This window comes from Anopheles coustani, chromosome 2 (assembly GCF_943734705.1).
Source record: "Anopheles coustani chromosome 2, idAnoCousDA_361_x.2, whole genome shotgun sequence".
In the NCBI taxonomy this organism is placed as follows: domain Eukaryota; kingdom Metazoa; phylum Arthropoda; class Insecta; order Diptera; family Culicidae; genus Anopheles; species Anopheles coustani.
This window is the reverse complement of record NC_071289.1, coordinates 79,601,528-79,658,942: the sequence shown is the minus strand read 5'-3', so window position 1 is coordinate 79,658,942 and position 57,415 is coordinate 79,601,528. Positions and strand designations below refer to the sequence as shown.

The following is a 57,415-nucleotide window of genomic DNA, read 5'->3' as shown; positions in this document are numbered from 1 at the left end:
AGTCGTCATCAGGAGAGGTGGCAAGGGGGAAAAAAGCTTGTGGGTGGGATATTTTTCGCTAGCGTTAAGTTCTTTCCTTCCGCCCGGGACGACAAAAGCATCGTTTCATTATCCTTCCTTATCTATTGCGCGCAACCTCTTCCTAATGGTGGCACCATTTTCTACCATTTAGTGCGGACTTTCTTTCATTATTCGTGTTGTTGTTTTAAGCAGCTGTAGCAGCAGCAGCACGTGCTTGCCGCTCGCTGTCTGACTGAAGCGCATCCTCTAGTTTTCGCTTCGATCAACACAAATGGCAGCCGGTGTGACGACACTACGTCTTGCATTAAATCACCAACGCTCCGCCGGCGAAAGGGGGCTCTGGTAATTCCCTGTGTTTTATTAAGCTTTACCAAACATTCTCATTACGCTTCTTCGCAGTTTTCATCGATCCTCGCTTTCTTCTCCCGTTGGTCTGTCTGTGGTGTGCTTGTCCGGTTGCAATAAATTTACCGCTACTAGAACGATCGAACGGAAACGCATGTAATAATCTAACCATCCCCGAAAGGGACGACCGACGAGAAGCAATATGATTCAGAAATATTGTTTGCGTTTGTATCAACAGAGCAATAGTTATAATTACACGGGAAAATAAACATAACCTTTCTCCTACCTCCATCGGTTCCGTTCGCCAACACTATCTAGCATTGCAAAATACTGAACCCGTGTCGACGGGTTTTAAGTGAAGTTCGTGTTTTTCGTTTCGTTTCCCAAATGCCCAACCCACTACTTTACCAGCGCATATACTTTTTGTCTGCTCCGACACCGACTCCGATTCCGACTCCGTTGGCTTCCTACGCAAAATCGAACGATATATCGGGCCACCGGCGTGAATCATGCTTCCCACCCTTCACCACATGCTGCTGCTGCTGCTGGTGCTGCTGTTGCTGCTGAGCGTGATGATGTTGGTGGAGGTGATGCTGATCCGGTTCCGGCTCACCGGTCCACCGATCCTAATGCAGCTCGTGCCCTATGCTCGTCTCCCAGCGGGAGTGCTTCTCCGGCGTCAGGTGCGTGATCTGCACGTGGATGGCCTGCACCTTCTCGTACTTGGGCGGGATCGAGCAGAGCCGATAGCTGACCTCATCGCCCGGCAGTGGCACATACTCTCCCTCGATGCTGGGAATGCGCGAAGAGGCGAAGGAAGAGAGAATATACAGTTTTGGTAAAATAAATAATGCACCAGCGCAGGAGCTGGACAAACGAAACGGAAAGTGGCCACACTTACTCGGAGATGTGTACGAAAATGTCGTCCCCGCCGGCGTTCGGGGTAATGAAACCGTGCCCTTTGCTTCTGCTGAACGACTTCACCTTACCCTCCTCGATCGGGTTCCGCATGGCACGATCGGATCTAATGTTGGCGACATGCAAAGAGAGAGGGAGAGAAAAAAAAGGACAAAAATTAAACTGTGAATAACACTTGACCCGTTCCCCCGGCCGTCCCAGGAGAACGTGTTCTCTGGCCCAACAGTCGGAGAAATGTAATGTCAACAGTCGACACTGTTCAATATTGATACAGGGAGATAACACAATATTTGCGTTCAGTGCTGGAAGCGAAAAGTGTCTGCATGATGACGGCTTTTTTTTTTTTTGTTAAGTGCAGAATAAAAAGGCTCTTACGTTCACGTCCTTCACGTGTCGTTTTCCCTCGTCGTTGGGGTGAAAAAACACACACACTCGGGAAGGTACTACACTTCGGTCGGATAAAACATCCATTCCCTTCCGAACGAATGAGCTCGAATGTCGACACTTCGATAAGTTACGCCTTTTTTTTTGTGCCTAACTTCCTAAGCTCCCTACATCCCAAAATGCACTTCTCCCGAAAGTTTTCCCACAGCAATGCATCCACCCGCGTTCGGTGCCGTGATTTGATTTGATTTCGAACCATGCCGGAAGGAAATGTGCATCAAGTACGGCTTTCAGCGCCGTGTATCGAAACTTTGTTCCGAACGCCCCAGAGAGCTTGATGCTGGGTAGATGTGGAAACATAGTGGGAAAAACCTTGACTTCTGCTCAACAAATTGACGGGGAACCGTACGGACCACGACGACGATGGTTCGAATCAAAGTTTTCCCGCTCATGGTGTTCGGGTTCGTGTTAGTATGCTTTCGATTTTCCCTCCGCGGTATCGGCTTGGAAAACGTGTGGCTCCCAAAAGGTAGAAAGAGGGGTACGCTCTGGTGTCTTTACTATCTTATCGGGCGTGTAATGTTGCCGCACACAAACCGAGTATTGGCATGATGCAATATTAATATTTCATCCAATCATCGGCGGAGCACCGTCGCTCCCGGTGGAATGCACTGGGGAAAAATGGGACGCAATTGAATCTCAATCTCAGTCCGCTCGTTAAAGGTACCTGAAAATGTTAATATTTTAAAGGAAAAATACCGTTTCGATATGGTTCCATTTGAGAACACACCATGCTCGAAATCGTTATTTCGAATGCCGTGAATACCATCCTGCCATTGTAAGGTAAGCAAACTAAGCAATTGCTTGGGGTCCCGATCTTGCAACGACCCCGTCCTTTTGGCCCACTTTTTTTAATTTTAATAATGGAATTATTTCTTTTATTTTGCAACTAAGTTGCTTGTTTTAACAAATGCGTGATTAGTTTGTGAATTTTTGTTTAAATGAAAGTAAACAAAGAATGTGAAATTATGCGAATTATTCAACTTATCCGAATTGTTGTTTTGATACAGAAAAGGTGCCGTTTTTTTGGGGTAAAAATATATGATTGATGCACTAACAAGAATTAAAGAGTTCCGTTTAAGGATTTTATTAAAGAGGAGAAATATTCTCAGAATAGTTGAAGGATAATGGACATGGATTAGCAAAAGTAATGTCCTGCACCTTTTCAAATGTAGTAATTTTCCTTAACATTTTTTTTTACTTTTTTTCTTTTTAAACATTTCAAGATTGTGTAATTTTGAATTGACTAAAAAAATACTGAATTAAAAAATAAAAACATAAAGTACTATGCAATATGTTTCGAAGAAAACGATAAAAGCGGAACACGATATTCTGTTAAAATTATTGATGGTTTCGCCTGAAATAAGGTTTTGAAAACCAGGTTTTTGGCAACGAAAACGTTGCGAATGAAAAACATTGAGGAAAATTTTAATTTCATGTTAATTTGACTCCTTAAAAATGTGTAGTTTACTCCAAATTAAAATGTTTAAAATTTTGAAATAAATAATTGAATGGTGAAAGCATTGCATGTTTTCAAGATCTCTAGAACGCTTAATCCGCATCTGACCCTTCAAGTAGTCACAAGAGGTAAAACACTCCTCAGAACGGAAAAAGATAGCAGCTTAACTGACATCCACCCGAAGCACGTTCCAGCAAAGAACGTAAAAACAGACTAATCAAATTCGAAAACTAAATCACACCTAAAGACTAAGCTAATTAATCAAACGCCTGATACCGTAATAAACGATGGATCCAAGGACGAATGAAGAATGAAAGTCATCCAAACCAAAATCTGATCAGATTACACTCGCTGCAAAAGCACTCCTCGGTCTTGATGAGGGAATGTTAAATAGCTTTCAGCAGAAAAAAAAGACTTTATGTCCGTGTCCTTCCTTCTTCGCTTCGTGAAGATGATGAAAAGCTAATGAAGTAACTGCACACCGCGGTATTATGTTCTATGGCTTGGCGTAAAGAAGATAAAAATTGAAACCCCATTTATTTTCGCCCCTAAAGTTGGGATTTTTGGGGGAACTAACAAGCAATTTGGAAGTGGGCTACCATCGGTTTCCCAGGATGCTGATTTACTGTATTGCGTAAGATTGTTTACAAGGAGGTTGTTACAAGGAAGATAAACAAAAATATTCAAATCCCGGGAAGCTGTACCTAGATACCAGGAAAAAATAATTTTCAGATTTACACACCTTACAGCGTGTTATAATGCGGCAAGCAATTCCCTTTATCATCCTGCTGTGCCTTCAACAACCGGCCTCGTGACAAACGGACTACGTGACGGAAGTTGTCGGGTTGATTGGTTGGCAAAACGTTCTACTTTCCAGCGACAAGAATGGGACCTGTCACGACCCACAAATTAACGTCTAACTTTTCCACGGTCCGGTGAGGGGATAGGGTTTCCCACTAAATTTGGCCCACACATCCTTCTTCCTCCGGGGACACGTGGTGATCGATGCGCTGACGTGCGACGGTATCGCTTTTTTTCGGAGAAAAGATGTCACCACCCGTTTTGTTTCGGGACTCGTTTCCTTTTAGTGTAATGGTAAGTAAATTATAGTAACTCCCACATACGACGCCTGGACGTATCCATCGGATCATTGGATGACACTCTACGGTGGGGTTGAATGGACATCCTTCGTGACGACCGATAGATATCGTGTGCGTTGCTTCAGCCGGATAAATATGTCCTTTCCCCGAAGGAGGAAAGTTGGTTATACGCTTTCCGCATGCCTACGAAGAAAAAAGGCTCCATCCGAGGACGAACGATAACTCACAAACATCATCAACCGAACCGGTGAGACAAATGTTTAACACGTGCCCGTAAAACCAACGGCGAAGATATTTACGATAAAACCATACACCCACCATCAACAATTTCGTCTTTTTCTCCTTCTCTAATGTTCATCTCGTCGTCCTGCCAACAGGATAACAACACGGTTTTCGTATCACTTAAATACTCCTTTGCTATACTTTGCCGCCCGGCAAAAGGCGGAGCACGGTGCGGGATTAAATCATTATCCTCCATTTATCATAAACACGGCTTCGCTAATTCGATTATCTTCTTATCGTGCTTTCCATCGACACGATAATGTGACCAAACACATGGGTTACACGAGCGAGATTGATCGCAGTAATAACTTAATCACAACGCTTCCGCGGGACGTGATTGCGCTAATGTGACTCCCAGCAGTTTTAGTAGGAAGTAACTATTAAATTAGTTATGAGGAAAGATGTACCATAAAATAGAGCTACAATATCCGCTGCTCAAATAACGAATTGCAGAAAAATGAAATGAATTTAAACGTTCAAATATTTTCTTTAATTTAACCGAAATGAATTCAAGGAATCAATGCTTTTATAAATCAACATCATTTTTTTTAATGACAAAAATACGATTTAGTGTGTTTACAAACCGATGCCTTTCTCGCCGACTATCAAAGTTCATAGTTGAACACATGTTTAATGAAAATATGACTGCATCTGCATACTTACCAAGGTTTTTATATGCAGGTTGAAGCGCTGATTATAATCAACAGAACTATGTATGCCATGTATAAAAACAACGATTTTTGCACTGTTTATTTCTTAGCTGAGTGGTCAGCAAAATTACGTCAAAACCTGTCCGAACCGGTGATGTTTTTTGTTGAGTGTTTTTATTTCGCGTTCCTATTGATCTAAAGCTATCCAGCTCACAGGGTGATCATATTTTAGTTCACTTTTGCAGGGTGACTACTTTTTTTTGCGATCAACACGAAATTTTAATACATCAGTGGAAAAGGTGCGTTTTACCTCAGAGGTGTATATTACCCCAGCTAGCCCTAAATTAATTTAAGACCATTTAAATTTCAAAGGATTTATTAGAAGTATTGCCCTTCAGCAATAGGATTACTGTATTTCGGAAAAAAATGCTCTATGGCTTAAGCTTTAAATGCTATAAAATTTTCCCCGTGTTTGAAGTTTTAACCATTTACCTTAACTGGTTTAAGTCCGACCAAAGTATTTGCTTTAGCCTACCAAGGTAGAGAGCATAGCTCAACGGAAGGTGTTTTATCTGGCTTTGAATATTCCAGGTAATATTAACCAATCACAAATGAAAATCCTACCCCGTTTGATGCCCCTCTGATCGTTAGAATGGTTTAGATAATAAGAGAATACATTAGAGCATACGCAGGTAAGGAGAATGTCATCTGAAATGTTGACGCCGGAATTCTGGATGTCTAACGCGACAACACATCCCTTGCGTCACGACGAAAGATCGGAAAGCTCATGTATGATGTATGGCTAATCTACTTCCATATTCCGTGCTGTGCTCTCGTGAACTTTGCTTCCCGAGTTGTGACAAGTTGCCGGGCATTCCCCCACCGGGAGAGCAGCATCAGCATCACCCAACCGGAATGTGTTTATTTTTCCACCAGGCTAGGCAAAAGCGACATGCTTTCGACAAGCAAACATAACCACAGTTCGGCAGCCGGGGACGTGTTAACTGAGGCGTTACTATTTGGTTCCGGAGAGTCCCAGAAAAACACATGCATACACACTCAGAATCCTTTTTCCGAGAGTGCGAATGCTGCGCTGGCCGTTAATGAGCACCAAACAAAGTGAAATCTGACACTAGCTTGCAGTAGTACGAATGACTTTTTGCCAAGCGAGTGAAATTAAATTCAAATTGTGCAACATTTCCTGGTTTCACATTTCCCAGCCCTTTCGCTAGAAGTGGAAATAGTTTTGTTGCAATCCTTTGGATGCAATCACCATCACCAAGTTTTCTATTGCGATGGAATCTTGTTTCCATGGCTATGACATTCCGAACGAAGCTGAACTCAAAGGAAGCTGTCGTCAAAAATGCTGAACAAGTGGAAAGGCATCCTTCAAAGCTTTCCACACAGGTCCTTTGAAACACCTCAAACGAGGGCTCTTTTCTTTTGTTTTTGTTCCTTCCTCCTTATATTCAGTTTCCCATCAACTAAAAAAAAGGATAGTATAACGTTTTTTTGATTTTCTTTACCTTCCCCACAATGTGGATCGAATTTTGGTCCGCCTCGACTACCGCAAACTGCTTGTCCTTCATCCAAACACCCTCAGACCCATTTTACACAGCGACAAGGTGGTGAGAACAATTTCTTAACCATAAAGCCGAATATTTGCTCCAAACACTTCCGACCTGTTTTTTTTTTTTCTTTCAAGACAGAATACAAAGTCGCATCCTTTCCTCCGGCGAGAATTAAAAGATCATCAAAACTCAATCATTTTATGGAAATGTGTCGAATAGGAAATATCGAACGGGGGTACCCGAGAAGAGTTTGAGAAAAGTTTAATTACCGAGAAGACGGACGAAAGAGAAAGTAAAGACTCAAGAATAAAAAAACGGACATTTCTTTAACCGGATCTACTACATCCTGTTCTTGGTGTTTCTCCAACCGGCGTTTACAACAGGTTGCTTTGAAAGGATGCGAAACATATTTGTCGTGTTTCGGAAAAAACACGTCCAAGTGGAATTCATTCCTTGCCCCATTCAAGTCCTTCCCGGGGCCGATTATGAAACGAACGCCGACATCAAGGAAAGGTTGATTCCAACCGGTGCGCATCTACTCCAAGGCGAACGATCTTTGGACGTACGAGAAATATTTGCACAACTATAACCTCCACGAACAAATTTATCGATCTCCTTCCACTCTATTGAGCAAAATTATGCTGCCCGGTTGAACGTGTGGTGGACTGCGCGCCTCGTCTCCGGTTCGCCATTGATCTTCGTCTCCCGTGGCGCTGTCTGGCGCTTCAGATGGAACGATATGCTTTGACACTAAACCAACAGCTCCATCTCCAGTCCATTGCCTCTGCTCTGTGCTCTCCCGACCCGGCTAAGTGCGGAATATTCTTAAGTGCATCCAACGTTTTGCGTTTTGCTGCATCGGAAGGGCGCCTCATCCCCCTCCATCCATTCATCTATCCTTGCCATCGGTCAAGTGTGAACACGAAGCGCTCAAATTCCCATGAGCAGCAGAGGCCGGAGTCCGGAACACACGAGGAGCTAGGACGATGAATCATGAATAATAAAACTGCAGTACGACTTCTCGGACGCTATGGAGCAGCAGGAGCAACGCGGCAACAACCAACCAAGCCGCCGGGTTTAATGCTAAAGTGACAGAAAACCGGGACCGAGCCCGTGCCGAGGGGGTCCCAAAAGGCACTGGGGCGCTGCTGCTGCAGTGATGGCAGACACTTTTTGCGCAAGCCTATCCCAGGCCGTTCCCCAGGCGAAGGTTTGTTAAGCAATTTGGAAAATAGAAAAACTAGCTGCTCTCTCTTTGTGACATGGGACGGAAGGGGTGGAGTACAGGCACGCATACAAAATGGCATTATTTGTGAGCCCCCCCTCTGGTGGCTCCCAACGGGAAGGGGGTTAGGAAAAATTGATAGCAAGTAAGTTAGTCGGAAAAAGCTAATTAACACTCCATTTTTGCCGCCTTCCCTTTTTTGCCACAAAACAACCCTTCGGGGGCACAAACCATCCTTCGGTGGAACTCACGTGCTGAAGCTGATGGCCGTAAATTCATTATCCTTTTGGGGGAGCGGAAAAGATGCAAAAGGGTTCCGCCTGAATTGAACATGCAAATTTATGCGTGTTTATTAGCACACCGCCTAATACGCGCCCGGAATGTTAAAAGCTATTGAAAGGCGCAGTATGGAAAAGTGTGTCCCAAAACGAAGTTGACGAAGCTACCGACGAAGCTGCTGACGCGGGGAATATATTCATCTGCTCTTTGGTTTTCAAATTTGGCAAAAGGGTTTTATTTTGCTTATGAATAATGTGGATTAATCCAGAGTTGAATTTTTAACAGTTATATCTTTTAGATGCAGAAAAGCCGGTTAGAACCGATTCTTATAATTCTAACAAGGGTGAAATAATATTAACCAAAAGGATTTCTTTGGAGTGATAGGCTCAGGAAAAAAATCTTTAATCAAGGAATTACACATCTTTTGGATTCACCACAACAGCTCACTATTTAACACACATTCACCACTCAATCGAAAAGGCAATCGCTTTCATCTTCAGTACTTCCGATTTTGCTAGCTACACGTCCAATATGTGGTCATACATCACAAAATGTCTAGAAAAGGAACCAATTATGAAGGAGTAATTATATACCAAATAATACAATGTACAAATGTGAATAAAAACTACAGATAACAAAAGCTGTAAACAAGGTGGTAAGAATATTTATGAGAAGATGACCTTTACGAAAATATAATTTAAAGCTCTTTTTTCATTTAGAATCCTTAGAATAAATTTCCCTTGAGACTTGAAAGGACAATTAAGCTAGAACAAATATTCGAACATATTTATACGTAACGGAAAATTCAAACCACAAAATGAAAAATCCACGGTATTGAACGAACGCTAAGCCTGCACCCATCTTCTTAAATAGGTCGCCTATCTTCTTAATGCTTTGGACAGAGTCACCAAACGGCGCTTGTATTATCTTAAAAGCTCCGGCGATCGTTTTAATAGGTTGCATGGATTCACTAAAAATCGTGGAGATCGCGCTAAAATATGGTAAAATTATATTGTTGTGAGGATTTCCCACATAATGCATACTTGCATTATGTAAACATACTTTTCAAACTAACGGCCAAAACTATGGCGAAACAGAAAATAGCTTTGTACCGATCACTTTTTCTCTCGATCTTAGTAGTTATGTATATTACTTAAAAAAATTACAAATTATCAAAACAAAATTCGAACAACAAGCTAACAAAAGAGGTCTGGTTTATCGGGTTAAATTTTGGCTCCTCTTAGTGAAGGTTACAGAGCTCAAAGGACAACCTCACGAGTAGCTCCGATGGGTGAGATGGAACCTAATACAAATTGGAGTTATTTCTTGTACATTAGATTTTCTTTATGTTACCCCGCTTCCCGCTAGCTGCTACTGTTGCTGGTGTGACACAAGATGATAAGAATCCTCGAGATGTGCCGTAGGTCATCTTGGAGGAAAACAAATTTCCACCGTGCCCAAAACAGTCTTCCACCAAATCCAGATCGGAAATGCCGTGTACCAAACGGACGCGAAAGATAAGACTCACTCACTGGGATCCGGGAGGAGATGGAGGAGCTGTTTCGAAAAGGGAACAACAAAAGCTTCATCAAAAACTCCCCGGTTGCCCCGAACGACCCGAAAAGGGCAATATTTGTGACCTGAAAACTGACGTCGGCGGACGGAGGCCCGCGGCCAGGGGCTGAAGGTTTTCTTTTATGTGAGTTTAAGGACATACCGTCTAAGGGCTCGAAGCAACACACACCACAGCAAGGGGGAGTGCCGGAGTGGATGTCCTCGAGGCAAATGATTTCTATCATATTTGCCGCCCCTTGTTTCTAGCTCGATTCTACTACGGCTTTCGGTCGCTTTCATCCGTTAACAATGTTTCGCTCCATTTTTACGTCCGTCTGTACTCGGAAGATACCACCAACATTGTCCTACGACTTCAGGCGACCAAAGAGCCGGTACTTCTCTGATGGGTAAATAAATGCGTAGGTGTCTACGGACCGAGTCTTCGGCCTCGCCATCCTGGTTCATGGATTTGGTTCATCATCCTTCACTCTAAGTACCTTAATGCCATCGTCCCGGCAGAACCGATACGGTTGGCTTATCCGGCGAAGCAGCTGATGAATTTTTAATATTTCACCTGCCTCTTGCACGCGGCAACAGAAGAGAGAAAAAGAAGTACACGCCCGGCGTTCCACCTAAGCGCAGCGATTTGATGGAGATGTATTATACATTCAAAAATCTCCCCAAAGCTGAACTATAAGACCGGTAGGCAAAGCCAACCAAAGCCAGGACGACCTCGTCAAGATGTAGCCAATGCGTCCGAGGGAAGTAAAACGAAAAAGTTGAAAGGATATTTCCATTCTATCGACGGGGAAAACATTCGAAACCGTAGCCATAATATGCCTCGATTCGATTAGCTTGCTTGTTTCGGGGAATGTTTCCCGGGAAATCCCGAGGAGAGGAGGGATTGGTGGTTACCAACTTCGTATAAATAACACCTTAATCGGATTTCGAACGACACTAATTGAAATGGGAAAATGATGGATAGATTTTTCTGCGTAAACAGCCACGTCTGGAACACGTCGACCTTGAGGTTTGCTCATGTTTGCAGCTTTTACCCCAGGTCTTCTCCAACCGATGTTTATACAACGTGTTCTATTTTCCTGCCTCGGTTTCTTTTTTCCTTCGCTTAGTGCACATTTTTTGAAAACAACCTTGAAGAATGCGGTGAGTTAAAGGAAGCATGGTTTCAGTTCGATTTTGTTGCACATTAGGGTTTCAAAAATTGATCGACTTTGAAAATTTAATAATTCTCATTTTTCGAAGTTTGGAGAAGAACATACGTTCGAAAAGAAATGATACCCAATCCAATGTCCCATCATTTGCCCGGTCTAATATCCACTGCGTATCCTGCCAACCGAAACCGGAAATCGAACGAAAGGGCATAGACATAACCTTAAACTCCCGCGCGAGGTATAAAACTCCCCCTCCCCAACGAAAGCCTTAAGAGAAACGCGTGAAACTGTTATACACCCCTGCCGGTGGCTATCGGTTATTGTGATCCGCGCGAAGACCATCTAACCTTGGCGAAGGCCACCAATGGACAGGGTGGGTGGTGATGGGTGGGATCTAACGAAAAACGTAACCAATCGAAAACCAATCGTTACGGACAGAAATAGATTCAAACGCTCCAAGGATTGGGGTGGCTCCGTACTGCATCGGCACTTCGCCTGAGTGACATTTTAGACATGGTTTTAAATCGGTGAAAAATACATAAACATCACATTTACTTAAGACAGTCTTAAGTAGTAAAATAGATTAGCAGCAAATATTGATTTCAAATTGATTATAATTCGTATCCATTAGTTTCGGAATGAATTCTACTTTAAATAAAGCTCCGGCGTCTTCTGCATATTCAGTGTAAGGTTTACAAAATGTATAGTTTATTAAACAAACAGCACCGGTACGTGCCTGCCGTCCAGTAGCTTGGGATAAAGTCGGACAAATTTATACCGCTTTAAACTTCAAATAAACACTTCGTCACCGGTGACACTTTACGACAACTCGGTAACTCAGGCCGACGAAGGGATGGTGGAAAATCCTTTTTTCTCACATCGTATACGTATCTCACACTCCAACCGCCTCCCCCACTTTACTTTCAGTCGTATCAACACATGACGGAAAGCCCATCTTGAGAGCAGAATATGTCCAACACATGCGGGGGATCAGAATATGAAGCAGCACAGCTGGGATTGAAGGATATCCCTCGAATCTGGCTGTGGGCGGAATGTCGAACGCAAGCGGATGTAGGAAAAGTGGTGGATTATTCTTAGCAAGAAGCGACCGTTCGGATTTACTCGTCAGTAGCCGATGGGGAGGGCAATCCAAAAAAGGCTCCAATAATCCACTCCTTATGTGATCATTGGTTGTGGCACCCTTCAACGATCGGGACTGGTTCACGTATTATGATGTGTGAGATGACAAACATAATTGAACAACAGAAGTAGTAAAGTAAACGAATTTGTTTTTTATAATAAAAAAAAACGATACTTGTTAGATAACGAAGGGCAGTTAAAACATTAATTCTTCTAAAGAGATGAATAGTTCATAAAAAAATAAGCAAATGAACTACTTTAAAAAAAACACACACCAAAGTTCACATCATTTAAAAAAATTTGAAGTAAAAAGAAACATTTCCATGATGTACTTAATAAAATAATAAAAAGAAAAAAAACCAACATTTTCCCTTCCTAATTTAAACCATACATCCAAAACAACTCACCATTTACGCCATACCTTTGTTCTTCATGTCAAGACAGTTATTTCTTGTGTTGGGGGGAAAGGTGTTTTGGCCAGCACGAAACTTAATTATACAATTCAATGGACATAATCAACGTTTTCGAAACAAATATAACCTTTTCCCGAACGTCACCCAAGTTGATTTATTGTCGACTACGATATTGTAAATCTTTGCTTGCGTAGATACCTTTTCCAAGAAACTGATTTTGTTATCTTCGCCCCCCTTTTCCATGCGAGAAAAAAAGAAACATAAACCTTGAAGTTCAATAAAACTGTCCCATCCAATTCAATCATATTGTGTCCCCGTCGGGGTCCGTTGCGAGTGGATGAAAAGCGTTTTCCCGATCACCCGGTCCACTATCTTCTCCGGGCTGGCCTCGGCGTCGATACGTAGCCGTCAGTCAAAACACACTAAACAGAGAGGCATCACGAGCAAGTGGGAAAGTCAAACCATAAGAGAAACACCAAATAACTAAACCCATCTCGCCCTGGTTCGCTCGCGTCCTCTGGAAAATTTCGCTGCCCACGCGACCGATTTGATGATGGGAAATAAATCGTTTCCATCAAATTGCGACCGCTTTGGCGTCACTTTGCGTCATCGAAAAGGTATCTATACACCCCAGCTCCCTTTTTCCGAACGCTCGGGAAATGAGTAGAAAGTGGACGGACACAAACAGATAGCCGCAACTCTCAAAATAAAAAAAAAAACGGAGAATAAGATTCGCTTCCGGTTCGAGTGTTTTGACAATCACGGGAAGCACTTGAAGTGTTTTTCGCGTCTAACCCATTTTCCTGATTGGAAGAAATTTAGCAAAAGAAAAAAAAACACTCCAACACACCACCATCGAAACAGCAAAGAAAAAAGATACTATTTTCCCTCAACCTACGATGTAAATCTCTACGGAAAGCTCCATATCTCGGTGCGGAAAATAAGAAATAATCATCCATCTCACCAAACGACCCGGCGGAGTGGCAAAGAAAAGGACAAACAAAATGTGCGAATGCGAAAAGTTTTCGCCGCTGTTTTTAGCATTATTTTCCTGCCAATTCATGCACTTTTAATCACAGTTTTCTTCTCGGCACAAAAATGTCTCAAGCCAGCCAACCCGCCGGAAAATGCTGGAAGAAAGCTTGTCTAAGAGCGTTTCTGCCTGCTGACTCGAATTCGGGATTGTGTCTTCTACTCTTGGCTTTTCCTTTCGAGAGGCTAAACGCGATCAAACCGACAAAACCGGCGAAGAATCTTAATGCCCTACTTAAAATGAAGAAGTCCTCGACGTGAAGCATCATGTTTGCGGATCAGCTTGTGCTTTCTTCTTATCGTAAATGGATGGCATTCTCATCCATCGGACCCCGTTTTCCCTCCCTGCAGGTTTGTACATTTTCACGGTCCCTCGGTTTTGCAGCAGCAACAACATTGTCGCTCCCCCCCCGCGCGAACCGCTGCTACTTTTGCAGTCAAGCTTTGCCAAACAACACAAACCACCTTTAACAACGGGGGAAATTGCGGGAAGTAAGCTGATGCGACTATTTTTAGTTCCCCGCCGACTGGGTTGCGGTTTGAATTTCCCGGTCCATCAACAGGCCCATCATCGAACCCATTATCGTGCCGGGCGCGCCGAACGCGGTGGCGATTAAAATGGTACCTTTGCGGTTAGCCCGGAGCGACGGTTTACGGTTTAGCGATCGATTTTTGCACCCCACCCTTCCCGCCTTGGCCGGATTCGGGAGGGGGGGAGGGCGTATCCGATTTGAGGTCGGTCTTTGTCGCCGAGATTCATCCCGCCGGTCTACGGTCCTCGGGACATTGTTTATCCAATGAGTTGGAGCCCGCTTCCGTGATTAGCATGGAGGTGGTGATGGCGATGGTGCTGGTATGCGGTTGATTGGCCGATGTTGACTTTGTGTTCGCCCGGGGAACGGCGGTGTAATCCGGTCCGGCAATGAGAAACCGCTCCGGTACAGTAAGCGTAGTTTTCCGAAATAACAGTTTACCGCTTCAAAGTATACTTTATCCTAAAATGTAATCAGAATACTTAAGATAATTACCTTTTTAGGTATCAATTAAACCAAGATTGAACTTTGAAGAAGCTGCAAGAAAACGAGAGTGTCAATGGCCATTACCGTAGTTAATAGATTGTAGCATACTTGTTCACTCAGCAAAAATTTACAATTCAAATATCCTGACGTAAATCGAATCATATTCAAATAAAATAAACGTATGCTGGAGGATCTATGCATAGTAATTCAGATCAAGATTCATGAATCTAAGTAAATCTTAATCTTCCATTCCGATTAGAGTTAGGTAGTTGAGATTCCGATTCATAAATGTGAATGAATCTTTACTTCGATTTCGAGATTCACTAATCTTAGAGATCATGAATCCCAAAGATACATGAATCTTTGAATAACAGGTTTATAACAACAGAACAATTATAGTTAAGTCTCCTCTTTTTATTTGGTCGCTTGATCCATGCATCATCAATGTTTTGACATTCTAATTCTCAATGATTCATGAATCAATCGGAATGAATCCTGAACGAAAGATTCATACGGATTAATCTCATCAAAAGATTCGTAAGGCACAACATGATTCAATTCAGATATATGAAACTTAGTCTTGAAACGAGGGATTTATACATATTTTGACAACTAATAAAGATTTGTTAAAGATTCATGAATCTGTGAATAATATTTAGCGGAAGTTAAAAGATTTAGAAAATTTAAGGTTTAAAAATATGAAGCGATCCTCGTTTAACAAAGTCTGACAGATTCATGAATTAGTTCAAACGAATTCCGAATAAAAGATCTATATGAATGCATCTCGTGGAAAGATTTATAAGCCACTAGAGAACTTGATTTTAAGGTCAGTTTGCCCAAAATTGAACTAAAACAATATGGTATCAAAATCAATTAAAAATTTATCATAAATATTTTATTTCAAGAAATTTCCGATAACACATTTTCGTAAAAAACGGTGCGCGTTATAATCTGTAAAACAAACGGTAACTTTGAACTTTTCAAAATTCTTTTTTTAAATCCAATCACCGGTGGTACAAAACAATAAGTCCACTTGTGGCAACGTATTTGCAAACATATTTCGGGTAATGGTAGAAGCTCATTAATAACAATCTACAACAATGTAGGTCGTGCCGGGTATGCATAATTAATCAACTCGTTGTAACATAAAACTTAACGGGGCCGGAGCAAAACGTGACGTGCAAAATGGGAAAGGAAACGTCCCACCAGCCCCACCACCACCACCCCCACAACGATGTTTTTGCAGCTCCCTCCCCCACCTTGAGAGAATAATAATACACTTTTGTTCGATGGGAAAATTTATATATATATATCTAAGCAGTACCTTATTTCGAAATGTATGGAGAGCAAGGAACGGAGGCCACCGTAAGCGCAAACCCCAATATCAGCGGGTTCTCGAAAAACAGCATGTTTTTCCGTCAGAGGAAACGCGTTCACTCCTCCTCCTGCTCCTCCTTCATCCGGTACCGACCCATAAATCAATTGATCTCGTCGTCCTGTCCCTGGCGTAAACTTATCGACATCGGGGTGGTAAATCTGGCAGAAAGATATCCTTCAAGACCGCAACCCCCATCCCCCCAAGCGGGTCCAACAACACCGGGAGACTTTCCCCGCAAGTCGCAAAAGTCTTTTGTCAGCAGCGCGTTCAATAGAAAACATATTGGCAGACGGGATCGGTTTCGATATCGGAAGCCGAAAATGGACTCCGGTGTAGACTATCTTCCCATTCGAAAGGATAAACATAGGGGTTTGTCGACCGGCAGCGATACATCACAAAGGAGTAATTATTTTAAAATAATACACAATTTGTTTGACCGACAATGACGTGAGAATTCAACTTCCTCAGGCCAAGTCTTTTTTCAAAGCGATTTTCGAAACTAAACCTATTTCTGTTCCACTGCTAACTGCGGAGACGCTACAAATAGAACCAAGCCACAGGAATAAAAGGAATAGTACCGGCTCCTTCCGTCCTGGCTGATTTGTTACCAAGACTAACCATCACTTCTTGTCCAACTGCACACTACGCCAATCCATCCGGATGATCGTAAAGAACATTCACCCTTAGCTTCGAGGAGGGTTGCCTTTGCGGTCTTCGGGTGAACATTGGGAGCATGATGACGTGGGCAGAAAACGTTGATGTGCACACGGTAGGTGGCCTCTGGACCACAAATGGTCTTTTTTTAGGGGTAGCTTTCGAGTCTATTTCTTCGACCAAAAAAAAACAGTACGTGCATGTGTTGACGAGCCGTGACCACCACCTTACCTTGGGCCGGCGGCTGCCATCAGTTTTTCCTCCCTCACAAAACATGGCGCGAACGGGGAAACATAATCATTCGCACACATACACACACAGTGAGTCGGAGACCGTCCGTAGACGGTGGCGCTGAACCGGAATCCGGAAGTTCGTGCTCGAGCAGGCCAAAGTCCTTGCGCGATTGCGGATGTGGCTGCGGTTAGCTCGGGACGGAACAAATCCGCACGCAACCTACACTCTTTTCTTCCTTCCGATGGTTGCCGATGCGTGAGTGTGTATCGTCGTCGCTGCCTATTATCTGTCACTCAGGCAAAAGTTTCCGGATTAGTGCTCGAAACCTGTCCATGGGACGTGAAAAATGTGCAGCTAATGATATTTATTCTACTTTGCGTGGCTTGAAATAGGGATCCTTCCAGGAAAACAAAGGCTCATCATACGAGGGTGAGGGTAGATGTAGGATTCACTAGCTTTAAAAGGACGACTGAGACCGGACGAGCTAGCCAAAGGTCAGGGGTCGACAAACTAATTTCGATATGATCCGAATTTCCAATCCGGGGTTGGGTCATCGCAGAACCGAAAAGTGAGTGACCCGTCTTCATCTAGAGTCGTAAAAGTGATATTTACTTGTACCTCATTGTATTTAATTTGTTTTTGTCAATATTTTATATATCTTCCAAAAAATGTCAAGGACTAATTTGTTCGATTTGTAATCAAATCATTAAAACCAGTTTCAGTTATACAAGTCCAGCTTGTCGACCACTGGCCAGAATCGAGCACTCGCCTGAAGTAAACCCGACATAACAAATGGGACCAGGAAACCAGCTAGACAATGCTTTGCGCATCATGCATATGCATGGCCCGGTGCCGCTGCAGCACTGCCTTCGGGAAAAAGGATGGTTCGCGACAGGAACGAAAGTTCCATTTTCAAAAACTAGAAAGCAATGGTGGTTACGAAAATAAAGCTTACGCCTCCGTGACCATGGACTTGGCGCAAGTTGATCGTTGAAGTTGTACCTCTTCTGTACTAATACAATTTTTCCCTGTTCTAATACGATCATTTGTTCTACTAATTGCTCCTTCTGATGGGATTTCCCAATCGTTGTCCTTGTAGATTAATTATTTCACACACGTTTGCCGTACCACGATATTCAAGACAAATGTTGAAATTTATGACGTCGTTTCGCGTCGATGGCAAGGAGTACATCCTAAACTCTCCTTCAAAAGTACCAATTTCTGCTCCTCTTTTTCGCAAAGGTCCTGATTATCTGTGATCTAAAAATAGAAAGAATAGTTTTAGTAGAAGGTGCATTCGTGTTCCATGGAATGGCCGGCGGGTCCTTCCAAAGATCCACTTGTAGCCTCGTTGAAAGCGAACAACTGAAAAAGAACAAACCTTTGACGCTGAACGAACGCTGATCCGAAGTTCAATGGGATTTTCAGCGACCACAAGAAATTGAACTAAGGGAAACTTACAGGTGGCTCGTCAAAAACAAAAACCAGACAGGAAATACACATTTCCCGGAGGGCATTACTTCACCATCTTTTTTAGTCTTCCAGTGCTCCGTTATCCAGAGCAGATGGGGGAGACATTCGAAGGGTTTGCGGTCGAAAAACGGCCACCCTCCGAATGCCCAAAGCGGCACATTGTTGCTGGGTGGTGTCATTTGCATTTTTTGGGCTGCCGGAAAAACTGGCCCCGTGGAGTAGGAGGGTTGAACAAGTATACACACACACCCATAATTTAGGTTTTCCTTGGCTGTGACACACCAACCGCCACTTGTACGGTGTTGAATCGGTTGTCAAAGGGCACACAACAACAACAAATAGCATGAGCATGGAATGTCCTTCTTTGTTCCCGCCAGGATCTCGGGGAAAAAGCGGCATCGAAAAGTGTTGCGTCAGCTTCCCCATTTTTTGTGACACCCCTGTTAAATGTGATTTAATTCCGTACGTGACACGCCCCTCCGGGCGAACGGTCACGTTGGACATTTTTATCATTAAAAACAGTGTGTAATTCCAGCGTCGTAATAATCTGGACAGGCAATAACGAGCCCCCCCCCCGGGGTGGGTTTTCTTTTTTCTTTTCCCAAATCCAATCAGTGCACATTGTTTGGCATGGGGTTTTTTCTCCATTATTGATTAATCCTGTACAGCGAAGGCGTAAACGGGCAATCACACGCGTTTCGTAACTTAAGCTTTCATAAATTGTGCATGTTCTCTTTGCGCAAAGCGACAGTTAGAATGACAACACACAAAAAAACACGCATAAATTACCATACAATTCTGCGTGTTCCGATGCCTTTGAAAGTGTTCGGTAAAGTAACAAACCGGAACGCAACCCAACCTCCATGCTCCTCCACGGTCAAAGGATTCGTGGAGGAATAATTTCAAACCTCAATAAATTTCAATTGGAAAAGACACGTGTCAAAGTTGGTAGTTCCGTGTGAAACATTTTCCATTAGCATTTGGTCTGCCGTATTGGGTGTTGTAGATGGCATTTTCCTTTCCTTGCTTCGCACGATTTTTCCCCCGAACCATTCCCCGTCGTATCACGGATTCGCTGCCGGAGTGGCATTTCCATACCATCGGAAAGGATATTTGTCTCCGGTGTCATAAACTGTTTGCGGAAACGATGTGATCATGTGTCCGCAATTGCGCACGCCGACCCGACGGCGGGGACACCAATAGTGATGTGGTCGCAATTATGATTGCCAACGAACCTACAACAAACCCCCCCTGAAGTGGATGGGCTAATAAACCCCATCCTTCCGTTTTTGCCTTTCATCGATAGTGTGTGGAAGAGGAGTCTGTTAACTTCACCAAGCATTATCGAGAACACTCAGTCGGGTGGCCAAGGGGCGAAAAAGGGTGGACGAAAATTAGCTACAAATATGTACGACCCAAACAAATGGAGCGGGTCAGTTTTACAGACGGCAGACTCAGAGTCAGGGTGCGCTATCGAGTCCCAAATGTGTTCCCCAACCTACCATGGGTTCCACTATTAGTTGCGTTGGATGTTCGGCACGTTTAATGTCACCAACCCCCAGCAAACCAATGAGTGGCCGCCCTCTGGCAGTGCGAAACAGTGTCATTTTATTAAACTGTCCGCCTCCGAGTTGACGTTCCCTTTTTTGCCCCTGGGGGCAGGGGGGGGGGCATGTTTCGCTCCCGGAAGCCAATTGGATTATCGTGCCGTTTGTTGTCACCCAATGTTCGATTTCCTGTTTGTCCCCCGGGGTGGTCATTTTCCTGGGAACATGAAACTTCGGAAGCAGGTGTTATTTGGGCGAATGTTTATTCCGATCGATTGGAAAATCGAAATAGAACCCTGACTCAATTAGATAACACAAGGCAATCAGCGAGATGGTTTGCGAACCAAGGGAAAGACACGGCGGTTGTGTCGTTTGTTTAATTGAGAAGTAACATTGGAAATGAAGCACCAAATTAATGTAAATTCTACGTGCGGATCTAAAATGAAATGAAGTTGTTTTTCGGAGTTTTGTTTTTCTAATCAACGATGAGTTTGGATAAGAACAAGTTTTAAACTTCTCAACACAAAAGTAATCTTTTTTTTTTTGATTCCATAACGAGCACAAGTATAAGAGATAAAAGAATTTGTTTATCTGACTCTGTGCATCGTTTTAAAATCTAACAATAAGCGTATTGGAAAAGCATGACTATTCTTACATCACAACCATAATCTTCGTCTTCGACATTTGACCCACTTCGCGGTGTGTGACTCCATGGACTTATAAATACACAAAAATTCTCTGTGCGGTGGAAAAAGGTGGTACCGGCACCCGCAGAGCCGGTTAAAAAATTTCTTTTCGCTTACACAACAACACCAGGCACCGCAGTTCCAAGATGTGTGTGCAGTAGTGTTGTGTTTTGAATTGCGTAAGGAAAAATTCTTCTCCTACTAACTAGCCGCCGGCCGAGACACTTGAAGAAAAGCGGCAAAAAAAAATGGAGAAAACAGATAAACAGTGCCATCGAGTCGCTTCCGTTTTGCTGCCTCCTTCGACGATGACGATGATGATGATGGTGCGTACGTTGCAAGAAGAAAAAAAAAGCATAGGCGTAACACAAACAAACGGTCGCTTTCTTGAACTTATCGGCGCGCTCGTTCCACGTCGATCTTGTGCGGTCGATCGTTTCGACAAGCCGAGCAGACCTAAGGAGACAAGTTCATCGTACCGTCCGTGGAAGAAAATGACGCCAGAAAAGGTGGGAAAACCAGTATTTCGGGTACGGCCAGCAGAGAACGGTAGAGGTATGAAGATGAAGAAAAGCACACGAACTGAACGAACAAGAAGCCACTCCAAGATGAGCCGGTCCGGGAACCTGTTCCGATGCTTCCGAAGCAGACACGATTCATCTGCAGCAATGCATCTTTCGATTTATAGTCGTAATAACGGTGTTTCACTGCAGGAAAATAAAACTAAAAGTAAAGTGAGCTGGACCGGTATAAAGAGGGCGAAAAAAGAACTGCGGGAAACTGCCAAAACTTTTCAGCGAAATTATTGACCTTATTATGCCTGAGGTAATAAGGTGGAAGAAAACATCTCATCATGGGTAGGCAAAAGGAGGAAAACGGGGGACTCCTGCTGCTGCTGCCAACGAGCATCGATAATCAATAACTAACGCTATTTAGATAGATACAAAGGCAGGGCGAAAAATTGGGTCAACGTCTATTTATTGCCATTTGATGATTTACCGACCCGGTCGGATGTGCAATCCCAACCCATGTGCGAAAGAAATCTCACCCCCAGTTGCCAACCGTTGCAATGGCGAATGCATCGGATGGCAAAGGTTTCCGTGCGTCCAAACACCATCATATGGCCCCAAGTTGGTTCGGAATTGTGGAAAAATGGGTTAGCGAAAAGAAAAGCTCCGAAATCAAAAACTCGTAAATTGAGTTCGTCTCGCCGGTCGAGGAGTGTGTATGCAATTGCAATTAGCACTTCCGCTTTTTGCCAGGGACCGGATTGCGCCGCCGTACGGTTTTTTGGTTCGACCCCATTTTGTGCTTCAAAACTGAACTGATTTTCCGCTCGCTTTGAAGCTCCGTACCGGTCGCCGCTCTACATTATTATCATAACCTTCTCCCATCGGCATCATCACCATCCTCACAGTCAACAACACCATCACCTCATAAAACTAGTTCCAAAGTCATTGTTTTTACCTCCACTTTTTACTCGAGGCGACTTTTCCCCCTAAAAGCAGACACTTTCCAGCCGGAAAACAGCTTTCCAGTGGGGTGGATGATTCCATCGTGAGAAAAATTACTCCTCGTTGCAGTTCGATCGTTTTGGGAAGTAGATTTTTAACCGGTTGAAGTTCCGCCCGATGGAAATGAAAGCGGTACCAACTAGCTGTGCCGACACTTTCTCAATTTCAAATGCCAAAAAGTTCAACGAACATTTTGCTGCTGCCAATAGAAGTTTTTGGAAAAAATACTAGATCAAAATTCATAATCTACCAAAGGTTTCAAGTAACAACACCTTGGCAAAGTGGAGGAATAATTATTACTTCATAACGCAAACGGCCAACCTTGAGCGCTACCGTGCCAGTTACAAGTTGATATCAGTTGCATAACGTTATCTAGTTGGAGGAAAACGCAATAAAATAAAACTCCGGTTTCAACCGGAACATGATTGTTCCGCGATAAATATTAATGTAAATCAACCGGCATGGATACTGATGAAACATTCAATCACGGACGCTTTAATTGATTCATCCGCATGATGGACCGGTTCATGCAAAAACCTTCGTATGGAGTGATTTTAAGCCAAAGAACAAACACAAACGGACAGAAAAACCACATTGCATGGTAGATTGCGAGCATATTTCCAACGCTAATTATTGATTACACGTAAATATCACGTGTCAATTCTGCGGCACTCAAACGCGTAGTGTAACTTTTATATGTCAGGCGCGAAGGCTACAGTTGCCCGCGGACGTTGTTCTAGGGCTTACAATTGACCACGAACACAAACGGACAGGACAGGAAACGGAAGGTCACATTTTGGTTGGATGGAAGGCAAGAGGCACGTAATTGAAACAAATTAATAAATTGTTCACACCACTAAAAGGCTAGACAGACAGTGCTCCGGGCAGTGACAGAAGGACCTGGTGCTACCTTTTATCCCCCCGGGGCGGCCACACGATGCGCAAAAGATACTTTGAGGCTAATTGGTTTGGACAGTAGTGGAAGGGAAGAAAAGTACGGAATAGCTTCCAATTAGCACCTCACGCTGGTGGTGGGGCCTGACTGCTACCAAGATGCTCTCCAGGAGAGAACATATTTTTCTGTTCCACCGCAGAGGAAGAAGGAGGATGCCCTAACTTACGCAATAGAAGACAGGCGGCTGGAGCTGGGTCTCTAGTCGGACCGAGAATAAAGCCACGGTACTTTCTGTGGGGCAGAATTATTGTCGGGTAGAAGCCAACAATTAACAGCCCAAAGAAAGGTTATAATAAACCATGGATGATGGCGCTCTTCATACTGGAACTAGAAACAGCTGATCGAGTACATCCCCTTTAAGCATTTTATCATGGGAATATCAAACGGGCTGCCAGAATGGAACGCATATTCCCAGCGCATTAAAGTGCCATATTACGACGGTCCTAATGACTGATGGGGAGGGATGATCCCATGAAGCCCATGTTCCCGGCCATTCCGGAAGCGGGTGTACCAAATTGAGTTATATGTCCTTCCGTGGGTGGATCGTAGGCACAGGACTCGCGGAGGTCGTGATTAATAAATCGTTTTCCCCCATTTACAAGCCATCGCGTCCAGCCCACGCGGGAAAAGAATGGAGCAGGGGAGTGTCTGGGCAAAGATTTTCCGGGGGAGTAATTGATTTGCCTACGTCATTATTGAAACCCCCTGCGGATGAAACACTTCTGGGATATCCTTCCTCCGCCAGTGCATGAGATATTTCGAGGTTTGGGTATAGAAGAAGCGACCACGTTCGCTCGTTTTGCGTTGAGTCATCTAGATTTAGTATTGTCCGTGGATTAAAAAAAAACCCGCGTGGAAACGTGCGCCATGGTTAATCACATAAGAACAGTAACAACGGATGGTAGGAAGAACCTGTGGCCTATGAAATCAGACAAGCCGGCGAATTCCGCCGGTTCGTTCCGGTTTCCGGGCACGTATGGGACATCAATTTTCCCTACTGCTAACCTCCCTTTGGTCCACACGAAGGACGTGTTCGTTCCTTGTAAGCAAAGCTGATTGTCATTCGATTCCGGTTTTATCAGTTGCTTGTTATCACGTCGTTATACACAACATGTCTACTCCCGGGTCAGATAAAGACTGCCACTGTCATGTCAACAAGGCGTTCAATGCTGATGTCCTCCCTCGAAAAGCGAGAAATAGTGCGTTAATCTTAACCGCCTCATCCGTCCCTTATGCGTTGCAGAAGTTATTATCAAAAATATAAAAACAACCTTCCGAGATGGAATGGGAACGAAAAAACAAAGAATTCATCGACTCACACTGCCGCGGCTGGAGCACATTTTAGACGCCGTCATTCGCGGACCCATATCTTCATCGTTATCGACGCAGACTTCTGTCTGACCTTCGTCGACCCCGACCATACGGATTTCGGTGCGTCGCACGTTCGGCGCCATGTTTTCACCTTCCCTCCAAAAACACAGAAAAAATGCAGCTGAATCCAGGTAGGGAAAACCAGCTGTATATTTGATAACGGAAACCAAGAAGGATTACTTACGTGGAAGCGGTCCTCGTGCGGCGCGTTATGATCGGCGAGGGCAGCTGCAGATGCGACGGGCTGGAGGGAATGCTGGACAGTGGAGGCCCGGCCGGCGTCTTTGTAGGCGTAATGATACCGGTCGCCGGTTTGTCGTCCGCCGTAATCTGGATGCTGCTGGACATGTCGCTTCCTGTTCTGGTATGCGCTTCACTTGGCAAAGATGCAGCTGCGTGTAGTGCTACTTGAACGGATCTCCGATTGATTGAACCACTATACACGACGGCCCGAGACGGGAAAGCGCACTGGACGACTAAAATCGATTTTAATTTGTTAATTGTAAACAATCGACCGCTACCGATACACTCGGAACTATCCGACGCACAGAACACTAGATCGCGACTCACTTTTTACCTCGCTCTTGAAACCGTTAGCTAAGCAACCCGCTGGCTACAAAAGCACGCGTCGAATCACAAAAGGTGTATTTTAAAAAACATTCACCAGAAACCACACAGCGGTTGAATCTTTCGTTTACTTGGCGCAAGACGCCGTTGGACGCTAGAAAAGCTTTGGAGTGGACTACACAATAAGCACGCACGTACAACCGTCTACCGTGAAGTGTTTCAATAAACTAAATCGTTCTTTCGACGAGAATAAACGAAGCACGTCGTGAGTCAAAGTGCTTAAGATTCCGATACAGGTTGCAGTAAATTCATCCAGAAGTGAATTGGGATTTGAATAACCAAAAAGAACTAAATGAAATAGTAAATAAAGTAGTTTGGAATAGGAAGAAGCATTTATGGTTAATTTTGAACAAATAGTTCATGGGAAAATTCTACGTCGAACTAGTTTATTTTGCGTCTGCAAAAGTGGCCGAAATCGATCAATTTACTGGACGGTCGAATTTTCGATGAAACTGATATTCAAATAAATTTGTTCGCGTGGATGCGCCCGGTCATCCATTGAGCGGTCGAATGATGAAATGTTTTAAAAAGAATGAATAATTGTTTGTTGCATCGGATACAGAATTTGTAAAATTATTTAATATCTCAACCAGTGCTTCCATGTTTGCAGAAATTCTTTAAATGTTATTCGTTGCGAAATCAAATTGTTTGGCGCCTTTTGTCAAGATGAAATGGTGAATGACAGATAGCTTGGAACCAAAGTGCATGCATACGAAGGTCTAGCTGAAGCTCCCTACGTGTTCACCATTTTTGAGGACATCATATGTCAGGTTGACTTTAAACCTCTTCTTCAGCAAGCGATTGCAGTACCGTCGGTACTCTTGTGTCAGTTCGGGGCAAGGCGAATTGCTCTTATAACGCTACCTACAACTTTAGATACATTGTTTCGATGGTTCAACACAGTTGTGTACTTGCATTGTACGTTACAGCTTCAAAACAACCGTCTCCGCAGAGGGAAATTAAGTTACATTTATTTAAACTCGATTGGAAAAATGTCCTTTTAGCGTCTGATTTGTGCTACGTTATTCTATGGATTCAGTTGGAAATGCCCAACCGGGAGAAGCCGGTAGCGATGAGGTCAGCGACGACGCAACACAGCCGGTAGATGAAATACCACTGGCATCAAACTCTGAACTGCCTCTCGTTGGAATGGGCGCTCATGCTACCATTTCCGGCGACTTCTCCCATCGAAACATCGTTATTGATCTGGTCGATCCTCAGCCAAACATGGAAATCGAGTTGGATCAGCTCCAGGCGAGTGTGTTTCAACCCGTTATATTTGTTGACAACTATGTGCCGGCAGAAGGAGCCCTGGACGGGTTATCGAATCCCGCGGGGGACGAAGAGGCAGCGGAGATTGTTCCAGATGTAGTAACAATACCACCGACCGAGCAACCGACTAACAATGATGCCACAGAGCAACCGGTGGCGCACTCTACGAGATCTTCAACGCGGTCCTCTACGGGATCAACTCCGGACAGTACACCCAGAAGAAGTAAGTTACCGCAAGAGTACCCATTTCATGTTGTTCCTGTCTAACGCTGTATATTTGTAGGGAAACGAAGACGAACATTTACGCTGAAGGAAGTTGACTCTCCTAAACCTCCAAAGGTCGATGACGACGACGACGACGATGGCATTATTTGTTCAATCTGCTTCAGCGAGTGGACAATGACAGGCGATCATCGGGTGGTGGCACTCAAGTGTGGCCATTTGTTTGGCATGTCCTGTATCAAGCGGTGGCTCCAAGACAACCCGGCGTCCGTTCGGAGCTGTGCTACATGCAAGGCGAAGGCTAAACTTTCCGACATACGCTTCATATATGCCCGCGCGATCAAAGCGATCGATAATACGCGCGAAATTGAATTGACAAAAGAGTTGGAGGGCGAAAAGAAGAAAAGCAGTGAACTCCAGCTGAAGCTTTTTATCACCCAGAAAGAGTTGGAGGATTTGCGTAAAGAGGCCAAGCAAATTAGAAGTATGATACAGAACATGAGACAACCGTATGTCGAGAGTCAGGAACTGTCTCGGCGGTACAGTTACCATTTGACGCTAGAAAAAAACATCCTAATCAGCAACGATCCGGGTTGCCGGGTTATGGTGTACGCTTACCAGCACAAAATGTTGCTGATCTCACAAAAATCTAACCTGAATCTTTTCCCGGGATATGCCATACGTTTGTTGCAGCTGCCCGAGTTGGCCGGTATATCGATGAGCTCTGTGATACACGTGTCAACCAAACAGGTACGCGACATTGCCCTAGACGAAGTGAACAACGTGTTTGCATGCGCCACGATGGAGAATAACGTAAAAGTGTTCTCGCTAGTAACCCGAGCGGTCACCTGTTCTATCACGCTCGGCGCAGACTCTATCATCTGGTCGTGCGCGTTTGACCGTGGACGGCCCAACATTCTGTACCTTGGCACGCAACGTGGCGAAGTGTTTAGGTACAGCATTCAACAGCCAAACGAGCCATTGGACATGTATGCAGTAGGCCATGAGATTGTGGAATACACCGCCGTCATCCAAATCTGCCCGGTCGAGCCGACAGCGACCATCCCATTTGGAGGGTTTCTGGTGTGCAAACTTAAATCCGCCTGGTTCTTCGAGTACACACAGGAGCAAGGGCAAGACAATGTAACTGGTCATCGACTCAACGTTTCGCCCGGTACGCTATCTGCGATGAGCTACAACCCCGATAGTGGTCACGTGTTGATATCGGTACGCCCAACGCAAACTGAGCCTTCCACACACTTGCTGGCCGAACTCGTGAAAGAGGATGGCTCATTTTTGCTGCACAAACTCCACGCTTGGCAGGGATCGCGGTTGCAAAAGACGATCCAACGATCCGCGCAGGTGTTCATGAACAAGGCTGACACGCTGGTGCTTGCGTACCAGGAGGACAATAAGGTGCTAACGTCGTGGTGCAGCAACAGCAAGAATCCCGTGGGGCAACATTTGCCATTGGGCGAAACCGTGTACGATATATGTTCGGCAATATCCACCACGGGGAGGATGTACTTGGCGGCACTGAGCGATAACCGTTGCCGTGTCTACTGTGTAAATCAGAGCGTGTTAGATTAGGAACTGCCAGAATCAGGGAGACTTTTTTTATAGAATAAAACATAATATTTCACACAACATTACATTCTCATTTTCTTTCGAAAATAATGCTTCTTGTTTAACGATTATCATTTTTTACTGTTTTCATTTCTTTCATATTTGATCATTCTTCTCGTTCATACGTTTTTCGGACATGTGAGCTTTAAAATATTTTAAATGAACCATGAAAACTACATTCCAAACAAGAGTGTATATTTTGTTATCGTTCTGGTTTTAGTAGCATGCTGGGATATTACACATTGCATTTCTTTCTTCCATTTCGTCTTTTTCTCTTTTTCATCACTTATTTTTGTTAATGCTTCTGGTTTAGTTTGTATGGAAATTTCGTTTACAAGTTGATAGCGTGTGTTAAATGCTTTCGAAACATTAGCGCACTATCGTAACGAAAGAGAAAAGGGATCGAAGGAAATTAGTACGATAGTCACGCTAAAGGTATAGTAGGATTTTTGTTTGTTCCTGTTCCCGCGGCACATCCCAAAAGGTTCGCTTTAAATGTGATGGAGCATTTGAGTATTTTATTTCGCCAGTATAGGATCCCGGGCTGTTTGTTAAAGTAATATTTCATTCATTGAGGTTGAATCGGTGCCTTCTACTCTTGCTTTCATTCCTCTCCTTATGCACTACTAAAATAAAACTCCCATCGGAGCAACTGCCCAGAGGCAGTTTTAGTTAATTTTTAGAGAAAGGATAAGAATGGTTGGACGAAATCGAAACTAAATATAAGATTGTTAAATAGGATAGGGAGGGATGGAAAAATAAAATGAAAACAAACACATAGCCAACCGATTGTACACGTCTAGCAAACTATATTGTAGGTGAGAAACAAAGTGAAGGAGAAATCGGGTGGGTTAAAATGACGTATAATAATACAGCGTATTTTAAAACTAGCAAATAGTATATAAATTACAACAATACACGTAGGATACGCTTTCGGTTTCACTAAACTTACGTTCGCTTACACTGTACTATTCTTGTTGTCTGCTTTCACTTTTCAATCACAAACGCGTGATCATTACTACCGATCATTGTTACCGATCGTGATCGGTTCGTTTATCGGCTCAATGTGCAAACTTTGCAGATTTTACGTCGTCCACCAACGCTATACTGTTTATTCACATGGTTTGCCCTCACACTGCTTAACTTCCTACAGAGAGTTGTGTCCTTTATATATAGTTATATGCTGTTGTTTCCCTTTATGATCGCCTAATGATTACTAGAAACTCACTTCTACATCCCGCCAGGGATTTATACATAAATTAATCGCCTCAAAAAAGAAAGAAATACTTGAGACACATGTTTCTTCCAATCCTCACTGCGTGTTCACGTGGTTTACAATTTTTATTTCTTGCTTTCTATCTAATGTTTTGCACGTGCGTACCCAGGATGGATTTATAGCCTCACCCCATTATTTAGTACAGCCGACAATTTTTGTTGATGTTTTTTACTATGCCTGTTGGAAAAAGGAAAGCTAGCTTGATTTTTGTTCTACGATGTTATAAAGAGGTTTTCCAAAACGTCATTCCATTATATTACTCTCCTACCTCCTTCCCGAGGACAGAGAATCCAATACAAGTCCTTATTCGATAGAATTATTTTTTTTATCATTGTAAATGTCATAAGACCTCTGTAATGAGTAAGGAGCGCTCTTATGTGTATACTTGACTAAGCCTGAAACTAGACAAGGCGTTGCGCTGCAATTTCCCTTCGCTTCAACCGAGATAAAAGTAGCAGATAATTATTAGCCAATTACTACCAAAGCGACATGGAGCGCATACGAAAAAAAAACAATGTCTATATAAAGCCAATCCTACCCCTACACTGCACATAAGCTGACGAGGACAACGAGGAAATGAAATCGAACGCTATGCTCCCGGATGACGGTTGATTGATCTTTTTACGGTTGAGCACACCATTTCAATGAAAGAAATACTGTTACTTACGGGTTGATAATATCGTACTTTCGGTTTCCGGTTTGGCGAAAGAAAGGTTTTTATAAAAACTGCCCATCCCATCATACTTATCATTAGCATCAGACATAAAACTGCTTCAAAAATGTGACATACAAGAAAGATGCCGTTTGTAAAAAAAATGCGCTAAGAAAATCTATGCCCACTAGATGGTTGAGCGTTCATGTTTCGCGCTCCCAGCAGACAGTCACCCAGTTTTTGCACCAAGCTGGTTCGGTTTTTCATTTGGCAAGTGTGTTGTGTAGTCCACACAAGTTCACCTACGCGTTACCGGCTACTACGACTCTAAAACTTGTACATTTGTGTATATACTAGTTGTGTATAACTGGTCTTCGTCTTAAAGATTGAGGGTTGACAATTTGCGTTACTTAATGCTAGGTTTGTTCACTTTTCCCTCCAGTTGCTGTCAACGGTTGTTTATTTTTTTCAGTTTTGTCTTGTCAGGGCCGTGTCCTGCTTCCGTGCTCCTGTGACCGTGCTCGTGTCCAGGTGCCGTTGGTTTTTTTTGGTTGGTCCCACCCGAGTCTGGCGAGTCTGGAGGACACCTTAATCTAACCGTGCGTACCGCGGCACGATGTCGTTCTTGATCCAGAACCGACAGTTGTCATCGTCGTACGTCGGGAGTGCGTCCTGGCCGATGTCGATGTGCTTTTTCCGCAGCTCGTGCTTGATCTCACCGTGCGAGACGTAGTGGTAGAAAAGCTGCTGCATGGCGGACACGTACCGCCGCTGCTCGGGCGTCTTCGGTTCGTAGCGTCCCAGGATGGCCTGTACGTCGGCGTCAACGTCCGCGATGCCGAGCTCGCCACCCGTCTGCGATACGGCGTAGAACTGCGCACTCGGCAGCTTCTGGACGATGGTGAGCAGCGGGCAGATGGTGCGGATGTCGGAGATCATCGCCACCAGACCCTGGTAGGTGGCGTTATACCGTCGGAGCGCATCCTCCGTCAGTCCGGCCTGTCCGATCACGCTCTCGTTGACGTGCTTGGTCACCAGCTCGGGCGTCCACTCGGTGTACTTCAGGTGAAGCCTGCTGTTGTGCGCTTCGTGCGCCGTTGAACCGATCATGTACCGCACGCCGCTGGAAACGTCCGCCGTCCAGGCGTCGGCCGGATGCTGCTGCAGGATGTTACCGTCCAGGACTAACCACTCGTGGCGCGGGTTCGCTGCCGTCGTCGTGTTCTCATCGACCGCCGGTAGATCGGGGAACGTACGCCGCCAGACATCCGGTACGGCATCGAGCAGTTCCTCGTCACCCTTCTCCATCAGACATTCGGCGGTTTCACAGCTCACCTTCTGCATGTACAGCGCGTTCGCCTTCTCCGAATCGGCCAGCGGTTTCCCAGGGAAGATGGCAGCACCCGACGAGACCCAGGTGCGGGCGAACAGCTTGCCGGTCTTGTTGGAGGACGCGAGAGCCGTCACGAGCGTACCACCTGCCCGGTGTCCGAACAGCGTCACCGACTTGGGATCTCCACCGAAGTGCGGAATGTTCAGCTGGATCCACTTGAGTGCGACGATCAGATCCGTCAGTCCGTAGTTGCCGGAGGTCGGTGGATGCGTGCTCTTGGTCAGCTGCTCCACCGCCAGGAAACCGAACACGTTCAGGCGGAAGTTGGGCCGCACGAAGATGACATCGCGTGCACGGGCAAATCGCGTCGACGGTCGCAGTTTTCCCGGCGAATCACCGGTGAACGATTCTGCTCCGACCAGCACCACAACCGGCAGGGGGTTATCGTAGCGAACGTGCGGAGTAATGACGTCGAGCGTGAGGCAGTCCTCCACACCGTCCACCTTACCGTCGGCCAGGAACTGCCAGCAGACGGGCGTGGCGTTGTGCGCCTTCAGCGTTCCGTTCCAGCAGTGCTCGATGTTTTCGATCGGTCGGGCCGCTTTAAAACGATTCGCACCGACCGGGGGAACCGCGTACGGGATGCCACGGAAGGCGAAGGAGCCATCCTCTAGCACGCCCTCCACTCGTCCACAGTTCGTTACCGTTTCGATATACTTGCCGTCGCGAACCGGAGCCGTGATCGGTTCGCTCTTGCCCACGAACGTGAACGCGACGATCAGCGCCACAAGGACGAGGAAGATTACGATACCGGCAATGATGGCAATATCATCTGTGGAATAGAGGAAGGAGGAAAATGCATAAAGAAAACGATCAATACGGTAAGTAAAGGAAAAACATATAGAATTTTGATGTTTATCTTAAGGTTAGCAAAATAGGCCTTGAAAATACTTTTGTAACTAAACCAATTTGAAAATTAACGTTTCTTTATCTGATTCTGTTTCTTTTCTTGCATTTATCTTACGTTCATCGCGTTGAGTGTTCAAATTAGTTTTAATTATTATTAAAATAAATTATTCATTAGTTAAAATGAATTGAGTTACATTAAAGTAAAGTTCGAGAGTGAATTGAGTAGGTTTTTTAAGATTCAAATATTTTCCCGCTCTACTTTCCTGTTTGTAGCCATTTAGTTTGTTGTTTAACAAGTTTTTAACTTGACACGTTGTTTTATAATTTTTTAAAACAATTATAAATTTGTTTTAGAGTAAATTTAGAGATCTTTCGAAAAGTGTTTACTTCACACTTACCAACAGAGCACCGGTATGCTTGAACCCGCTCCAACAGACTACGCTCCTGTGCGTCCTCCTCCGCCTCGGCCGCCTTGTCCTTCGCCTCCTTGTCCTCCGGCTTCACCAGCGCCTCTCCGTCCGTCCCATTCACGCCAGACTTGTCCACCACGTCCTTCGTGTCCGCATCCTTTAGCGAGTCGTCAAGCGTCTCCATCGAGGCTAACCCAGCCCGGTTCTTTGGTGTCTTGCCCAGCTCGATATCGTCATCCGGATCCCCGCTCGCCACCGGCTTGAAGCGCTTTGGGATGATGCTTGCCAGCGGAACGCGCAGCGCGTCCAACAACCCGCGCTTCGGCACCGGACCCTCCGAATCGTCCGCTCCGGTGGCCGGTTTCTTCTCCTCCACCGTCTCACCCGCAACCTCACCCGCCGGCTTATCCGTCGCCTCCGCCGTCACCTCGTCCTTCTCCTCTTCCTCCTCCTTGTCGCCCACCTTCGCTGCACCATCTGCACCCACACCGTCCTCGGCCGGTTTCTTCGCGAACGGATTGCGTAGCTTGAGGTTGGCGAAAAATCCACCCCGCTTCGGCTTCTCCTCCGCCCCGGTCGGCTTCGCTTCGTCCACCTTGACCACATCCTTGCCCTCGCCATTCTCTCCACCCTTCTCCAGCAGCTCGTTGTCCGCACCGTCGGCCTCCTTGGACTTTTCCTTGTTCTTGTTGAAGAACCCGGGCAGCTTGAACGCGCCGGCCGGAACCTTCTTCGGTTTCACCTCGCGCTCCTCCGCCTGCACCTTGTTCGGTTTGTCCGGCTTGCTGGTGGGCTCGGTCTCGTCCTCCTTCTTACCATCCTGCTCCTTGTGCTTCTCCTCGCCGTCGGCGTCTTCCGGTATGTTAATAATTTCTTCCCCATTGGCCACATTTTCACTGCTACTCTTCTTCTTCTCGGTGGGCTTTTTCTCGTCCCCATCCTCGTGGCCGGCGGTGTTGGTGCCGTTGGTGTTGCCGAGCAGCTTTTCCGTCTCCTTCGCCTCCACCTCCGGCCCGTCGCCGGTCGGTAGGGGTGTTTCCGGTTTCCCACCCTCGTTCGCCGTCGCCGTTGGTCCCGTCTCCTTTTCGTCGGTTTCACCCATTTTGTCGCTGTTTAATCACTATCATTTACAAATGGTAAAAGAGAGAGAAAGAGAGAGAGGGAGTGAGAAGAAAACAGAGCAAAGATTAGAATATAATTGAATTAGCGGTTCGCGCGTTCGGGCGGCATTTTGTTCCATGTTTTTCGCAAAGAGGGCACAAAAATCCTATTAATGTTATGCCTGGGTGCTTTCCCTCACAAACGCACCACCGTTGGGTGTGATTTTATGGGGCCAACATTCATTCTAAAGAGACCTCAATTTTATCCTTAAGCCAGCTGGAAAAACGGTGCGTCATTAGGAAGGTTGTTTTGTTTGCCGGGTTTTAGAAATCTAACACCGCCCCATTGAAATCCGTCACGGTGAATTTCTTCTCCCCGAAGGCGATACGAGTCGTGCCCGGTTGGCAGATAATCTTTCACGAATCAAATTGATGGAGACTGTCTTAAAATAAATTAATCTCAAAGAGATAATATTATATTGAGTATTCCCTTTCCATTCCAAATACATCAAAGCGATCTTTTGGCATCCTGTGGGTAAAGGAAACAAAGTTGCTTTAAAAGATATGAAGAGGCTCGTCAAACTTGCGAACTAGATTGCCGTAGTCCAACATTGTGTCGCCATTTATGGCACTCTCGTGACTCCTTGCTTTCGCGCAAGAGCCGTCCGTCAAGATTGAACGTGGCTCGAACCTCGCTGACCTCGATCCGTCCGGAAGATCACGGATCAAGTTGCATGCTCCCAGATGTCGGCGAGAAACATGTTCCCTTCCCATCCCGAAGGCCCCATTCCACCACCGTCGTCGTCGTCGATTGATTGCAATTTAAATTCTACCATCCGCGGAGATTATTCCATATCGGGCGTTCAGGTCGTTCGAATGGTAACGAGCGAACCTGTATGTGGGGCAAAGACCGATCTGACATTGCCCCTGAATCTGCGCCATCTTGGCCATCGCCATGGGCTTCTGCCAATCGACAATTCGCTCGTACAGCAGGAAGGAAACCTGGCCAGCCGGCATTACGATCGCGTTGCCGTTTACGATCTCATACTCTCGCGCGCGCGCTGGGAAAGTGGGTAATGCTCGTGTGGCTCGTGGTAATTATTCGCTCCACATTCGCGTGGACTTGCGGCCCCAATCTGAGCCGGTTTCCGACGAGACGGTGCATCGATGCCAGCTGCACCTGCGCGCATGCCGGATCAAATTGGATGTGGCATTCTTCGGATAGCTCCTACCGTCGATCGTGTATCTTTTTCTGCCAATCACGATCGGGAGATTTGGTCCGTGGTGATATTCATTTTTTCCGCACCTCACGGTAAAAAAACATCCAAATCTGATGTTTCAATCCACTCGATCGATTGCTCACGTTGTTAATTTTTCAGCGAAATTTGAAAATTTTCCCAACCCCTCTCCCCAGATTATTCCACCATTGGGTGGGGGCCCAGATTATGAAATCGTTCCACACCTTCCGACTTTCCTCGAGCGTCGGAAAACACTTCATCGGTTCCATCATAAACGGCACTACACCTCGAGTCGATTCCGGTCATTCGGTTAATGTGGCAACGGCAATTATAGCACCGTCTCACAATTACCACGGCCCGTTAAGCGTACGCGTTTTCCTGCCATTTTCCGAGGCGTGCAAATTTGAAGTGGAAGGAAGCCGCAGTAAAAATGTTTAAATGCGAACCAAATCGTGCAGAGATCGTCTCCAATCGACTCGATTGGTTCCTTTCACTTCGGCGAAGGAAAAAGAACTGACCTTTGGAAAATGATTTGGACCACAGGATTACATTTGTGGTCTGTTGGGGGGAAAGGCGTTAACTTTCTTTTCTCCTTTGGAAGGTCAATAAATTTATGAATAATTTTGATTTAACTTCTTCTGATTCTTTGTCGTTTGAACATTACCACCATCCATCCAAGCTGGATCACGCCCGAATATAAAATCATATATTCTCACACATGTTCGATAAATCTCCGAACACGCGTCTAATTGATACAAATCATCCCTCGCTTCCATAAATGATTTTTTTTCCACCGTTAGGGTACGTTTCCAGAAAATCGGGAAAAAGATAGTGGTACCGCCATGGATGGGCAGAATTAAACCTCGACGCTCGATAGAAAGCAGATTAATTTATGACGAACCTACACATGACCGTGCATCCCTCTGCATTTTGTCGTGTAGAATTTCACACCCGAAATCGAGGGAGAATTAAGAGTTTTGCTGGAATGCAACCTCTTGACCGTTCTTCGTGACGAAGTGGACAAAGTGTCGGCTTTCACCAACCGACAAACTGCAGACTTCACCCGAAGGCGTTATTATGTTTTAATTAAGCTCCAACAAAACACTCTCCCCCCGGGGGGCGTCAGATTCAAGTAGCGCAGCAAGTGGACATACTCTCGGGTCGTGGGGTATCAACAATGGACGTTCAATTACCCAAACGGAGACCACATGATCCACCGGCCCAGAGGACCAAGAGTCGCCCCGGGCTGGAACGATGCGTTAAATTAAATTACAATCGGCCGCCGGTACATGAAAGTGTGGGTCGAACATGAGACCCCAAATGCTGCCATTTCTCACGGGACCATTTTCGTACGGGTCGGAGTGCTGGAACACCACGTTAGTTTTGTCGGGAGGATTTGGACTGACATCATTTAATCGACAAAGATTGAATGGAAAAGGTTTTGTCGAAGTCTTTAATTGCGAAATGCATCCAATACAGACGATTTTTTGTGGAGGAAAACAGGAAACATTTCAAGTAAGCAAGTTTTTGCCAAAGAAGAATGTTCAGTATTATTTGCTTTTTGGTTACGCATTAAGATATAAAAAAACATACATATTTTTATTTACATTTGGATGTTAATTTCTATTTGCAAAACCAACATCGAAATTCCTTCGTTATGATTCATTCTTTTAGAGTTTGGATTCCTCTCATAAGTGTCCTCATAGGCCACTGTATCAATTCCACACTCCTCTTCAGGGCATGGGAGAGGACAAATAATACCGATCCTCCAACGACTCGTGACCTCAGCTTCAGCCACAACAACAGTCTCAATTGTTTGTGATTTTTTTCGCTCCCTCCCGCCCCCACAAACATGGTCCAGCAGTCACTTGAACCTTAACCACTTAACAAAATTCTATCCGAGCCCCGTCATCTTTCGGCTAGGATTTCGTAGGGTCACAAGAACAATAAACCCCCGGAGGAATAAAATAAAAACGACCCAACAGCTTCGGATGGTGACCAAAGTAAACAAAATCTTAGAAAGTGTGATCGCCTCTCGCCACGGCCAGTTTAAATCCCGCGGACGGAAAAAGGGCACAACTTTGGTGACCCACACTTGTGTTCACACTGGATACATTGCGTGTGCTCGACGATGGCTTGAATTTTCGGATTTGAGATTCAACCCTTGAAAGGGTTCGGGAGAAAGGGCGGGAGTCGTACTCGCGGAAGGAATTTCCCAACATTCATATTTTTTTATGACACCCAAATTGGTGGCCCTCGACGCCTGTGGGCCGGGCAGCGGGTTAAACCACCTTTAGAACTTTGGTTGGAAAGATTTCAATCGCACGAGCAACACGGAAAACAACCGAACACACACAAAATAAAACAGAACTCGGGAGGAAATGTTTCTTGGCCGAAGAAAAAGGTCCCCTTTAAACCCGCCGTTCGTATGATCGACGGTGGAAAGGAACTAGGCTCACACAGCAAGCATCGCCCAAAGGTTCCAGCCTGCAGGCGACACACGCAGCATCAGCATAAAAAATCAATTAAAGCTAATTTCCAGCGGCGCACTTGGAGTAGGCCTCCGATGTCGAACACCGCGGGTCGGTCGCGTGTGCTTTCGTGTGTGTGTGTGTTTGTATGTGACCGGAGCACGAATCCAAAAAAGAAATACATTGACAATAAAATAAGCTACATCCTGTGACCACCGATCGAGTTTCTTCCTTCGGAGACGCAATGCGGGAACGTAAAAAGAAACGTACAAACGCCATCAGCCCAGCATCAGTAGCCACCCAAACGACGGGACACGAACGATGCGACGGTATAGGTGGTCACTTTAGGGCAAGGGTACTTTTATGTTTAATTTAGTACATCCTCGGGGAAAAATAAACCCCAAACGTTGGTAGGGTTAGGATCTCCAGAGATCAGAGCCTACGGGAGAACTTCAGGAGAAAGTGAACGACGAACCCGGGCGGAGAGTTTGTGTCTTACGAAAAAAAAAAACGGAAACGATCGGTTACGGAATTGATACCCTTTATGATTTAAAGGAACGCTGCCGAAGTTTGACCCGCTTTCCGGGCTGGGCTGAAGAATGTTTCCTTTGGAAATTCACAACGGATTTTTAAGGGAACGCTACAACGATCATTACGCCCGATCCAATCCGATCCGTTCCTCGATCCTCGCGATCCAACGTTCTTGAAGGTACCGGAGCGATACAGGAGAGTTGTGAAAAAGAATAACGTTCCCCTACAATCAACAGGACGCCTCCTCCTACGAATGTGGTTAAGCCAGGGATATTTATACGTGGGAGAAATTTATGATCCTGATCTTTTTTTCATTTTCTTTCCCGTCTCTTCAGTACCAACATTGAAAGGTTCTTATACGTTTAGCGTGTACGCTCAGGCACAACCTCAGCCCTTCCCATCGACCCTTGGAAGAAGTGAACGGAGGATGGAGAAGTAAAAAGATAAAGAAAACGAAAATGATCAACCGATCGTTTGATCCTTTTTCTTTCTCCCTCTTTTGTTGCGGCTGCGTTCCTTGTTTGAAGTTCCAGCTCTCTGCCTCGGTAAAGGATTGTTGCCGCCCGGTTTCGGTTCGGAGTGTGAACTACATAAACAAATATTGGAAATTTATCGGTCTATGCGACACCGACATGTAACGTAATGTGACTGTTTGCAGAGCGCAAGGGAGAGAAAGGGTACAAGAAAATCAGATTTTACCGAACATGCTGTTGAAAGAATGGAAGGGTTTTTTTTAATATTTGAATTTAAGACTTCGTTGAGACGGTTTTGGTTGATATCTGAGAACAACTATTTCATTTGGAATGTTGCTTTTTTTTTTAAACAAATACAAACCAATTAACGTATTTCAAGTGGACCGTATAGAAAGACACGGCTTTAAATGGGTTTGAATCAAAATCCAAATCAAAAACACACAACAGCAAAGAATGAAAAACACTCTTCCCCCGGAAGTTCACACCAAATCGATCCACCGGTCGACCGGAACTGCACTCGTGTCGCTGCACGAGTGGGTTGTGGGCATCGGCGTTGCAAGATCACCACCGTCCGTAATGCACCATGAACCCCACCAGCTCAATTTAAACGGAAGTGCACGCTAATGGAAAGCAGTTTTTGTTGATGTCGTCGATTTTAGTTTCGGCATTTCTTTCGGTTCCCGTCACTTCAACAGTTTCACTTCCGATGTGGTGTTTCCCATTGTGACCAAAAAAAAAAGAAAATAAACATTTCCCCCACTCTACCGGAAGCGCTCGCCACAGGTGTGCGTTTGAAAGCGTCGAAAGGTGTTTTAATTGTCCAAATTAAAACGAACGTTTGATGTCTGCCCATATCTGTCATAACAGAGCGTCGCCGCTGAAAAAAACTATGATCCAAACGCAGGAACTTCCTCGATCGATTGATCGAACATGGCTGGCTATATCGAAAGAGAAGGTGATAGAGAAAGCGATCCACCGATATTCTAAGGGAAATACTTGTGCGATGATCAACATGAAAAGCCGTACGCCGTCAACCGAAACCGCACAATATCTAGAGGTGTCTTGTCGGGCTGATGCGGCTTAATTTATGTTCCACACTTTCCTCCACTCTTAAAAGCCGACAGTTGAGACGACCCTCATTGCCTTGGGCGTTTCACTCGTCAAGTCGTTACCGCACTCGTGCCACACATCGGTTCCGGTTGGTCTTATCTTAGCCCTTGATGTGTGTGCAAGGGAGGCTTCCGTCAAAGTGACGCTTGGAGACGACGGTCGTATCAGCGATCAGTCAAAGACGGTACGCGCCATTTTCAGAACTTAACCTTAATTATCCCCAGTACTCTACTCTGACGGTTTGAAGAAAGGAAATGCACTTTCCGAAGAACAATTGCCACCAGGAAGGGAACGGAGAACGGAGAAGAATTGGAGACTGGAGGAAAAATGGCAGACTTCACACGACGCCACAACGCTCGGAGTGACGCGCTCGCGTGTTGACACTTCCATCTGTTACAGTTAACTTGTCACTTCTAGGGGACAACCGGGCGGAGGTCAGCACCTAAACTCCGCGTTCCCGTCAAAGGGTGTCCCGCGTCCGCTTCTCGTATGCTCTTTGGTTCCATTTAGACCTCCGTCCCCGTCGCCTCGTCGGAGGCGTAGGCACTGTTTATTTTCATGTCCCCATTGTAAATACCGGCGCTGGCGTACCCAATCCTATGCAGCCCTGTTTGTGCTGAAGTGTGAATGAAATTTAACATCACATCGGCGTCATCATCATCAAGCGGTAAACCAAAGACCCGACCGAAGATATTAAGATATGGGCTCCGATTCGGATGCCTTCGCCGGATCCTAGCCACGAGGGTGGGTACCACAATGCACTTCAGCTTCAAGCTTCAAGACACTCCCGTAAATAAACTCAAACTAGACATCTCAATTTCCTTCCCTTCGTTGGCGCGTTCCCAGATACAATTTATTTGGGAGTGTGTCGCTCCCGAGCCAACGTACGCACTTTGGAGGAATGCTCTAAGTGTCTTAGGCTTCCTCCTAACCAGTGTTCGTCGTGGGCGAAACCATTTGAGTGAAGACGTGCGAGTACTGTAGCTTTCACGAAAGTATGCGAGGAATTCGACATCGTAGCACTTCGTCTATAAATGGACTCGGATCGAATGGGGGAAGAAATTATCTAAATGATACTTTAACGCACCGTGATTTCGGTGTGATTTAGTGAGTGATCGGATAAAATATACGACTTCTAGGAACTGTTTGAGATAACGAGACTTCAAGCCAAGCCAAAGAGGTAGATGGATTTGTTTTAAATTAATATTTTCGTAACGCACTGACTTATGGAATGGGAAATTCGTAACCTTGTTCAAAGTTTGTAATCCGCTTTTGGACTTTTAACTAATAACACGGGGTTGTGTCATTAGTTGGATAAACACATTTTCTGGAAGCAAATGTAAATAAACTTCAGGCAAACCCTGAACCAAATAGTTTTGTAATCGCCCCTCATGTTTTTGTTTTTTAGTTCCCCATGGGAAATGTGTCAGGTGCAGGAGCTGATCAAGCACAAGCTCTAATGCACCTGCAACACTGATACATACTATTGGTGGCGTCCTGCGAGTAGTCAGCCTTGTCCCCCCTTGAAATACCATTTTTGAAATCGATCCTAACACATCAGTTTTTTTTCTCTTCTTCCCCAGCTCGATCCCTGCGTCCCGACGGACCTGGTCAAAAGAACCTGATCATGTTACAGCGTATGCTTTATTTACCCACCGCCGCGATAAGCGATTACAAGTCGAGGAGGGAACCCGGGGCCCACCGACGACGGCTCGCTGGAATTGCAACCGTCGGCTCAATTTGAAGTGAAGAAACATGAGGCCACTCACTTCCCCACTCGCGTGTACCTTCTTCACCGCAATCACTTCCGATTTTGGCTTTCCGCCTCCATCCACGAGGTTCTGCACATGAGCACACGGAGAGTGGGCTAGAATGTCGGCTAATAAGTCGGCTTTTTTCCAGCCCCGTTAAGTGGAACTTCATAAAGTGTAAAGTATTGGAAGGTGAGCCCGTTGCGTTGCAAAAGTATCGTGAAATATGATCCTCGATCTTTTGAGCACACTCCGGCGGCCCGGCGTTCGCCACGCGGTAGCCGTAGTAATATGACGGTGGTTAGGTTAGCGGCGCTTGTATGGGTTTGCCGACCCGATCCCCCCCCGGCCAGCCGTATGACGCTATATTCAGGCCATCCCACGTGGATGGTTTCATGTTTAGCCATGAGTCGAGGACACTCGGATGTCCGGAGAGAGGGACTCGGGAAGAACGACAAAGAACTCGACCGGTTTTTGAGTCACCACTGGTGTCGAGAGGGTGAAAGTGATACACAGGTACACAGGTTGGTCCCCAACGGCAACGCGGGACCGTTGCGTACGGACCGGAAGGCTGGCGTCCTTTCGCTTTTCAACAAATTAGATCTCATTAACGGCAGCTTTTCTCCCCGTTGGTGAGTGTTGACAAGGGGAACGTGCGCGCACACACATTGTTTCCCAGGAAAAGCCTAAAACTCCCGGAGCGCACCCTCGTTGTCATCCCATAGTCGTGGGCGGAAGTGTGAAGTATGGCTCGATTTTTCAAACGAACAAAAACAAAGTACGCACGCATCAGCAAAACAACTGGAAGTTCTCGAACAAAAACAACGGCAAGTGGAGAAGCGAAAAAAAACAAAACACTCCCCAAAAAATGCTATTTTTATGCTCAAAAGTGTCAGCTGCGGATTGTCGGGTGATATTGTATGTTACAGGCGGGGAAAAGGGAAAGAGTTTATGCTCGAGTTCCGGCACCCGAGCGTCGGCCAGTTTTATTAATGTGGTGCGTCCAATAGTTTCAGCTGTTAATTGGAGGCAATTATTGGTTCTTTGCGTCCTTGTTTTGGTTCTTTAAAAAAGGTTTATTTTTAGTGTACGACTCTACTGCCAAGTCGGTTTGCCTCTCGAACACTTATGAATTCATTTCCGATTTGATGTACTCACGTTTTTACTCGTTATAATGATCATAAGCAATGACTATCGTGTATAGACATCTCGTACGATGGCTAGAAACAAACCAGGAGTTCCCAGAATTCGGAGGCCTCGTTTTGAAACGTTTTGAAACATATCGCTGACGTTTGATCGACAACTTTACCGCTTCCTGGAGGACACCTTAGATCTTATCCATCTTCCAGACACCTCCGTCTACGCCTTCCCGTCTTGCAAGAGCAGCATTCCCATCAACCGGACCGGTGCGGTCTGTTTAATGTCTTTCAGCGACCGACGCACTAGGGTAGGGTCGGGTCACGTCACACCATTAAACAGACTCGGCAGGCTCCGCCGGGAAGATCATGCGGCGATCCAGATACGTGCCCCGGGTCCAGCATGCCTTGAGGGCACCACACACTGTTTACGTTTCCGCGTAACGCCGTGGTACACGCCACTGGTTCCTCTGGTTTTGTGCTTACCCTTCCAGCGAGCGACCAGACGCCATCCGCAGATGATCGTGATGACGCTGTACATCAACACAGAGGTTGATGCTTTTTTTTTAACTACCGCCCGATGCACTTCGACCAGTGAGCTTCGACACGGCGTGGTAGAGTAGTACCCGCATACCCGGGGAGAGAAGGTTGCCGCGGCTAGACGGAAATAAACCATGGCCGCGGTGAAATAAAGCGGGCTCCCCTCTTCCGATTCGGAGGCGGAGGCGTCATAAACTAAATCAACTGTTAGGCCGTCGGGGAAACCTTTCCCGTTCGAACGATGCACTCAACGCGGAACGTTGGAAGGTCAAGTCCGGGGAGAGTGCAACAACTACATCCGAAACCGTGGAAAGAGTCTTCTTAGAGGTCATGTATGAAGGTATGGACCCAAACCAAGACTACTGAAGAAATCCTCCAAACCTTCTCCCCCTCCAATCCCCCGGTAATGCATCATTCATTGCAGCAATCAAATGCAATCAGAAAAATATTGTAATTTATTGCCCGTCGTGTTTTCAGGCGGAGAGCTCGCGAGGACGACTTGAGTTGACAGAAGAAACGGAGCGTCCACGGACCGCGTCGTCAGCATGATTGCGCCCCCCCCGCCGAGGCGGGATTAATGTTGTCATGTGCCCTGAGCTGCTGCATGTCGGTAATTGGATTCCGGCCACGGTTAAGCAGCATTATGAAGGGCCCGGTTCGAAAAGGACAGGCAGAGAGAGGTTCGAAAAGGACAGGCTGCCTTAGGTCACTGGACGGGAGTTTGATTCCGCCAGTGGTTAACACCAACTCTTCGGCGGACTCTTCGGGAGCCCAAACCAAACCAAAAAAAGTGAAGAAAAGCAGCGAGCTAAAAATAAAAATAAAATACATTTTATCAACGTTTCCTTCCATCGGTCGAAAAGAGGAAGCTAATGATGCTCCTTCGGTAGCTAGAAGGAGGCTGCGGTGACCGACCACCGTTGGCCAAACTCATGTAACCTCGGCTCGTGAAGACATTCCCGCCGGGCGTGTTCGGAGGCAGGAGGTATTCGTAAATTGAATTTTATTAGCATCCCAAGCATCGGTCGCCGGTTGTGTGGAAAGCTGGCAAACAGGGGGGACTATCATTCATTCAGCTTCCTGTGTCCAGACGTTGCCCAAGGACTGGGCGTGAAAAAGGGAACAAAGGGGCCAGTGAAACGGGAGATTTGCATTCATCTTGGTGCCGTGGATGGGGCAAAAGGAGCGATTCGGGAGATACAAAAGACCGGGCAGCATAACAATGGCAATATGGAGCAGCACCGGTCGGTTTCGTACGCGCCGGCGAGCATAAATATGTGGAGGGAAAATCCATTTGAAGAAAAAAAAAACTACCGTAGAGAAGGAATTTAATTCTGACCAAGAAAACCCCCACCCGAGACGGTCCGCGGAACGTTCGCTTATCGTATTGGCTGAAGATTGCAAATTGCCAGATGTCATTGTAGTGAGAGGAAGTGATATCTTACTTTCATTGTAATCCTGCTGATCATGTGCATATAACTGCACACTTTGGATGATCGGCGAATGAATTATTCAGCTCAAACATGTGACGCGATGTTGATGGAAGTTAACGGAAAGTTTATTCGAAAGATCTCTTTCCATTTGAAATCTTGTTGAAACAGGAATTGATAGTTCTCTCACTCATTGACACATAGTTGAAATCATATTTTCCCGGCCACACAACAAACCCTTTGTCACCACGAAACCCCAAGAAGTCCTCATAAATCTTAGTTTTATGAGCACGCAATAAAAATGTGAAACCGTTGCCTTTTCGAACGTGATGCTGACAAATTGAAACGCATGTTTCTATGTAGATTTCCAACATAACCGATTGATGTTACACTGGGTTTATTAACAAATACTTGCTAGGGAGACAGAACCATCTATTCAACAACAAAAAAAAGTCATCGTCACCAGTCCTTCGGTTTGAAAATTGAAAAACGTGCTCTAAAACGGGTGGCGTACATTAAAGCGTGAAAATTCCGTTAAAATTAGAAGTAGAAATTTCATTCCGGTAGTGAAATTTGGGCGGGAGAAACATTATATTTAAAAATTTATAACCAACCCTCAGCGCACCGAAGACAATCGGTCCTTTCTTTACGAATGTCCCAAACGGCCGGAACACTGAGGTTTCCCTTTTTCTCCCCCCGTCCTTCCACCAACACGAAGAGCACCGCAATAATGTTCACCGGCTGGAGTAAATCATCGTAATTATGCTTTAATCGTTCTCTCCGGGCTCCACTCATTTAATTATGGCTCGATTTAGAACATATTCCACGACCCCCTAAATTCCACCGCCGTTTTGCATAAGGGGAAGCCGTTGAAGTCGTTCTGGTTGCTGGCACACATCTGGTAGAATTTGTCCCTCGGTCCCGCGATTTGTGGAAACGGTTTTCGCCTCTCTTTTTTTTTTTTTGTTGGGCTTTAATATTTTCTCCAGTTTCGGTTTCACGCTTTGTCTGTTTAAATTTTTGGTATGAATATAATTGTGGGTTGTTTATGTTTCATTTTTCACTGGCGTAGAAAAAAAAACAACTTCAAGGGAATTCCAACATGAGACACAATTTTTCGATTCCGAAAAAATTCTTTATCACCACGTTTCCCCACGAAAAAGGTAGAGGAAAATCTCAGCTGACCAAAGTGGCGAGTAAAACCAGATAATAAACTGCTCTGGGGACCGTCGGAAGCAGGACATTTAAATCTACGTTGTTTTACAATTTAAAAACAACCATTCCAACTTCCCCAGGAGTTCCTCCAACCTCCTGTCGTGCTGCCACCACACCCGGAACGGGACACACGCGCAACGGAAAAATAATGGGAGGGAAAATGTCCAGACCTCGGGATTCGTTTTGGGGCGGCATCGAATTTTCGAGCACCAGCAATTATCCCCGGGAACCCGCACCAACAACGCACCCCGAGGCCATCAGATTTCACTCCTGTAGAACCCGCGGGAGCTGGCCTGGCACACGTGTCCCCGTTTCCCGATATGTGTGTACGTTCATACGTACGTGTGTGTTTTTTCATCCCCATTCATTCGGGTTTGTCCTCCACGGTCTGTGGTTTCGATCGGCCTCCCTTTACACCGGCACGAGCTTTGAACGGCACGGTTTATGTTGGCCTTGTGCGTTTAACATATCGTGCAGTTAATTGGCGGCGGCAAGGGGTGTGTGTGGGGTTAGGAAAACTCGGGCACGGAAAGGAGGGGAGAACGCACGTTGGGGGAAAAAATCCATAATCATCCAGCGAACTCGGAATCTTCCCGAATGGAAGAAGCTAAACCAAAGCCAAACCCGAGCACACCGGGGGGAGAGAAAAAAGAACCAGAAGAGGTTAACAAAACAACAAAGTGTCGAAAAAAGACGCATCTACAACTGTACCTCATGTTATAATGACACGGTTGAGTTTCATAACTTTTCTTTTACTGGTTTTTTCGTGCCTCGTTCACAATCGTTTCTCGCGGTGCTTTGTGGCGATCGTTATTCCAGCCGACGACGATCGTGTACTTGAAGATGCGACCCCAAAGTAACAGTGTTTTTTTTTTAATATTTCCTCACACGTAGGCATAACTACATGTAATTTCTTGTTTCTTTTCCCCATTTTACCCGGGAGGGAGGGTTTCGAAACTGTGGAAAAGATAATTGTTTTTCCGCTTAAATTACATAAAAATATAGTCCCAGTCCCCGGCGTTGCCAATATTTACCTTTCTTTTCGTTAAGCTCCTCTGTACTTGGGGCCGGATTTACACTTCAATTCCGTTTCCCTGCGCGGGATGATAATGGGCAGCCGGTTGAATCTAACGATGATTTTCCGGAAAAAAGTCCGTTTGTCCGTTTTGCTAGTCCCGACCGGTACTCATCAAAATGTGATTTGGTCTGTGGAGGAAAGAGAGAATAGAGAAGATCAGTGAAAATACAATTCAATTTGGGGGAGAAGTGGAAATGGTGATGCGTTTTTTATGGTAATGTTGTGGAAAAAAATCAAAGCTGTGATCTATGAAGATTTAATGAGTCATTTCATCTAATTAGCTCAGCACCGAACTGTTAAATGTGTGATACTTTTTAACCATGTGTAATTTTAATTTTATTTTTATTAAATTGAAATGAAACCATTTCTAACCCTTCGATGGTTTGAACATCGAAGAAGTGGTTCAAAATGTTCACGAGTTAATATTCCGTATAGTAATAAACTACTTTCTGCTGTAAATTGTCTGTCATAATAGACATGGTGTGGGGTGTTTTACCAGTGCGTGCCACAAGCAATCAGTTTAACTGAAAAGTAATTTCGAACTAAATAGCCCAAAACATAGAATTCCATCCAGTCAATTCGATCACCAACGGCCTGTGAACTTTTCGCATTTTCAAAGCAAACACTTCACGTTCGGAAAGAACCCTCCCTAGACGGGAGCAAACATTTCCACCCCCCCCCCCCCCTCCCCCCTCCCCCCTCCCCCCTTGCGTCGCGTCGTGACGCGTGGGGTAAATGCTTTCCATCACGCAATCCGGGAAACGCAATCAGTATAGAAAAGTTGTTACAACTCCCCGAAAAACTATTTCCATTCGCGTCACGCGTCCGAGGAAAAATGAAGAAGCAGACCAAAAAAAAAACGGCACAACAACGACACGCGGAAGTGTGGAAAAGGTTACTGAACCATCGGTGGAAAACCTTGCCACCGGCCCGTCACGATTAAATGTCAGACACATCCACGGCCGGGCGGTGCAAAAACAAAAAAACTGTGCAAAATACAGGAAAACAACAAGAAGTTGGTTTGGAAAAACTACCAACCCGTAGTTGGAAAGTCATTACCCGGTGCTGCTGCTGCTGGTGGTTTTTCCCTGTGGTTTGGCAAGTATTAAAAAACGAACTTAACAAAAATAAACAATCCACATCGTAACGATGGAAATCGTGACGTGAGTGGATTGAAAAACCTAAAACCTGTGGCCACCTCTAGGCTAGAACCGGTATGTTTTTCCTTTGTTTGGGTTCGTTTGCATGCCGCCTCGGAACTGAACCGAGCCCGACTATAGTTGGGGCCATAAAACTAGTTGCGGGAAAGCCACTTTCCTATCATTTCCCCGGTCTAACTGTGCCCGCTTGTCTTCATCCAGAGCAAAAACTAACTCGCTACCTTTTCAAACTACCGGATCTGGCCATTTCCAGGGATGTTATCTCTATCTTGGCAAAGCTCGGCAGGCAAAGAATAACCTCACGAACGCAATTTTCTTTTCTTCTTTTGCTCATCTCGCCACCAAGACCATTGTTTCGGCTTTTGTTTGTTGCGCGCAATTAAGTAATTGTTATCTTCCAGCCTGGCGCGTGCTAGTTCCGCGATAAATCAGGGCCCGACAGCTCACCGACATTGCCACCATCGTTCGCCGTGTTGGTCTTGGACTCGGAAAACGGGTTTAAAACGACGGCTCTAAGGTACCTCGGCTTTGTACTCTCCACCCCCACCAGGGGGGAGGACTGGGGGACACTTGCAAGTTTTCCTATTTTGCAATCACAACACTAGACTCGTCGTTCCCGGCTTTAGACACAAAGAAGCGATCGGCGAGGAAAAAAAAATAGGAAAAACGCAATGTGTGCGTCGTTGCAATTTTTCGATTCAATTTTCGCTTCCGACTCCTTGATGTCCCTGGTTTTTTTTTCCTGCGTCTCGCGTTATGCTTCATTGGCTTCTTTCCACTCCAGAAAGGATCCCCCCGATAGTCACACAATAACAACAATGAAGCCCTAGTAAGGATCGTCCCATAAAGTGGTTTGTTTTTGTTTGTGAAGGAAAGGGGCAATGGCGCACTTGTCGGTGGGTCGATCGTTGTTGGGACTAACAGGAAAAACAAAATCAGGCAAACGCCGCCAGAGGCGTTCGATTACTTTGTCCGGATTGGAGTCAGTCGTCCGGCGTTTGGGGGCAATTTTCTGCACCAATCGAACCTTCCTCCTACCCATATTTTCATTGTGTGTTTTTCTTGCTGGAGCTTTGGTTGCGTGCACACGTCATCCCGGTGCATTTCACCCGTCTGCTAAGCTGACGGTGGCGTTCATTCGCAGGAAAGATAGAATTGTCCGTGTCGTTAGCAGACGTTGGATGCAGACAAGGTGTGCGTGCTGTAAACATCCGATGCAAATGCCAAACATGAACGAACAGAATAGCAACGAATGGTAGGAGGAAAAGCGAACGGGAAAACGGTAGGAAAATCTGTAGTTTACGCAAAACCATACCAGCCCCACCCATCGAGCCGAAACGAGGGCCAAGTTCAAAGTGAAGTGTGGCGTTTCCCTATTCTTTGTCGTTGTGCACACATTGAACAGAAACGGATCCCCTCTTTCCAACTCCCACCTAACCCAACCGAGGGGCCCATATTCACGGACATTGGAAAAGTCGAGTCGGGTGTGCGGATTGCGTGCAGTTGCAGTTGTGTAAATTACAGTGCAATACCGCACACTTGGCACGTTTGCCTCGCTTGTTCTACATGGCGATCATACGCAGTTGTAATGGGACGGATGGGACGTTCGTCCGGAGCGTGGGGTGCCATTATGCTGTCACCCACACTCGCTCCCTTTTTTCCACTGGGAGAAAAACGGTATATGCACATCGGGGTTTGCGCATTTAACAAAAAATAAAAGAGGGACTATAAAAGGAACGCTTCGGCGACCGGAAATCCAGGTGATCGGGTGCATACGATAGCACGAAATGCACTTTAACTGTTCACTAAACCTTCTTTCTCGCTCTCTCTCAGTGGCCTTTTTTTCCTTAAGGGCTTTTTTCCACCCTTCGCTAGAGGGGTGGGCAAAATGAATTAAGGTGCTTCGCTTTACGCTTCCGTAGTCAGATTCGAACGTACGATGGTGTAATTTATTTTATTTTCCTCCAGGAGTTACAGCAAAACAAAAAGGCAGCGTCACTCGGGCTAGAAGAGTGCAAGGCACATCAACAACAGTAAAAAAAACCCACCAGTCGGCTACCCCCTTAAGCTTTATTTAAATATTTTCCGCATCCTTAATGGCCGCTCGAGCAACCGTTCACTGGATGGGAAAATTATCGTAAATGAATTGGATTTTTATCGCCAATCGGCGGAAGTGAGTATTGCTTTTGCGAGTGAGTGTGCGATTGAGGCAAAAAAGGGCAGATTTTAAATAAATTTAAAATTATTAGGAAGGATTTTTCTAGTGGTTTTCGGTTAGGGTATGGTTTTCTTATGTTTTTTTTATGAGTGAAATGCTCAAAAGTATTTTTAAATAACAAAGGATTCGAGAGAACTAATTGATTCTTTATGTTTTTTCAATTAAAAAAAAATCTAATTTGCTCTAAATCGGACAGTTCGACCATAATGTCTTCGGATCTATTTCATCACAACTCAAAACTGGCACAAAGAGATGATGAAACACTGAAACAAGATAAGAAAAGGGAACCCGTGACCAACGAGGGAAATATTGTTGTAACGAAGGAAAACCCCACCAGAAACACACAGTTGCTTTCCCATCGCAGCACGTGCATCGCTCGTTGCATTTTGTCCGCCCGAGATGATGTACGAGGGCCTGGTATTTATGAAAACACATCCTTCCGTCCGTCGCCCCCGGGCCTCATCGCTGCCTCCCTGGGCTGGTGGTTGCATGTTGTTAAACACTCGTTAGCATATGTTATGATGAGAGCATGAGCACAAACCGATGCACGAGTCCCGAGGAGGAAAGATTGAACAGATCCCTGGGAAAACGGGGCTCGTTGCCTGGTGCTACTTTCACACCTTCGCCTGGGCGGGACCATTTTCCCAGCCCATCCTTGCTCTATCCTCGAAAGATGTACAGTTCTTGTTTCTTTCCCATTTTTTTTCTCCCTCCAGTAGCTCGTTACAATAATAAACAGTGATTGCAGTTTGTTTTTCCGTCCTAGATGATGCAGCACCATACGAGCGATGATGCATTTGCAGCTGCATGATTCAACTGCCCGTTGGCCTGTATGGCTCGCAAACCTCCCCATTGCTGCCCTTTTGGCCTCCTTTTCGGGCCAACCTCCCGAGCGTTCGGTGAGAAACTATGTGGCACAGTTTGTTGGGTTCGTTTTTTCGCCACACTCCACATTTTTTTTTCTCTAAATAAATCCAATTCACAGTTTTGTTCTCGGGTGGGTTTGCCGTGGTGGCTAATGGGTGGCGGGCCAAAGGAAAAACAGTCACTCAATCGAACCCCATTCAACTGAATCAAACCGGGTCAAACATATGCTGCGTACCCTGTGTGTGTGTGTGTCGGTGACCTCATAAGAAATGGGCATGGGTTCGATGATTTTGAAATCTTCCGACGGGACCGATTTGTCATCGGTTCAATGGAACAACACGAAACGAAGCTGAAAATAAATAAAACAACAGCTCCTATCGTCCACTATCACGAGCAAAACAAATTTCTCATTCAACACGGTAGGTCCACGTCCATCCGTCTTCAATTTATCGGTTTGAGGTGGCATAAAATGAGTGCCTCAGTGCATTCCATTTAAATCCGTTTTATGACCACTTATGCACGGAACAACGGTTGGCAAAGAAAAGAAAACCGAAACGCACCGTAAGTAACGATTAAACTTCTTCTCATTTACGGTCACTTTAATTGAAAATAAAATGGCAGAAAACTATATTCGCCATCTCCACCACAAGCCCAGCTGGAGCCGGTCGCGATCGAGAGCGATCGAATCTGAATCGCATCAGTCCGCTAGCGAACGCAACGGTCAAATATTTGTTTACGTCGAACACGAGACCCATCGTGGCGAGTTTTCTATTTTTTTAAATTCTTTTTGTCTTTCCGTTTTCGTGTGTAAGTGGAGAAGATGCTCCAAAACTGTTTCCTCCGAGGGCCCGATGAGTGTTTTTTATTATTTCCCTCTCCATTTCCAAACAATGTAGGATGTTCTTAAAATGTTGCGTAACTTTAAGGGCTTGAGGGAGGCAACAAAAAAACGGGGGAAGGAAATGTAAAAGGAAAAAGCAATAAAGTGCCGCAGAGTGAAGAAAAGAAGGCTCGCAAGAAGGAAGCCTTCTCGGTGGATATGTTTACGACACGCGCATAAAAAAGCGCAGCAACTCTCCTCTGCAGACGCATGGAAGATGTCCCTCTGGGGCGTTCCGTTGACTCGTGTACGCCGTTCTCCGTACGTCCATAGCTGGGAGGCTGGGAGGGAAAACTTCTTTCCGCCCCGGGTTCGGGCCCCCGACACAGATGACCGTAGATGGTGCGAAAATGGAGCAATCGCAACAAGGGCCGCGAAGAAGGTGAATTTTAAAGTATCAATCGAACCAGACTCAAGAGGTTGGGGGGAGTGGGAGCGGGGAGGTTGACGTGTGTTTCATTCTTTAAAATGTAGCTTCTCCTCCTTACATTCGGCTGGACATTTATGGGCAGTTAAAGGCTCTTTCTTGCCGTGCTTGGCGGGGACTAAAAATAAAGCTGCCAAAGAACTTCCACCTCGCGATCGTTGATGTCGATCGTTTTATTACTATGCGGTTTATCTTACTTGTCAAATGTACCGTTACCTTATGTGATCCTTCGAAGACGAAGACAATAATTGTTTCGAATGAAATGTTCTATTATCTGATCATGTTTCTTCTTCGATAGGTGACATGAACAGTAAAATACTTGCTGCTCCTCTTCTAGGGGGCGCGTGTCTACACCTTCATCTAATTTATCGCTGGATCATCCCCGTCCACTCCCTTTCGCGGTGGCCATGGGGAAAGGAAAGATGGGGCTCGAATGAAATCATAACTCAGCCCCGCGGAGTCTACCCTTGAGCGGGTTTTTTGGAGCAACGGTTCGAATCTGGAGCCGCCGATCAGCCAGCGGCGAAATTACGACAACGAATCGTGAATTTACGATCATGCAGAATCAATGCGCCCAACGATGGCCATATACGGTGGGCTCGGCAAACGTGGAATGAGCCAGCCACCGTTACAGAAGTGCTGGGAAAGAACTGAAGCTCTCGCGAACGGAAGGTACGATGGTACGTGTATCTTTTTTTTCGTTCTTTCCTTCTTTCTTCGAGCCCAAGCCGTGCTATTTTATCTTCTTGTGCCTTTAGGAAACTCCCGCACTGGCCACGCTTACGATCACTTCCTTCTTGGTTTTCTTTCCTCCCCATCAGGAGGAGATTTGCAGGGGCTTTAAAAAGAAACAGCACACACAACGATCGTATCTCCCCCTGAAGAAGCATATGTTGAACATTACGACCAGCGTAAATCCGCTCGCTCCGCTCCAGCCGGGAAGGGGAGGTAAGAAAAACATACATTCACACGTAAAATGGGTCCAGCGGGATAAATAAAAACCGGAAAGTGTACTTACGGCACACGCGGCCGGACAGGAAAGTGCAAAATGTAGAATAATTCGTGCGTACGGAGGGAGGAATAAAAATACGCAGCTCGCAAGCCTTCCCGCCCGTCAGCCTCATCAATCATCGATTCCCCAGGGGAAGATGTAGGGGAAGGGGGGATAGGGTCAGCAGCCTGTGCTGGGGGTAATTAGTTTAAAATGTTCGGCGAAAATTACCCCCAACGAATGTGGCTCGATCGGTGATGGTGGTGGTGGTGGAGCTGGATACAGTGTAGACGTAGGCAAAAAAAGAGGCTAAGCCATATGACTTGAGAAATCAAAAATTGGCTTGAGCTAGCGGGGTGTGGTTCAAGTTCGGGGTTTTTTTTGGTTCATCAAACTGTTCTTATTTCAATGTTCCAACGTCAGCGAGCGAATCGATCTTGGATTAACTCGGAAGGTTTTCATCAAGTTGGAAATATGTTCCAAAATACCGATCTATATTTCGTTTTGATCCTCACTTTTTCGAGGAAGGGGAGATCGGGGGTTCATCGTGTACGATCACATGTTTTACGAGTGATTGCAAAAGCTAACATTGTTCCACAACTCATCGCACAACATTCAACAGTCGTTTGATCTATCAACAGATCCGATTGTGTACTTTATTTTCCATTTTAACTCATGTGATCTCCTAACCTCACAATGGAGGTTGCATTCCCGAAAGGTTCCGAGAGTTGTCTCTATGGCCTATTTGGAGTTGTGTCGCAATCCCAAAGGGACATAAAACGTGTGTTCCATTACGAATTGCGACCATATTGCATACACTGTTCCTGCCACAAACAATGCCAACGCTCTGTGATGGGAGATTTTTCTTGTTGATGTTTTCGTCTTTTCTATTCCGAAATAGACAAATGCAGCATAAAAATGTCTTGGCGAATGAAAAAATATTAGGGAAATTTACCTGAAAGAAAGAAGCTCTTATAACAATGGAGGATTTCGGGGGAACACAAAAAAAACCCCTTTTCCCAACAGCACATTATAGGAAAGAAAATAAAGGAAGCGGGGGTTCACAATTATCGTGAATGTCGCTCCAGGCTAGATCACAGACGAGCCTCCTGCTTCCCACACACAAACGAACACACTCCAATTGCATCGACCGATCGGCCGACAAACCACAGCTGTGGTGCCCGCCCGAAAAAGGGAAAATATTTGCTCGTTATGTAATTATCGTGGCGAGCGATACGGAACGGCGACGGTCGGGGTAAGGGAGGAGGAGAAATAAAACCAGAATGTTGCTACAATTCGGTACAACACGGAACACGGACCGCGCGCTTCCATTGCCATCCGCCACCGGAGGCCACCGGAGATTGCGCGTTCCATTCTACCGCCAAAAAGGGCCTTTAGTGCCACTCGAATGACGACGGAACAATCGATCCCTTCCCTCGCCTTCCACCTCGCCGTAACTCCTTCGCACGCCTTCACACACACACACGTAAGCGCTCCCGGGCGGTGAACTTTAATCGCAAGCGCACAAACTACGCCAGAGCAGCAGGGAATCCGGACGTGTTACAAACCGATCAGTCCGCTGAACTGAAGAGAACAGAGAACAGCTCCAAACTAGATCATGATCATCACCGGAGCAAGGGCAAGAGCGGAAGGACGGTGGACGATGAATTAGGTTAGGATTTCAAATGAGTTTTCGTTACTATACAATAGTAATGGCGTGCTGGGGTATCGTCGTCGAATTCCCGCCCGGAATCGGTTATTCACGTCGGCACCTCCAAGCATCGGTACGGTTCACTTCAGTTCCACTCACCAGAGCACGCTTAACATCGCCAGGGTCTAGGGCATGATGTTGTATCTACCTCGTGTGCTTCCACCAAACCCTCCAGTCGTCTTGTGTTTGGTCCCTTGTTTCCGACATCGGGTCCACACAGTAAAAAAGGGATTGTTGGTTACGGCACGATTTTGCTTCCTTGTTTCTTGAATGCTTTTAGTTTCCGCTAACACCACGCCAAAAACGGACACACAAAAGCCACAATCTGAACAACCAGGAATGGGTGCCCCGAGGGTTAACATTTCATTCCCCCCCCCCCCCCACCCCCCCCCCCCCCCCCCGCCCCCGGGCGTGCCATTCCTAGCTATCCCGCTAGACAATCCACCTCTTGGTCACCATTCGCTATGGGCAACTGAAGTTCGCAGAACGGGTTCAGATGAACGAACGAGCTAACTTTATCGCATCTGCAAGCCGCTCCGGGGCATATTGTGGTGGCCTTTAAAACTAGAGGACCCGCTGAACACCAGAGTTCCGTCGCGTCGGTATACAAACTGTAGATATCAGCGAAATGGCTAAGGTGAAGACATGGATACGCTCGCGCGAAGAAACCGTTTGAAGCGGAATATATATCTTCCAATCTAATCAGAATCTTCTGATAGCTCTGACCTAAAGGTCTACGACCGTCTGCCCTGGTGGGGGATCGATCACCGGCCCGCAGATGGCTTCCCGTGAAGTCCACCACGGACTCTATCTATCGCGGATTGGAAACTTAACCTTACGGTAGTACCGCTTTTGATGCCACTCGATGCTGCTTCCTCGTGGCTCAAGAAACGCGTAGCATCATAGCTTTCAGCTTCCCGGAATCGATCGTCCAATTATGTTCCGGGGGAGGTATCGGGTTCAATAACACATCCAACGGCGAACTACAGTTGCATCCAACAGCTACGGGTTAGTTAACCCGGCCAATTAGAATGCTCGAACCCCGATGATGCTGATGCTGATGCTGCTCCAATTCTCCAGACCAAACTAGCCAGATCATCATCTTCCCCAACACAGTGGAATTGTGAATGCGATACCGAGGAAAGCCCAAGGAGGGCGATATGAAAAACTGCTGGACGGATTCCAATAGGAATGATTAATTTTACGGCATTATGAGCTCACTCGATGACAGATTATCGATCCTACTCGACTCGTGGCAGAGGATAAGCACCCTGTAAATACTCTCAAACTACGATTGGGCAAACTATATTCGGCACGAGCTGCCTGGGACCTGGCCCTGTTCCTTCTCCGTTGTTTTCCGTTCACTCCACTCTTGGACCTATATTTTACGATTATTGGTTTAAATGACTTTTATCGAACGGGAGCATCGTTAGACTCCAAAAATATGACGCGCCAGAAGAAAGAAGCAAACATCCAGGGATCGTAGATCTCCACTGGAGTTCGATCCCTGACTTGAGGTCGCGTCGTCACTATTAGGAGCGCCGAGTCGTTTTGACGACTTCGTGGAAGCCATCTACTTGCGAGAATTTAACTGATGATTCATAGCTTCTTTCAACATCCGACTCAAAACACCGATCGGATCAGTCATCCCAGGTCAAGTGTGTTCCTCAGGCCAATGAAAACCCACCCTATTATGAAGGCATTATCCGGATTCGATTAGAGAGATCAACACCCCGAGGGCGAGAGGACAGCGATCATTGGGCGTCGTAAAGTTGGTGTTAAGCTCCTCCATTTCTCCTGGTTGCCGGGCATTTGTAATTTATATGAATGTAAGTTCCTCTAAACCCTTATCCACTCGACAAAGAAAAATGTGTCGACCGTTAAATAGAAACTCTCTCCCTTTTCCAAACAAATTGCAAAACTGTTTTCTCCTCCTCGTAAACGACCTTTTAATATTCCTGACGTCCTGGCCATGAATCATACGAATGCTGCCTCACAAAAAAACCAGGCGAATATTGAAACCCCGAAACTCGCTACTCTCTTTCCTTAAGGAACCGTCTTGCCGGTTAAAGTTGAGGGTTGGTTTTGGTTTTGTTTTTGCCCGCAGCTATCCATCATTGCGTAATTTTGGCCGCTTCGCTACATTGTAGAGCGTCCGAAGATGTCCGAAAAAGAGGCGTCGAAATTAGTCCGAAGTTGGGGGTAACAACCGCACGCAGGAGAGTGTAAGAAGTTTCTCTCCAGGTGCCCCAAAACGCAAGAATCTTTGACCCTTCGGTTTTGACGGCGGGAGATTCTGCAGGTAGTCTCGAAGACGCTAGCTGC

The 57,415-nt window shown here is 45.6% G+C and overlaps 3 protein-coding genes across 5 annotated transcripts; 1 reads left to right on the top strand and 2 right to left on the bottom strand.

Annotated features, from left to right (window-relative positions):
- Nucleotides 1-476: 476 nt before the first annotated feature.
- Nucleotides 477-25,212, bottom strand: LOC131265445 (cold shock domain-containing protein CG9705). Of its 3 annotated transcripts, none has more exons than XM_058267709.1 (4): nucleotides 24,985-25,212; nucleotides 24,621-24,912; nucleotides 1,268-1,390; nucleotides 477-1,158 (listed from the first exon to the last, which is right to left on the bottom strand). In XM_058267709.1, the coding sequence occupies exons 2-4, from the start codon at nucleotides 24,782-24,784 to the stop codon at nucleotides 993-995; spliced, it is 453 nt and encodes a 150-aa protein (XP_058123692.1). In that variant the 5' UTR covers nucleotides 24,785-24,912; nucleotides 24,985-25,212; the 3' UTR covers nucleotides 477-992. The 3 variants fall into 3 exon arrangements, with proteins under 3 accessions (XP_058123692.1, XP_058123691.1, XP_058123693.1); XM_058267708.1 differs by having other exon boundaries at nucleotides 25,007-25,212; XM_058267710.1 differs by having other exon boundaries at nucleotides 25,014-25,212.
- Nucleotides 25,213-26,022: 810 nt separating this feature from the next.
- LOC131265433 (E3 ubiquitin-protein ligase RFWD3) lies at nucleotides 26,023-28,204 on the top strand. Its single transcript, XM_058267696.1, has 2 exons — nucleotides 26,023-26,558; nucleotides 26,619-28,204. Exons 1-2 carry the CDS (start codon nucleotides 26,093-26,095, stop codon nucleotides 28,145-28,147), a joined length of 1,995 nt encoding a protein of 664 aa, XP_058123679.1. The 5' UTR covers nucleotides 26,023-26,092; the 3' UTR covers nucleotides 28,148-28,204.
- Nucleotides 28,205-30,343: 2,139 nt separating this feature from the next.
- On the bottom strand, nucleotides 30,344-33,865 carry LOC131265430 (neurotactin). The gene is made up of 2 exons (XM_058267692.1): nucleotides 32,752-33,865; nucleotides 30,344-32,276 (listed from the first exon to the last, which is right to left on the bottom strand). Exons 1-2 carry the CDS (start codon nucleotides 33,863-33,865, stop codon nucleotides 30,700-30,702), a joined length of 2,691 nt encoding a protein of 896 aa, XP_058123675.1. The 3' UTR covers nucleotides 30,344-30,699.
- Between the last annotated feature and the right edge of the window lie 23,550 nt (nucleotides 33,866-57,415).

Excerpts from the sequence above, each read along its gene's own strand:
- LOC131265445 (XM_058267709.1), bottom strand. The coding sequence starts at position 24,784 with ATGTCCAGCAGCATCCAGATTACGGCGGACGACAAACCGGCGACCGGT. Across the intron at positions 1,391-24,620 it reads CGCACGAGGACCGCTTCCAC|ATCCGATCGTGCCATGCGGA; the intron begins GTAAGTAATCCT and ends CGCCAACATTAG. Across the intron at positions 1,159-1,267 it reads ATTTTCGTACACATCTCCGA|CATCGAGGGAGAGTATGTGC; the intron begins GTAAGTGTGGCC and ends GCGCATTCCCAG.
- LOC131265433 (XM_058267696.1), top strand. The coding sequence starts at position 26,093 with ATGGATTCAGTTGGAAATGCCCAACCGGGAGAAGCCGGTAGCGATGAG. Across the intron at positions 26,559-26,618 it reads GGACAGTACACCCAGAAGAA|GGAAACGAAGACGAACATTT; the intron begins GTAAGTTACCGC and ends GTATATTTGTAG.
- LOC131265430 (XM_058267692.1), bottom strand. The coding sequence starts at position 33,865 with ATGGGTGAAACCGACGAAAAGGAGACGGGACCAACGGCGACGGCGAAC. Across the intron at positions 32,277-32,751 it reads AGCATACCGGTGCTCTGTTG|ATGATATTGCCATCATTGCC; the intron begins GTAAGTGTGAAG and ends TCTATTCCACAG.